Raw genomic sequence first — 71,670 nt, forward strand, 5'->3', positions numbered from 1 at the left:
GAGGAGTAGAAAACTTAAACGCAGGCTTAGGAAAACGTCTTAAGAAGCCTAACCATGTACAGCTGCCGAGATGTGTTCGTTGTCAATGGGTTGTCGAGGCTTCGGGAATGCACGAGATACGGCTATTAGCCGAGTGACCGTGAAACCCACTATTCCCGTAACGACTGTCTTCTTCTCTTTCGGTGTTCTGTAAACAACTTAAGTGATCGTGTCGTCGGCATATGTTTGTCGCGTGTGCGAAGGAGAGAGGAAAGTGGTAATTGCTGTGCCGTGGGTGCCGTGGGAAAGGGTGGTTTGTGTATTTGGTTTGTGTGTTTGTGTATTTGATTGCAACCTCTCCTTTCCCAAATGTTTAATCAGCATTCTTTCCCCAATCTGTCATTAGTTGACGGAAACCTAATTTTCCTTTCCCAAACCACTGATTGGTGAGGTGTCTCGCTTGTAATCTATTGGTGGCTGTCACCGCTAAGGGCTGAGAGGTTTAATAACAAGCGCTCTGGGATGAACCAGGGCTGAATTCGTCTGATCAACGGTCTAGTCATGTAAATAGGTTTCTCTTTGCTTTCTTTCTTCTTGTTTTATTTATGTTTTAAAAAAATAGTTAACCTTCTCCTTTCTTCGAGTAACGTGAATGTTTGCGAGTTGGAACCACCGGGTCATCAAGAAACCCCGATTTCCTCATCAACAAGGTGTTTCCTCTCATCACCATGTGAAGGGGGAACTCAACTTATGTGTACTCCAGTTAAGATCGTTCGAGATACACAGCCCAAAGTACTTACATCTGCTTACTTCAGAAAGCAAGGTATTATTAATACTGTAGTAAAAATTAAAGGGCTCTTCTTATGAGTTATTCTCATGAAAATAGTTTTCTTTAAAACATTGATGACAATCTGGCAGTCATGACACCAAAAAACAACATGAAGCGGACTGTTCAATAATGATTGGTACGATATGCTATTAGTTTCAGAGTACCGAACACAGTGTCGGCAAAAAGGTTAATGTTAATTGTAATATCTTGAATAATGCCATTACTATATAACAAAAACAAAAGCGGCCCTAACACAGATCCCTGGGCTACTGACCAATCTACCGGCACTCATGCGGAGAAAGTGTCATGAAAAGATAGACTTTTTTCCGCTTGTTCCCTCCGTTCTTACAATACTGGCGACCGCAACTGTGTCTGGCCGTCGTGGATGTGCGGGAAGCATGTGCGCTGCTCCTCGATTTCGTTTAGATCTGGGACTTCGTCTGGATCAGGAGCAGACTTCGCTGATCTAATGGTGAAATCGTGAAAAGATTTCACATTTATTCGGCTGCTAATTTACGTTGTTGACTCACAATGCATCACCGATGGTCAATGGCTCCGGAACCGTCTAGGTACTTGCGGTACAACAGAAAGAGAGTACTCGAGGAACTGCTGCCTATGTTTTGAGTGCTGCTGAAAACATATGCACACCGTCTCGCCAAAACCCCGATGCTCGACCAATAACGACTTATCCTGAAAAAAGAAGCAAGCGTTTTTGATTTAGTGAATAACAATATCGCAAACCATTTCTCTAAAACATTTTGCAATGTATTTGAAGATGTTTTCATGTCGGAAGACTGCTCTGGATCGTTATGGTACAGATTTTCTCACATAGGGCTAATTTTAAGACACTCTCTTTTAATATACAGCTATATATTTCAGGAAACTGAAACTTAAGATTAATAAAACAAAAAATTTCTGTCTCGAAAAGTAACTAAAGCCCACTGTGCGCACGCAAATCTTTCATTTCTGCCATATCGTTGGGACAAAAATGGTGTATGTCGGATTCTAAGTGAAGTGTCCATGTGATTACACTCGACATAATCACGAAAAACACAACATTACTGAAGAGAAATTCGACGTTACGCACGGCGGTGCATTCTTCGTGAGCGCGATCTGGCGCATATTTCTCCTTTTACCACATGTAGGCCGAATTTTTAATTTCTCTCTACAAAAGCGACAATGGAAATGAGCATACTGCACATATTTCGTAAAACTTCACTTTTTACGTATAGCTAAGGTTGATTCTGAAAAAGGTTAAAAAGAAACAAGGACGACGAAGGCACAAAATCAGGAAATGCGCTCAATAAGAAATTTGGTTAGGGCTAGTTTGGTTCGTAGCTATTTGGTTGGGCTAGATGGCTGCGTTTTCTTCAGACCCAACCATAGCTATGAACCAGCTAGCCCAAACCAAAGTACTTGATGTATAGGTTCTGCACAATTCAATCAATGCTTCCGAATGGAAATATTGAACAATTGGATTGGGCAACTGCTGATGAACTTTGCATCTGGCGGACATATGGGACGCACAAAAAGGAAAAATACTTTCCTGCTGAAATCTTAATTAACACAGGGCATCACGAGCGAGAGCAAGGCATGCACTGCCGTTGCTCAGATTCCCAAGAGAGGTTCTGTGAGAAATGTGATCACTTCGCGCCCGATTATATCTGGCGGAAAAGCCGGTCGCAGACCGTTATCCCATAGGTATGAAGGTAAGAGGCGGCGCCTTCTCCCCTGTCAGGAGCTCTCACAACTCCAGCGTCGGACCAGCCAGCCCTGTGACCCGAAACTTTTAGACGCCAACGGATATCGCGCGCTTTTCACGCCGAAACGGTAAGGGCGAACGAAAGGCTACCTGGTGTTTGAGGAGTCCAATAAATTCCCACAATATTTGCTTTGATAGCAGAGGCACTGGAACTTGCGAAATAGCGAAATTGCAGGCGCGGTGAGTGTGAAGCTTCTGTGAGTGGTCTTCGCTCTCATGAAGCACCGCCCTTTAGCCATCTCCCCACCGCTCTCCCTTTGGCAATGCATCCACCGTATGATCGTGGTAGCAGCATGATCGCAGTTCGCATGATTGTCCACCGATTTTACTGCGGTAATTGTACCAGCAGCACTTGTCGAGAATGCCGGCATCTGCAGTATGAAGCCTCAGCAAGATATTCCTCCACCTTGCAGAAGCGCCACCCTACCTCAACTCCGCCTTGCACATACGCTACCCATCATCAAAGAACCAACCACCTGCATCCACGAGGCCTCCACCTAGTAGAAGCCGGTGAAACGGTGAAACGTCTTTCAAGGACGTAGTGAGAAAACCAGCTGCACTCGAGAGGCACCCTCCTTCATTCACCTCCCAATCCTACACCCCAAACTACAGAACTGCCCAAACACCCATCGGCAGCCTCGATCCTAACCACTATAGAGAGATAGAAATCCTTTAATTAAAAAAAAACAGTTTAGTCGGCATTCAAAACTCGCTGGTATGTTACTCTGAGTGGGGAAGAGAATTTGGTAGATAACGCCATTAAATGCATACTAAGGTGTATCGGCGAGTAATGATGTTGCATATGCATAGTCCGACAAATGAGCTAACAATTTTACAGCGAGAAGAACATACGGAGATTACATGCAAGGTGAAATTAGAGCGGGTCGAGATGTCAAATGTCCTTTAAACATGCAAAGAAAAAGTTCATTGCATGTCTCCGGTGAGTAGGGCAGGCTAAGTGACCTAAAACACTGTCCATTGTTAGAGGCATTGGGGAGAGCTTCTCCATGCAATGCTCATAGTACGCACGCTTCTCAGCATACGCAAGGTACTCGAGCAGGATATGTTCTACAGTTTTGACCGAACCGCAGTTGTCGCAAAAGTTAGTGTTCATTTGACCGAAACGGTATCGCAAGCCGTTTGTAAATGCAGCGTTCAGGAGAAGTCGGTGACAACTGTTTTCAGATGGCGAGGAATTCTGTGCTTGAGTCCTGATCATTGGTTTGAGTCGGCTGAATAAAGAAATTGTCATTGATGTGCCGGCAATCTCCAAGCCGATACCGTTCTTAGCGAGGAAAATTTTTAGCCATTCGGGACGCATCAGATTTCGTGAAGAAACTCCAAATGTACGTATCTGCGACGTTGGTGGCATTTACGGGCCGCTTAATGTACTTTTTCTTTGGCCAGAATGCCACAGTGCGCTGGTAGCCACTTAAATGTTATGCAGTGACCTGCGACAATAGCCAAGTGATGCATATATCAGATGTCAAGAAAAATGGCTGATGATTTGTGTTCTTCAGCAAATCTGAGAGGATCTGCAGAGATGCTTTGGAGTCAGTAAATATAACCTATCGGCCTGGGGTTCAGCACAGGATACAAAAAACACCTTCCTTAATGCAATGAAGCTCATATGTCGTAGAGGAAGTCTTCCGCTGCAGCCGGTAAGAAAGGACAGGGCTTGTGGAGGGCGCATAAAGGCCACAGGAAGAGGTTTCTTGAGTAGTTCAACCGTCGGTGAAGGTGTGGGTATGCTGCGTATATTCATCGGCAAAGTAGGCTAAAGAAGCTTGCAGTAGCTTTGCCTGTGGTATGGGGCTCTTTTCATTCACTCCTCGGGTAAACATCGTCACCTTCAGAGGTAAGAGCATCAGGGGAAAAAAGACAGAGGTAGTAGTTTCTGTAGCTCATTGTTAGTAGAGAGTAGTAGGGGCTGCACAGCTTGGCCATAGCCAAAGTTGCAGTGAGTGAGGTGAAAACGGTGTAGGAAGTGCTTCTTCTCTTGGATGACGTGGCGGAGGTGGGTACGCATGTTTTCCTGGGCGAATCATATCTATCGGGAGGCACTGCCTTTACCCTCCAGTAGCGCCACCTATGACCAATCGACCCAACGGCGTTCACCTCCAGCCTCCAGTGTGCAACCTGGGCTTAGATCAACTTGAGTCGATGCTGTCTCGCATTAGGTTTAATTATGGTACTGCCACTTTTTTGTGTAGCGGTGAAAGGGCGGTGTATAAGAAAAGGCTTTTCATTGTTTTGTACGAGATTTCACGAATACGCATTATTGATGCCTTAATTATGTGGCCTTGATGATATTCTACTGTCATTGCTGTTGCTCGTCTATTGTGCTGCATTCTTGAGCTGCTTATCTCAAATTCCACATGATCAGAATTCTGCGTTTATTTTAACAAAAGTGGGGCTTGTTCTAAGCTGGTTGGAAACCGTTCCCATCCTTCACTTCGAGCACAGCGGAAATGATGGAGATTTGGTTCAGTCCGGGATTCAAGAAAAATGCAGTTTAGTGTAAGGTTTTCGATCAAGTACCTGGTTCGGTGTCAGTCGCCTGTTTAGCGCTAGTGGCTCCTTGAGCCTCTGCTTGCTTGCCGTATGCATCTTCATCTGATGAACGCAGATATTTTCCTCTAACGGTTGACGAAGCGTAAGCGTCGGTCGGCGATCAGTGATGCCAAAGATTTTAGTCTTAGCTTGCGCTATAATTCAAATCATCTCACAGCATGATGTTTGTTTTTGTTACGCCTTGCACTATCTAATATACTTCAGTGACAAGAAATGAAGGCACACTTTAAGTGGCTGCCGCCTGTGAAGAGTTTAACTCATTTGTTCGCTGCAGACTATTTGCTGAGGGAGCCCTCAGTGTCACGGCAAGAAAAGGAGATATTTTTGATAGATATAATGTTTTCCCGCAGAACATTTATGTGTTCTATTTTCTGTGTTATTTGGGCATTGGCGACAGAGTGCGACCTTAGATTTCATTCGCTACGTGAGAGAAAGCCAAAATGCTCTGAAAGTTTCACCACCACGCACGCCTGTGTCAAAGGTATTCCAGATATTTGCCTGTGTCTAATCCGCCTCACCCCGAATGTTCGCTTCGCCTTTAAACCGAGTGTGGTCGAGAGCGAGTGTAATTACGGTGTTCTACGGTAGACGTGTGCAAGTCTCGCTATCGCCGCTGTTGAGTTAATGTAGTCTTTGTGGGCACAAGCTGCCTCAGTAATTTGTTTGTCTTCATCGCAATAGCGAGTTTCTGTCGGTACAACTACGTATAAAATTAGAATCTAAACAGATGGTTGATATCGCCTGGCTTCTCTGGCATTCTTGAAATTGAACAGTTTTCTCTACTCTTTTTGCTCTGTCTTGTTCCGGTGATATGTTCCTCTTTGCACGTGTTGCCTGATATTTATGTTATGCTGTAAACCTGCACTTCTTGCGCGGTCTTCTTGCGTAAAACTGGGCAAGACTCGTTAAAATGTCGTTTTTCTACGTCCCGTTCATGGTTTTTTCCTTCTAAATTTTCTGTCGGTAAGGGACAAGTAAATAGCCACGTAAATAAACTCGCATTCTTCTAATCAACACATTTTTTTTTTTGTAATCCAATCCAAGCAACACGAAACATGCAAAACTGCATATTATAAATTTCTTCCCGTATTCAATCAGAGGGGAACTTTGTTGCCTAGCTGATATCAAATCAGTGTTGCAAGGAATTCTACACTGTGTCAGTTTGGGATAACAGCCTGTTTGGCTCAATGGAGGGAGAGACAGAGAGGTAGACATTTTAATGATTACATGAGAAGTGTGCCTGGTAGTTAAGCGGGCATGATGCTTCGAATGAGTGTGAAGAGGAAAAAAAAACGGGAAGTCAAAAATACACAATACTCGTACACTTACAAATGCACAGGATCTTAAAAAACTGTCGATGAAACGCCCCTCAGATAAGCTAGGAGGGATTTTGTCCCATTGTCAGATGTGCACGAACGCTGTCGTGCAGTGAATGTAGACGAAGACCACAAATGGGTTGCGTGAGCGTACTTGCAGAAGAAGACGAAGGGCACGAGCTGACCGGTCGCCTCATTCCTACAGCTAAGACTGAGTGGACCGCTGGGAGAGAAATCTGAACCGTGGGCTGTCTTTCCCCTCCTGGAAATTCATCCTTCGGGGCTATGGATTCTACAGCAAAAGGGTCGGCGACCAAACACAAGTCCAAGCGGTCCTCACGCCGATCTCGAAAGAAACGCAGTTCCTCGTCCTCGTCCTCGCTCTCGCGGTCGTCCAAGGCCGATGATGAGCGTACCCAGGCGCAGCCCGCACCGGCAGCCCTTCCCGACGCCAGTGCAACAGCCCCGCCGACCGCAGTGGCGTCCACTCTGTTCTCACCGGCTCCTGGGAAGGAGACACCACGAGCATGTAAGCTGGTGCCTCAGGCTATTCGACCCTTATGCACCAAGAGAGGAGCTGCTTGTTTTCCGGGGTGGTTCTCTTCTTTGTGCTGGCATGTGTGTCTCCGTTTCGCTGAAGTGGCAGGCAAGGACTAACTCTAAAACCCGGCATGCAGGAATCGAACAAGGCGTTTTGCGCTAAGCGCATAATTCCTGACTTTAAGCGTACAGTTAGCATGGGGTCATTCTGTTATTGCGTAAGCAATAATAATGTCACATTACAAATGTATGTCTATAGCCTCGGAGAGCGAGGGATCCACCGTGCTCCCTCCCTCCTCGGATGTTAGGGGGATGCACACGTCGATCAACCTCCCCATACCACTTCGTCCACATGCGCCGTCCAGAAGCTCCACCCGCCTCCAATCCACCTGCTTCTATCCTCCACAAGTCCTTCACCCACTTGAAGCCCGCATAGCAGCAGTACGAAAAGGCAACGGCGAAATTCCATTGACACACAAAGTGAGAACGCTTGCTACCTTCGAGAAGGAATACCCGCTAGTCACCTCCACACGCCGAACACCTTAGAAGAGGGATTGTCACCAACCTCCATTCTCCAGAACTGCCACTTAGCACCCACGCGCATCTGCTGTTTGATGTAATGAGCCCTTTGGAAGCAGTTCACCATGAGCAGTTAGCTATTGAGGTCCAGAAGGCCGAGGCACTTCTTGAACAGAAATCGTGGAACAGCGAAACGCCGCACAAGCAGATTCACTGCACTCACATCAAACAAACGTAATTGTTAACAACGGTGTCGTTGTCGCTTAGGTTCTCAATCATAATTTTGTAAAAGCTGGGAAGAGTGACGATATTACCTTCGAAATTAAGTGCAGTAAAAATTAGTGCAGCGTTGCGTAAGCTACATATGTGCTAGGTAGAGTGTGCGTTGTGTTTAGAGGAGCAGTTAAGCTGTCTTTTTTCTATGAAGGTGCACCTCCCACCGCTGAGGCTGCAGGTGCCACCGAGCACTCGGCGTACGTGACCGCCGAGAACACCGCCGCGTCGGTTGTGGGACCCGTCGTGGTGCCTTCGGCGACGCCATCGGAGGTGAACAAGATGGGTGAGAAGGACATCGAGCCGGGCATCGCAGATAACTACGTCCTGCTCGAGCCGCTGCCTGGAGCAGAGCCTCTGCTATCCGTGTCTGCTGCTCCTTCAACCATGGAGAAGGCAACTAGCGAAGATATGCAGAAGACCGGGCGAGTCATCCGAGCGCAGCTGTCTGATGTCACTACACCCATCACAGTGGCCGTAGAAGCTCCGCGTGCTCTGCACCAGGTGAGTATGTGGTGTGCACCGCGATGGTAGATGAAGCGAATTGTCACCTAATCAAGGGAAACACAAGTTTAGGAGCGTGCAAAGTCACTGAGCTTTTGTGGGATCGGCTTGACTTATTCTAAACGAAAAGATCTCAAGTTCTGTCGCAAGTCTTTTTGACTGTGCGGCGCAACACCCTCGAGGACGAGACGCATAGAAAGATGGGATAGGTGTCTATGACTAAAGTCGTATTTCACTGGAACATGCAGATGATAGTTTTCAGGTGGTCATCTGTACAAACATGATATCCGTAAACATGATAAGGAAAGATACCTAAGGTGTTTTTTTTTTCACGCCGTTCTACGGAACCCTCTGCCCTCTAAGCCAAGCATCAGTGCAATCCGACGGTAGAGCTTGCGCTACGCCAGAGCCAATCATCTGGCTAACATAAGGTGTAACTAAGGAGAACCAGATGACAAAGTTGTGATAGAAGTAAGCAGAAGCATATAGCAAAAGTAAGATAGAAGTAAGGAGAAGGAGATGGCTGCGTGGAACCGCACTTATAGAGACGCCAAAACTTTCGCGCGGCAATGCACCGCGTGCATCCCGCCGCCTAAGGTAAGAAAAAAAAGCAGATGGTTGGAGCAGGAGTTGGTGCGACGCCAGAACCTTCTCGCGTTCTAAGTTATACATAATGGTGTCTTAGACTGTCGGTTTAGATCGCTCTAGAGTACTCCAAGAGGCGACCGCACATTCGGCTGGTCAAAGTCGGACGCTGTGACTACATTCGGCTGGTTCTTTAAGTGCTCGCTTCCAGCTCAGAGCATTCAGATGCGCTCCGAGAAAAATGTTGGCTTGAACCCAAGATCAGTTCACACGACAGAGCCACTTCCGCCATTTCGCAAAAGCGGTGCGAGGCCTCGGCGTCCTCTAGGCGTAGGTAGAGTCAAGTGTCGGTTATTGACGCACTCAAGCAGTTGTAGCGTCCTTGCTGTATTGTGGTTTGCGGGTGCCGCACTGTGTAAGGCAAAATGTCCAAGAGACGCCGGATAACTACGCTAGTAACGCGGTCTGTGTTGCTGCCGCATAACAACAGCGATTCCAGCAGTAGTTCAGATGAGTACGACAGTGCTATCCAGAAGTGGATGTTCGAAGAATGAGCGTCTCGTGGGACGGAGAGCCGTGGCAGCGATCTATACAGCCTAAGCGGTGACCGCGATCCAAACTGTGTGCGACCACGTGCGGCTAAAGCTAATCAAGGGACTTTACGCGCGGCTACTGTTGACATAAGCAGTGGTGCCATGGTAGATAGCCGCCTTGGAGGTAACGCGTCGTGGTTCCGGAAGTTACGTCCTCCTTCTGCTTCCTGCGATTTCGCTCTAAAAACTCGCTGACCATTCGGCTTGGCTAGTCTCGCTGTGAGCTCAGAGAAAGAGCGGCTCCCACTCTGCCAAATCCTAACCGCATCACAGGGGCGACCAGTCGAAGACACCATAAGAGGAAGAGGAGGTTGGGTGATGTGTGCCCGCTTGCTGTAGTTATCCTAGTGTTATGGACTATCAAAGGTCTCTTGCCTGTCACAGCGTCTAATAGAAGTTGTCATCGCAGAGAAGCCCCTGCCGTTCTCGAAAGCAATAAAGAAAAAGCTGCATGATATCGCCTACTTTTACCGGACGCCCTTAGCACAGCATGGAGCACTCGTTTTTGGCACAGGTGCTCTCCGTTACAATGCAGCTGCTGTGCGCTATGTAAACAAAGCAGAAGAGCACAGCACCGCGCGGTGAAACCACCCTTGCCGGCAATTTATGCATTGCGTAGCCAAGCTTAGCGCTGTTTATTTGTTTCTTCTTCAGTGATCGGCATGATGACAAGCGCTCTAAAGCAATATGATCGAGCGCACGCGCAAACACACACACACACACACACACACACACACACACACACACACACACACACACACACACACACACACACACACACACACACACACACACACACACACACACACACACACACACACACACACACACACACACACACACACACACACACACACACACACACACACACACACACACACACACACACACACACGCACACGCACACGCACACGCACACACACACACAATCGAGGGAATTTTTATATGGACGATAGAAAACAGTATTCCGAAATGCTGAAGGCACGGTGAAGAACAGTGAATCAGAATAAGCATGGATGATCCATGCTGAAGCAGTCGCAGTAGTAGATGGACACACACAAGAAGGAAGCAACACAAAATCACTTCCGTGCTGCTTGTTTGTTCCTGTGCATTTCTACGTTTTTTTGTGCACAGTTTTCAGCATTGATCGTTACGAACTTGCTTGTCTAGCGATTTTGTTAGAACACAAAGTTGCACTTTGCCACGCAAGGGTTGAGGTACGCAATGCCGGCACATTCATTTCCGCTTTGCGTGGAAGGAAAAGCATAGTGTGGCGACATGAACACAGACAGGTAATTCTGTAGAGAGCCGACTGCATGCGTGACCTGCTGAATGAACTTGTCGATCGGCAGGTGGATGTTGTGCTTTTGTTAAACAGGAAATATATTTTTTGAGTTATGAAAATCACGCCTGAGTGACCTGAATCTTCGTTCTTCTTATGCGCTCAACCATGTCTAACCATGTTAATCTTTCCATCCCAAAGCACTGCTGATTGCTTTCGAGCTCCTGGCTCGACCTCACTACCGACAAGCTCCTTCTTTGTTAATTTGCGATATTTTTTACTGCGGTAGACGCGTACTTTCACAAATCAAATAAAAAGCCGTGTTTGTTTTTCCATCGTTGTATCCGGGATGTCTCAACCGTATTTTTGGAGATGTGCCAGTGCCGATTTGCACGAAGCACATTCCATTGTTATAAACTTGCGCAGCGCCTCGACACCTATACGCAAGCTGTAATGAAAGACATCAACAGTGTGAGCATTCTAGCATAGAAGATTACTTGATATTCGACATTTGAAACTTCCAAACCATCATGAAGGCAAAAAGTTAGGCTCTTTGGGTAATACCATTATTTCCGTGAGATGGCGAGAACCGGTTCGTGCATCGAATATTCATGAAAGAAGAAACTACGAGAGAGGAAGGCAGACATCTTCTTGGTTGCGTGTTGCAAAAGACCTGCAACGCATCTGCTAGACTAGATTCTGATTCAGTAGAGAGCATGGTATACTAACGGTGTCCTGTATGCCAGAGAAGCATTTTCCTTGCTGCTTTTGCCGGAGGCAGTCATGTGAAATGAGTATAAGGCAGATAAATGCTTGACGATTTTGCGCACTCTACAATATTAAAGTATGATGTAACAATGACAAAAGGCTGTTTGGGGGAGGGGGACGTTTGACGGCATGTTCATACGTAATTTACGGTGACCTTTTGAAACTGCATTACTAAGCGTGTACGAAGCCAGCACCCGCCTGTCATAGTAGTACCGAGTCAATGACCAGGCTTAACTTCTGCCCATGTCCTGCTTACTGGTTCCTTTCTTGCGCTGATTCCTCCTCACGCAGGAACCGGACGTTCCCGACCAGATGAACCGAAAGCCGTCGACGTTTCGGCGCTTCCGCGACGCGGGCCGCTCCTTCCGCTCTTCCATCTCCTCTTCTATGGTCCTCTCGCCCACGTCGGGGGTCGGCTCGAGCATTCTGGTTCCTCGCTTCTCCGTGCACTCGTCCGGCCTGGAGCGTATCAGGGCACTGACCGCTGCGGAGGAGGGACGGATGGGTATGCGGGAGCCGGTAAGGGGATCGCCAGCTGCCACCTCATCCTGCGTGTCGGCCCCACCGTAGAAAAAAAATCCCGCAATGCACAGTGCGCTATCTAGAAGTGTGACAGCGCATGAACGTTTGTATGGAATAGAAAGATTTCATCACGCTTGCTTAGCATGTGCACACGCACAATGCGGAAGCAATGATACCTGCTCTTCCGAACAGTTCAGCGCTGACCATTGATTTTGAGGCAACCTGTGAAAGTACCTAGGATAGATGCAATGGGGCTCATAACTCTGAAATTGGTTTGCTGGTGCCTCACTTACGGCGCCTCAAATAAGAGTATTTCGTAAGATTGCGAAAAAACAAATAAAGCTGTACAGGGTGTCCCGGCTAAAAGTGGCCATGATTACAAAAACGCAAAGCGCTTTAGCCTTAGCTCGTTAGGGCCTTAGCACGTTGCTTAGCGTGGAGCATCTTTTTAATCTACGGAGGTAATTAGCAAACAAAGAGTAGTTCGTTTGTTAATATTAACTTTAAGAACTAAAAGTGAATTCAGCAGTTCCTTCAAGATAGCTAATGAATGAATGAATAAATAAATGAATGAATGAATGAATGAATGAATAAATGAATGAATGAATGAATGAATGAACTATTTATTTAAAAAGGGACGCTCAAGGCCGTTTGTTGGGGAATTGGGTTGTTAATGAAGGGAAAAGTAGGAGCCTATTGATATATGAGGGGAAGGCTTGGGTGGTCGAGCCACGCTCCCCAGTGCATGTTACAGGGCAATTAGCGTATTGGCCACTCTCATCTCCGATGCCGTTCGCTCCGGCTCTGATCAATGCTCGAAATTCCTCGCCATAGGTGGGAAAAGCATGCTTGGCGAGAAGACGAGGTGTTCGCACCCCTTGCGGAACTCTGCAAAATGCCAAACTAGGTGGCGCAGGTCAAAACAACACATATAGCCGCAGTACGGGTACTTCACGACGTCTAAATTGCCCCCTTGAGGCCAACGAGGGCCGGTAAGCTATTTACGGGTGATGTTTGGAGCGCAGGCTGCATCGGCTATGATGTAGCTTAATAATGAAGATCTGCTCATCCGGTCCGAGAGCAGCTGAGGCAGCGAGGTAACCCGGTGGTGTAACGGCTGTAAGTCGAGCATGGCTTCTCTATTTGGCACGCTCTATTCTGCACGTTAGGAGAGCCAAGTTGTTACATATCAGTAGGGCCTTCTGTAACGGCGGGGTATTCCAGCGGAGGAAGAATGAGATACTCTCCCGAGCCGCGTAGTGAGCGAACTGGTTTCCGTCGTCATCGCACTATGCCCAAGGATCCACGCGAGGCGGATGCGCACGGTGTGCGTTTAGAGGGCTCTGATTTTAAAAGTAATCTGCTTTGCTATCGGGTCTGTCGAGAATGATTTGTGAACATCATGCGCGGCTTCTTGTGAATCAGAGTATTCAGATTTTGCGCGACATGTCAGTTTGTAGCAGTGGATTACCGGCCAGAACTTTTTCAACCCTGTAGGAGAGCGCCGTATATAGCGAGCAGTTCCCTTTCCTTTATGCACCCATCTGGTGCATGAATACGGCAGCCATTGTAATTGAGATTGCCACGGCTGCGATATGCCGTTGATATGGCGCCATCTTTCAGTGATGCATCTACGTAATGTCCTCCTCTTCTCGTTCCCTATCACCGGCCGTGTGTCGAGCTACGTGAAGCCGTGCCATCGTCTGTGCTCTGGGTGGAGCCGTACGCCTGTAGCGGCCGAGGTGTGGACGAAGCCGGGGTGGTGCCGGCCGGCCTTCATAATCAACCGATGTGGAGAGTTGGCAGTCCCAGCGTTCCAAAGCTCGTTCCTGTTTCGTGCAAGTTTTCGTGTTTCGTGCCGAGTTACAGTTACTTCAATGATTTTGTGTATAGGAGGAAGGACCACCACTTCCTCTAGAGCTGCGATGTGCGTATGTCGGGGTAGAGCTGTTATGGCGCGCAACGTGGACCTGTGCAGACGAGCTCGGTCTTCATGAATTTTCGCGGTCATTTCGTACGCGGCGGTACCATAGAGCATCTTGCCAACTGCTACCGCGCGAGCCAGCGTCTGACAAGCCTTCAGCCTTGCACCACCTTACTTGTTTAACATGCGATCGATGAGATGTAGGGTGCTTTTCCAGGTGCTCTGAGGCGTTTGTTCCAAGTACGAGGACTGTTACAGCTGCTTACGGGCACACTGGGAAGTTTGAGTGATTCGTTATGAGATGTGAGCACCTGGCCTGCCATGAGAAGATGCAACTGTTGGGACGGGTTATTGCGAGTCCTGCCATCAATGCTGAGAAGTTCAGTCTTGTCAGGGGCTAGTTCGAGGCCCAGCTCAGTTAGTGAGGTGTCCAGGCTACGCAGCGCTGCGTGCAGCTAGGCTTGCATGTGATCGACAGACTCAAAATCACTGGCTTCGACCCACACTGTTACGTCGTCCGCGTAAGTCGCGAATCTTGCCGCAGTGTCTTGGTCTAGCTAGGCGTCTTGCTGCCTTCGCCATTGCCAATTTAAAAAGTAAAGAGGCGAGGATTGAGGCCTGAGGAACTCCCCTGTCGAGGTAGTATGTTCGACGGGTCCACCCTTGGTATCACAGTTGAGACGAACGGGTCTGCTTTCGAGAAAGTTCCTGATCCAGTTCAGCGCCCCTTCACTGGGGTAGGCCTGTTTTGATCGATGTTGCGAAAAGCGTTTCGCATGTCGACTGCGAGGACGTAATCAGGTTCGAGATGTTGGGAAGTTCGATTAACGTCTCTCCCAAGCAGCCGTAAGCAATCTTGTGTACTCAAATTGGGGCAAAAGCCGGTTTGCGCAGGATTGTAGTTAAATCCTCTTGCTCATTAGTTGCTCAATCAATTTGCAGACGCTCGAAATAAGAGCAATTGGTCAGAGCATGGAAATAATACAGGGATATTTTCCAGGTTTGGTAAGGGGTTAACCAGCGGTAGCTTGAGCTGCTCCGGCACTTCCCCTGTCTCCCATGAACTATTTACTGTTCTTAGGTGCTGCGCTTTGGAGGCATCGCTATGATTCCTAAGCACTTGGCAGGTGACGCCGTCGCGCCCTGGCGCTGGGCGGCTCTATCCTTGAGCGAGTGCTGCCAACAGTTTGCCTATTGTGAACGGCTTGTCAATTTCGGGGTTTAGCAGGACACAGTGATGGGAAGAAAGGTTATCAGGAGGTGGTCTGCAGCGTGCGGAAAGAGGGTCTGGATGAGTTTTTCCTCTACCGAGGACATCTGTTGTTGTAAGGGGAGCTCTGGGAAAATGGAAGTCGCTTTTTTCTTTTTCCAGCCATGCTCCTGTAAATGGCCCATAGCTTCATGTAAATGCTTCTGTAAATGGCCCATCTCACCGCAGACGTGGTGCCAGTTTTCTCCGACCAAATTTTAGAAGATCCTTGTGGCGCTTGCCGCGTGTACGGTAGCGGTTCGTGAGGACAGAGGCACGTTTCCACAGGTTGACTAAGCGGTTGTCGTGACGTGTGGTGGTGTCGCTACATTCTATTTCTTCTGCCGCCATCGCTTTAGCTGCGGTGATCTCGTGGACAAATTGTTGGAAGCTACGGCATTTAAAATGTTGCGAAAATTCACGATAGCGCCACCAGTCAAGTGAGGGCAACGTCTTCTTGGCTCGAAGCTGTTTGTTGTTCACACGGATGGCAATGGGAAAGTGATCACTATTACACGTAGTATATAAAACTTCGCAACGTTTTACCGCGTCAGGAGCTGTAAGAGTAAGTTCCGTTGTAGTGCTGGTTTGTCTAGCGTGGAGGCCGACACGCGTGGGCACATGTGGCTCGTCTCAAAGGCGTTAGTTAGAGAACTCAGTGACTTGTTCTTGATTACGCCCCCTGTAGTCGGTCGTGGTCTAACCCCAGAGAACGTTTTTGGCATGGAAGTCGCCGTCCAACAATAACCTGACTGTGGTGATCGGTTGCAATAAGTTGCTAAAGCCATCAATATTTGTCCACCCTGAGCTGTTTGGTAAGAGGTCTGTAGTAAACAGACACCAAAACTGTCTTGTCGGGCGCGCGGCCTTACCGCATCCGAACGTAGCCGGAAGAAACGGCCGCCGCGGTTATGTGCGTGTACGCGCGGGCGATTCGGCGCGCCCAAGAAACAGCCGGCGCTTTGTGCTTCTGTGTGTGTGTCAGCGGCGACGGACGACAGAACCCCCCCCCCCCCCCCCCCCCCCCCCGAACAGCAGTTACGGGGGCATCATCATCCGATAAGACCAAGGTCTGCGCGCCGCCTCCGTAACGACGGGAAGAACCAGCTCAAGATGCCTTCCCTGCGAGCCGACCGAAGGGAGCAGCGGGGAAGCAAGGACGAGGGAGGGCAAGTTGGAAAGGAGGACCGGGAAGAGAGGAGAGACGACCAAGAAGGACTGGACAGACGGGTGGTGGATGCCGAGACGAGAGGCCGCATCCCGGCGGCAGAGTAGTGTCATCGCAATTGTGAATAGATGTAAATTAATTAGGCACTGTGTAATCGGAATGTTCGGTGTGGTCTGGCTGAATCGGGAGGAGAGGAAAACAAAATAGAGGAGGGAGGACAGGAACCTACCTGACTGTGCTGATTTGTTTAACGAAGTTAAAATTATTCTATTTAGAAAAATATTTTCTGCAGAATTCTCTTTGGGGAGAACATTACAGCCAGAAGTTTGCATAAAAACATTACCCAAAACTGCAAGTTTTCACTCGTAACAACAAAGGGAGGAAGACTATATTAAGAAGTAATTGCAGACAAGCGCTGGGCCGTCTGCCCCACTTGTTCATGGTTTCTTCTGTATGCCTTGTTTATTGCTCTGTGGTGCTACAATGGAACACCAACCATCCCATCAGCTCACTTGTTTGTTTGCTCTTATGCCGAAAAGGTCGCTACGAACTGAGCATCAACCCCTGTCCTTGCAGAGAAAGCAGACTTGGCGCGAAGCAATGCTGGGCCTGTCGCTGCGCGCCGTGGTCGGCATGCTGTTGGTGGTGGTGTTGATCGTGACCTTCCTGGCTCTGGCACCTGCCCCTCGCTTGCTGGACTTATGCCGCAGCCACTCGTGCCTGGAGTATTCGGAGCGCCTCCGTCGCTCCATCAACCTGTCCGTCGATCCGTGCGTGAGCCTGGAGGGGTTCGTGTGCGCCGGCTGGAACGTTCAGAACACCCTAAGCCATCGCTACGCCGTCCTGGATGCGGCCTTGGCGAAGATGTCCCGCCTCGCGCGCTCCCTCAGCCGCGCCACGCTGGGACCGCAGAGCGCCGAGCAGCGCGGCGCCGCCTTCTTCCGCAGCTGCGACGCCGTGCTCAGGTGCGCACAGCTGCTCCAGCGCCGGCCGTCGTTGGAGGCTGCTCCGGCCGCGTACGCTCCGACTGCGTAGACACTTGGGGCACGTGGAGACTTTGAGTCGACAAGTTGCCCACTGGAGTTGGATTCGCGTTCAGGTGTCTCAAATATTAGGTGCCATTTTTCCTGACAGGGCGATCTCAAATATGCGTTGCTTATGTGCGACCACATATTAAAATCTGTTTGATATTACTAGTCTGTAAAACAACAACTGCCCGCTCATTTGGAAAAGCGGGTAGATATGCAGTGTTTTATCTTGCCATTGGCTGTTATCTTACGTGCCTCTATATATTTACAATAAAAAAAGCTTTATATGACCCTGCTGAAAGCTACAGTTGCAATCTCACAATGTGCTGTATTGACTATGCTTCTTCACTTTCAGTACAAGACCATGTAAAGGATAGGTGGAATTAATTAACGCTAAAATGAAATTACGCGAAAATAAGTTTTCACGTGTACGCTAATGCGCTAGCTCTTTCATTATAAATCCAGAGATACGAGATCAAGTTCATGGAAAACTCCAGGAAGAGAGCGCACGCATAAGCAGTGGCTATAAACTTGAAGAATTTATTGCAGGCGCTGTACAAATACACACAGCAGAAAGATTTGAAACGAACGAAGAGAATCACAAAGCATAAATTCACATGCGCTATTGCCCACCGATCATTGTAACCTTCGCATGGACGAAATCTTCTCTGTCTGTATCAAATGGACAAGCACTAACGCACTTACAAGAGCATTGTATTGTATTATTCTTACAGTCGATTTTTTTATTATGGGAGTAAGTGTTTGTCAGCGGAGTCTTAGACTCATGGAAGGGACGTTTTCATAAACATGACGCACCGTACATCGCTTGATTTGGACAAGGAAGAAACATGACGCACTCTGCTACCCGTCCGCCGGAAACAATCTGGGTAATCTAGGAACGGCCACAAGAAAGCTGACCTCTGTGTGCAGTATTGCTCTGGCACGAAATCAAGAGCGTCCGGAAAAACAGCGATGCCGGACTTCCTCGCAAGAGATTTGTGAAAGTGTGATGCTTTATGGACAACGGTGGCGAATGGGACAGTTGTAATGCCCTAGAGAGGACATGCAATTAACCTCTGTGTCTGCCCACAAGCGTTTATACGTTTTTGCATCTTCCTTTGAAAAATGTTGGCCGGATAGACATGTATTCAAGTCGCCTAGGTTGTTTGAAAGATTGGCTTGTTCCAAGGCGATCCGCAATTAGAATACTTTTCGTTTATGGGCGCAGTGTGTGTGCATGCCGTTTCTTTCATTCCTTCTTAGGGAGCCCTATCTGAGGCTTGGAAACGCACCAACTGCGCCACCAACGCACTTTCCTGCTTGTTATCACCAGCTTCCGGTGACATCCTTTTTATGACCCGAATCACGCTTGCCGCCATCCTGTGTAGATAGAACTCGCATCATCGACAAGTAATATGCCACCCGCTAACATATTGAACCGAGGCTCTTCTGTGTGGAGTGGAAGGCCAAGCATATATGCTCCTTGAACGGCATGGTTTAGTCCCGGCTAGGTAATCAGTTATACAGGGAATTCCTTATCTGCATTTTCAATACCAAAGAATGTAAACAGCAGCGACCACAGGGCCGGGGTAGCGCAATGCGCGTGTTACATTCAGGCTCTCGCCACCTTTGCAATACTAGGTTATCGCCAGCTTATCCCTATCTAGGGCTAATAATTTTTCTCTGCTAGCAAACATCCTGCGTTTCTTGGTAATTAAATGTTTCGATGCGCATCATTGCCAATTATATTACTTTGCGTTATTAGCGAGTATCGCAAACCACTGCGAATTTTGCGCAGAATGACCTCCTTATAAAATAATTGATAAATTGCCATGCCGTATCCATAATCATTAAAAGCATCTAAGTTGATGCCTAATATTCTAAACTGTTAGCTCAATTGATACGGCTACAGCCTAGTTAACTTGGGATCAATAGGGACTGAAGAATCTGATCAAAAGGAGTTCGATATAAATTGATTTCTATTAAAAACAAGTTGCTAAACACTGTGCTTCCAAGTTAACAGAATTAGTGAGATGTGAGTCCCCACAACCGGTTATCGTGTCCTTGCTGCCGCTCACACTTTGGGCAAGTGACGAATCCGCTGTGGCGTCTTAAGCGCGCAATATTTTGCTGGTGGCGTTCCGCTGGTCTTTCCTCCCGGCCGTGAAAATGCAGCGACCCCTGCGGTGGGTAAGAGAGAAGAAAGGATTGGAACGATAAACGTAGTGTTGGGCGCCCTAACAGTAAGCCGCGCAAACTGATACGAGATGCAAGAAACGAAAATGAAAAAAATATGGATTGAAGCATTAATAGTGTTCAATACTCAATACTCTGAGATTTTCTCTTATTGTAATGCAGGTGAGTATGACATGACCAAACCATCACAAAGAATAAAGCACGAATAAAGGATGAGTTCGATATAAACGGGTTTTAATTAGCTTGATATCTCCGCATCAGCAATCGGGTTATTATCTAATAGTATACTGGCTCTTACCAATAAAAGAGCACTGAGAGCAACCTCATTCAATTTTTGCCTTTAAAATATTTCAACCACTTTTTTCGAGTACCATGGTAATTGTACAGCAGAAAAATGTGCATTTAGTGCTGAAAAAATGGCGTTCATAATTTTTTATCCCACTGGATTCAAAGTCGTGATTTTTTCATTGAAAACGACCCCCTGGCTACTGATTTCAAGTAACAGGCTATTCTGCTAACGTCAGAAATGTAGGAATGAAAAAAAAATCGACACAACCGACGTTACCCGTGGAGAAGATATCTCTATTTCGTTTTTTTTTTACTCTCTAGCTTTGATAAGCACCCTTTCCACTGACCATGGCCTCTTTGTCATTACTACGGTGTCATATATCAATTTAGGCGCATTTAAGTTTTTCTTAGTTTTCCTTAAAATTTGTTGAGTCCACGATCACGTGGCATAAATCTAAAACGGGTATACAATTAGCCAATTGTCACGTAGAATTTCTAACGGACCGAAATGCATTTTCGTGTGGTCTCGCAGTGCATGAATGAGCAGGCTGCCTTCGGTAATTCCATTTCATATCAGAAATTTCAGTTAGAATACATCAATGTTTGACCTTTTAACTGATATTTCGGCTTGCTAACTAGACAATCTTTATGCCAGTTGTTTACGCTGGGTGAAACTAAAAGCAACGCAGCGCGATTCTGGATATGATCTTTGAATGCCTCTGGCAAATGAACAAATGGAAACACTTCACATGAGCACGTTTGCATTCAGTCAACATTGAATTGCAGCTTCCTCGTCCTGTTACCGAACACGGGACTTCGTGAACAGCGAAACACTAATATTGCTGCGTTCGCCACCGGGACAAGGAGGCTGATTAACGGGACACTGGTCCTTCGATCCGTTCGTATAGGGGGAAAGTGTCCATACCCTGCTCCATGAGGTAGGCTAGCTGCGCTGATGCAAGTCTCTCGTTGCGCGTGTTCAGGGGCGAGCGGGACGAGTTGCGCAACGTGAAGCGAGCCCTGGCCGACGCCCACGTGTCATGGCCCGGCCGCTCGACGCAGCTTCAGACGGACGCACTGCGCACGCTGTTGACCTCAGCCATTCGCCTCGGATGGGCGGCCATCTTGCGCGTCGACATGCGCGGTGCGTTGGTCTTCGATCACAGCTGGCACCACCTTTCGTTGACAGTCCCCGTTGTGTGCGCCAGTATCGGCTTCGCTCAGACATCATGGCGGGCAGCCTTCGTAAACCGCGTCTTTTTGGCAAAAAGGAAAATCATTAATAACGCGACAGCTTTAAGGAGCTATTGTTGCAGAAAAAGGCGTCTTGACCTAGCGCGAAAAATTTGCGAACAATCTTCGCAGAAGCATCCTAGGCGGGTCAAGTAGGTCACGCGGCCGTCTGGCGTCAAGCTGCCTACCGGATTGTGAGCGAACTGTCCACCATGGTAGTTGGCAGTTCAATCAATGATCGGTCGCGAGAGGTTCCTAGGGAACCGCAACCTGGGTCGCATCTGTCATTGCAGGGCAGTGATGCAGTGCTTAATCGTTGCACCACTGCGCCAGGAGTGGTATGAGGACTCCTCATAATCTCTGAATGTAAACTCCAGAATGACCAATTCCGCATATGATGGGATCGACCCTTTAACGCTATCGCGTCATACCTTTAAGGCGGAGCTTAAGTGCGCCCTCAAGTTGTTTGCGTGAACCTTTGAGAGCGTTGCAGAACTAATAAATGTTCCCTGAAACTTCACAGAGAATATCACTGAAAAATATATGTTGGCTGGGATTACCGCTTCATTACTGAAAAAAAAAAAGCGCCGTGGCACTGGCTGTCAATGAGAGGACCCTTGTCCGCGCTGCCTTGTATTATCCTCTTTACGCTGCCTCTTATACTGACAATGTGAACGCGTCTAATTTTTCCATGGGTTCTCAACAGCTTGCGATACTCGGCTCGGAGTTGTTATGCTTTTTTACAGAAGGCATCTAGATATGAAGCTCTGAAAGCGAGTACAAATTTGTGAAGGGCCGGTCATCATTTCTCTCTAGTCATGCACATAGGGGACTAGAAGCAAATAATTTCTTATGATATCCTAAATGCTTATGTGTGACTTGCTGGTTTTCTTTTATCTACGTGCCAAAATTGCCGAAGCGCTGAATGTGTTTGCTCAATGTTCTGCTACAAGGCGGAATTTATCTGAGCTACTGTGCAATTACATACCATACGCCCATAAGGTGCATTTGGGGACGACAGAGTAAAAGTACAAATTACGAAGCGAGGCAGTTCACACGTATGGATCTGACAACCCAGGGCGCGGCTAAGTTTAAATCACTTGGACTGCCCTTTATTCTGTGGTGAACACACCTGACTGATGTGAAAGTTTGACCTTTAAAACATGCCGTCAGTTACAAGCCTCGAGATTTATATGGACATAAATTCTACGATAACACGTTGCACAATAACACGTTGGGCGGATGAGGATCAAATCCAGGTGAAAACAGTAAATTCTGTCCTCAAGTGTTTCAAGTTCTTAATCATGATTTGCAAATGGCCTCTACAAAAGCGCCTCTCCACTCCGACAGGTGGATTTGGGATGTTAAATCACATATTTACTGTAAGCCAAAATAAGTGACTCAAACTCGAAAACAGTACCGAACTGTATTTCTATTTGATTTGTACGGTCTCGATCAGGCAACTTAAGACTATACTAGGTATGCCAGGAAGAGGAAATGCTGCAAACGGCACCGCGCCTTGCAAAAGGGAACACGAATTCTCTTATTAATATAATCGTCTTCCCGCTTGCACAAACATAGAGCGATTTTCAGTGAAGGTAGATTTTGTTGGCGCCCCGTATTCAACAAATCTGTCTTAGCGAACAGCGTAGAAATATTAGAGATATTGAATGTCTCCCTTGCCTGCTGCTACCACCGAGGGCTCACTGTAATGTTTCGCGTGTATTGTAAGACACGAATTCGGATCTGGGACTCCGCAGAATTTTTGGTCTTGGGCTGGAGGTAGCCTACTCGAGTTACGCGCAAAGGCGAAATCCTATTTGCGCTTAACAATTCATTCGCGGTGGTTCTGCTCTCTTTAGACACGTAATTACAAAATTCTTCAGTTTGATATGCGGCCGTCGAAGTGACTAGGTCACTTCATGAATATTGCTATAACTGCCACAGTTTTTTCCCTCTCATGAATATCTGTTCAGTTTTTGCGCGTGTTTCAAATAATTAAAAAAAAAAACGGGGAGGAGGCACTTAAGCTCCGCCTTAAGGATATGCCGCAATAGTGTTAATGAAATAAAGTCCATATTTCAGGAAGTTGTCATTCTCAACTTTACATTCGTATGTCCCCGGGAATCATCATGCCACTGCTTTGGCAATGAAGAGCGCTTAAGGGATGCGCCACTGCCCCGGGATGTTAGGTGCTGCCACCGGTGGGCCTTTTGCGACCCAGGTTGCTCATTCCTAGCAACCTCTCGGGGTCAACCAATAATTTAACTGCCAACTGCCAGGTTGTCTAGTTTGCAAACAATCCGGTAGGTAGGTTGTGATGACCCGCCCATGGTCACGTTACCTAGGCTTCCCACCTAGGCTCCTTCTCCGGGAATGGCGGCCTGAGCCACACTACACGACCCTATTTATCGTTCACAACGCCGACGCCAGGTATTCTGCATAACGGGACCTTCAACGCTGTCGCCTTAACATGTTACTTGCTGCTCCTAACATCTGTCAGACCTGTTGCTACTATAATTTTTACCTCATGTCGTTATTCTTTACAATATTTCACTCTTTATTGGTGGCAATCAAGCCGCAGAAATCACTCGCATAGAAAACTAATTAATATGACCGAAATGCTCGCACTCGACAATTGTGACTACTAAGAGAGATATCGGTAGGTGATTCACGCACAGTTAAACGCCCTTTGGAAAAACTTTCGGGTTGTACTCATGTACAGATTCTTTACATTGGCGGAAGGTATTTAGCTTGGATATGGTAGTGCTTTAGACCAGCTCGTGGTAAAACATACGTTTACTCAGCTAAGGAAGTCGTGCCACAAGAGGGGGGACACGGGAAGACCGCTGCTAACATTTAGCCCAGCTCTCAAGTAGCGAAGCTGGAAGAACTGGAAAGGCGACGAGTACCGTGCCCAAAAGGCACGAAGCATCAAGAGAATCTGGATGAGGCTTTCAGGCATTATTAATGCTAAAGCATTTCTTGTATCATCAGTGCCGTGGACAGGACCTGTCGGCCGACCGCTGGACACGAAGTGTCCTTCATCCATTGAAGGGCTAACTATTAGAGTACTTGATTAATTATTTATAGAATTTGTACGACTGGATAAGTCGGCCAAATTACAAATTAAAGGGTAAATATTTATGAACTATGTAATTAATTGACTATGTAATTTATTGAACCAATTACTCAATTACATCACAAATTATTCGGCACTTTCATTGAATCAATGGATTGGACATTTACGGCTAAATTGGACAATTTATTTCAAATACAATCAATTAATCACCCAAATGAATTATTGTGTTTAATTAATTACAGATTGATTATTGATAATTCAGTTAGTGAATTACTTCACAGATTCAGCGGGAATTTAATCGAATTAATTAGTACTTTGGTGTGTTTACTAGACGCTCTAACAAGACCCACGCCCTCGGATGTGGTTGAACCAAAGTTACAGGGCAAAAACGACTTAGAAACGGCAAATGCATAAAGAAACGAACACGCTGCAACATAATTGGCAGCAGTAAGAGAAATGCTTTCGCATTACTACACCTAAGCAGACATAAGTGGACCCCTGTAATTTTTTGATGCAACGAAATCTGTGAGCTGGCGCTTCCCACGTGAGTTATTTCCATGCGCGTACGAAAGCTCTCCCTATAGCTCTTGTGCCAAGCGAAAGGAGACACCACATCGTTTTCCTAAGCGAAAAAGGTTCTTTAGCAACAGTCTGAGCAGCGCAGCAAGATGCGTGGGGTTCACGCAAAATGTTAGTTCTTTGCGGTCGGCAATCTCATCAAATTGCGTTATGCAAGTGAACCTCCCTTCCAGTACGGACCGCGCTTTGGGGCCACGGAGCACCCATTTCTCAGGTTTGAGCGGCGGAACATCCGGACCGCAGTAAAGGGATAGTCTAGATTAGTTGCCGCATAGCGACACCTAAAGGAATTCAGAATAGCCCAGAGAACGACAAAGTTCCGCATTCCTTTAGAGTTGCTTTTTGACTGCACGGTCGCTTGCCAACAGCAGTTCCTCGACCACCCGGGAACAGCAGCGGCAGATAATTTTGCGCACTGACAGCGACGTCGACCGCCCTTTCATTCAGACGGCGGCCCGGAATCGGCTGCAGAGCAGACCGTTGTGTTGTCGCCTTCGCACGAGTTCGGCATGCTGGTCCGGAAGCACGCTTCTCAGCAGACGTCGCCGGGAGCGCGCCGGGCCTACGTGCAGCTCCTCAGGGACGAGCTGGGCAGCGGCGGCCCCGACATCCACGACGTGAGTGGCGAGACAGCACGACGCGGACGCAGCCTGCCATTACCGGAGTGACGAATGAGCTGTACATGCACTTAGTGGCACGGGCAGGGACCCTTTATTTTTCTTCCGTTTTATAGTCCCACAATAATTTTTGTCCTTGAAGGGACGCACGGTTATATCGTGGTTTAATGAAGGGACAGCTTAGGCTTGTTGGTAGCACGTTACATGTAAAATAGCGCAACAGAACACAAATGAGCGCTCCTGTGGGCTTTCCTGTCCGTTCGGGCTCTCGCTCTATTTCATAAGACGATTGTATCGTTCGAAAGCTCCTCTTTTTCAACCTACCATCACTTCTTGAAAGGGCCGCGCGATACGTTTTTCTTAATTTAGTCTTTCTCGAACTAAAATAATTTCTTTGATGAGTTCTAGTAGTGAACCAAGTTGGCCAAGCCCTTGCAAATAATGGCGTCTTCTGCTCTTCCTCTTCGGTAAAGAAATGTGCCGATGGTCATAAAATTAGACCATTGGCTGGAGGGAAGTCACGGCCGAGACAGGATAATTACCATTGGGTAGACAGAAGTGACATCACCAGAGCGGATAACTCTCATTGGCTCAAGGGAAGTGACGTACCCAGACAAAACGTCAGAAGGAACGTTTCCATCTATCTTGATTGTGTCCATATCATCATTTCTAGAGATATTCGTCAAAGCATCTAACCTCCAGCTAGATGGCCCGAAGAGGTGTGGATTTGCGCAGACAGATGTGTAGGGGTTCGTGAACCCTTCCAATGCCATCGAATCGCCATACGTAAAATTATTAGGTGCGCCTGTAAATTTTATTTAGACTTTGTTTATTTACATTTATTTACATTTTCTGCACATTTTATTTACACTTGTGAAATTTTCCTGCTCCTCTCAAAACGCCAGGATAGCCAAGCGAAACTCAAAACAAAATCTGGGCGGCCGCATGTGTTGTGTGTGGCTAGCAATGCCACTTTTATACCCCTGCAGTCTTCCTGTGCAGTGACCCCGATAGCAAAGTCAAACGCGTAACGTGCCAGTCATCACTTCACGCAAGAAAATTCATTACTCGCACAATATAGACAGGTATAACCTGCCATCACATATTGCTACTGAAGTGCACTTACCATATTTTAAAAATTTGATGCAACAAAATATATGTTCTAGCTGATTTTGTATTGCACATCATTATGTTATCTTCATTATGCTATTCGAAGTATCAAGCGCATTGTGAATTGGTGAATATTGCCGCGAATATTTGCAATGTTTGTTCGTTGTTCAAATCTGCCGCCACACCACCTTATCGCTTTCTTTTCGACGCAAGACGCGACTAGATTTATCTCGATTGATCGCAGCCAGGCAGAGCTGATTCTGCGTTATTCCGGAATGTTCTAGTAACTTTGCACGCTTTTTCTTGAAAGTTCGCTATCAGCTTTAAATTGAGCACGGCCGACAGCGGCGGGCATTCTGTTCGACGACCGCCGAGCACGCTTGTCGCTTCGCCGCCGCCGAGTGATTCAGTGTATTTTGGGTGCAAGTCAGCCCAATAAACAGTTTTCTTTTAGAAGACCCTTTCGTCTGTCTTCATCGCTGCTTCGACTGCCGTCACCAATACGTGACAATATATCCCCGTTCATATTTATATGGCATACTTGACACATATGTTGATGTGCATATAAGTTATATTTCATGTTTCAACTGTGTTCTGCAGAAGTTTTATTTTGAACGCTTGTACTATCTTCTTCTAGTATGTTTTTCTGTCTCCCCCGCCCTCCCTTATGGTTTATTCTCGCACAAAGACCAGTGGAGTACAGTAAACAATTAAATAAGTGAATAAGGTCATAAACGATCAGCTCTGTGCAACAAATTATTAAATTAAGAACTGAAAATATCTTATTAATTAAGCCATGCAAAACAATAAGGTTACTAACTCGAGTTTGCCGCAGTCTCGAACTCATAATAGCTCAATAATTTCGCGCTACTTTACAAATTTGTTCACTGCAGCGCACCTTGTACTCCGACTTATTTGGCAAGCAATTTTGGAACATTACACACCACAGCCATCTGCTATTCGAATACGAATACGAATACGAGTACGGTTTATTTCATGTTCTTCTAAACATCGGGAGATGGAAGAAAAAGCTGCTGAACAGCAGCTTGACAAGCTCCCGCTCCCCTTGTTTGCATAGGCAACAGCAGCTCATACAATATACATATACAGATCAAAACACACACACACACGCGCACACACACGCGCGCACGCACGCGCACACACACACGCACGCACGGACGCACGCACGCACGCACACACACAGACACACAGGCACAGACACACACACACACATGCACACACACACGCACGCACGCACGCACACACACCCCGCACGCGCACGCACACAGACATTTTGGTGGATATTTTGCACATCACTAAGCAAAGGTGAAAGGCAATTTCCGTGCAATATACAAGTACGAAACGCAGTGTAACTATGCATGATTGAAAATTCTTCAAAGATTTTGAAACAGCAGCAGTTATAAAACCAGACAGAAGAATTAACAAGTACACAGAGCATACAGATCCAAGCTGAGAAAAAAAAATTCCATAAAAGGTAGAGCATGGGTAGTACATTTGTAGGATTTGAGAAAAAAAAGAAAAAAGAAGGAATTATTTTTTCTCAACGCTATGTCTAAGCAACTAAAGGATTATATCTCTGAATTCTATTTCCGAAATGGTAGTCACATCAATTTCTTCGCGAAAAAAATTATTTAATACACTTGGTACTGTGTGTCGTAACATTTGTTCACCGTAATTAGCGCGGTTACGATGGACTTCCCAGTGCTCAGGCTGTCTCGTTGTATATTAATGGATATTCGTTTGGAAGATTGCCAGATTAGTTATGATATTGATGCCTTGTTTCTTTACATTCCCTAACTTTTTTCAAAGGTGATAGTTATACAAATTGTCTATGTTAATAAGTCTAAACTTTCTAAACAATCTGTTTGCTGAATGGTCTAGTGAGGAATTTGCAATAATCCGGATTACTTTGTTTTGCATTACCGTCACTTTCCGGACGTTTGTTGATGTTGTCTTAGCCCACACTACAAAGCAGTAGATTGTGCGCGATGAAAACAGTGAATGATAAATTAGCGGTCTTGTGCTTACCGGAAATAGGTCTCGATGCCTGTAGAATAATCCTGTTGTGCGAGCTAGAGTTCTGATAACATGATTAGTGCGCGAGTCCCACAGCACGTGCTCTGAAAAAATTACGCCTAGAGTTTTAAATTCTATCACAATTTCTATCGGCTGATCCTGTATTTGAAGAAGATTATTTGGAACAATGTCTCTATCCTTCGCTCGGAGAACGACTGCTTAACTTTTTTGGGTATTAATAACCAAGCCGTTGCAGGAGCACCAATCATGAAATTTACTTAAAGTACCGTTTGCGCGATTAACAAGTTTTTCGTAATCGTCACCCTCGAAAAACAGGCTGGTGTCATCTGCATAGATTAGGAATTTCGTAGCATCATCAGTGTTAACAATGTCATTTATGTAAATATTAAATAAATACGGCCCCAAAAATGCTGCCCTGAGGTGCTGTTGTTTACTGAAACAGACTGCATGCGAGTACGATGGTATGATTCCATTAACTTCAAGGCAACACCACGAATTCCGTAGAATTCTAATTTTCTCAGCAAAATACCCCGGTTAAGATAATCAAATGCCTTTGTGAAGTCTATAAAAACTCCTAGTACGTATCGTTTTTCTTCAGGTTTTTTTAGAATGAACTCTTTTTGATGATACAGGAGAAGTTCGGTGGAACAATGTTTCCTAAAACCGTATTGACAGTTAGTCAGGATGTTATGTTTATCTGTAAATGAAACCAGACATGAATGAATGGCGTTTTCAAGTACTTTAGTAAAAATTGTAATATGAAAATTGGTCTGTAAATTGGTAAATTATTTTGTCACCTTTTTTATGTAGAACACAAACCTTTGCGCACTGTAGCTGTGCTGGAAATACTCCACTTGACAAAGATTGAAAATATGGGCAAGTGGGACAGCAATATTGTCAGCAATTAATTTATTTGGGCGGACTTTAATGGCAAAGATATCACCGCAGCTAGTATTTCTTAATTTCATGATAATAGAGAAAACGTCCTTTTCCGAAACTGTACTCAAATAAATTGTCTCAAGAAAACTGCCAGTCAAGTATTGGGTGCAGTCTCCTGATGGTGCAGGAAATTTCAAGTTTACCACATAATCGTTGAAAACATTATCTAGATCTGTTTATGAACTCGTTGTGCCATTCACAGCCATTTCATTAATTTCTTTTCACGCCTGCACGTTTTGAAATATTGAGTTTAGTTTTTTCCATCTCAGGGCCGCGTTTTTGGTGATCCTCAAAAAAGGTGATTGAAATAGCGATCTCTGGCATGCTTAAGTTGCTTGTTTAATCTATTGCGGTTATTATTAAATGATTTAAGCAGTTCGGGATCCCGTTGGTTGAGAAATGATTGGTATATTGTATACTTTTATTTTAGTTTACCAAGTAAATCTCGAGTAATCTATGGTTTTATGATCTTTTTCGATTTGGAAGAATTCACAAATGGAAAGCTTCTTTCGTAAGTGGTTCTTAACAGGTCAAGAAAGATATCAAAAGATATAATTGCATCACATGAAGAAACACGTTCTCCCAAGATACAGTTGATATTTCTTGGCGTTAATTTTCCAAGTTTCTGGATGAGACATTTCTGGAAGGCATCGAAAGGCTACTCTCTTTTTTATGATGGGAGATGACTACATATACAAGTAAGTGATCGCTAAGATCTCAAGATGACTCCGGTGGCAAAATTTTTGATGGAGGAGCTCAGGAGAAAGAAATCTATTGGTGTCGAAGACGTACTAGTAATTCTCGTTGGAAAAGAAATAACATTATTTAGGCCATAGCTCTCGTATAACCATATCATTTCTTTCGACTTACGAGTATCAGAAATCAGGTCAATGTTAAAGTCTCCGCCACAAATTAAGTTAAGCTTATTAGCTGTGAAGTACTGAAACAAAGTTTCTACGGAAGCACAGAATGTAGCGTTATCACCATTAGGGGGTCGGTACACGGCAGGAAAGACATGGTTACACATTGCTATTGTCAACATCTCGCATTCGCATTTCGAAGAGGTAAAATCAGGCAATAGGTCACATCTGAGATTTTCTTTCGCTAACAAGGCAACACCGCCACCACGGCATAATGAGCGAATCAGGTAGAACACATCATATCTGGGTACTGAAAAAAACATTGTCACCATTAGTATACCACGTTTCTGAGATAATAATGACATCAAAGGAAAGCGAATACTATCAAAAATAAATCTAAATACTGATGTTTATTTCTGGAAGACCGAATATTCAAATGAAAACCTTTAAACCTCTCCGACACCTATTACCAAGATGCGACTTTAGTTTGTCAGGAATAATATGCATAAATAGGTCGCGACAATTGTAGAAACACTGAAGCAAGCGTCATCAAGTAATTTTTAGGCTTGATAGAAATGGCTGTCACCTTCTTCCTGTCTGACGAGAACTTTGCCCCCACTCTGCGAAACGAAACGATAGTTCTTGTCACGTGCCCATTGCTTTGCCCCCAGAGAAGTGCTCGGGTTTGTTTAGTCAGATTATCTTGGATGTACGAATTTTCATCTTCATATACATCCTTCAGTTTCTTTTGGTTTTTGAACCAGTCATCACGAACAGCCTGCCGAGCGAAGCGAACAATGATTCCAGGCGTCTTATCAGGTTTGCATGACAAGCGGTGAATTGCTGTGACGTCACTAGTCGTAAGCTGCGGAAGCTCAAGGGAAGCAGCACAGGCGCTCACTTTTAAAAGATCTTTATGATCTGTTTTTTGTACGCCGTGAATTTCTAGATTTAGCTTCCTGTTATGTCTCTCTAGTTAGTTGATTTCTGTCTTGACCTCCTAAATCTGTCCATTGCTTTGGTTATCCTCAAACTGTTCTATCTGCTTTTTCATATCAGCCAGGCTATTGTCATGTTGGATAAGCTCAGCGACTGCTTTCTCAGACTTTTCAGACATCACCTGAACACTTTCTTCCATAGAAACAACAGTGTCTGTGAGCGACTTTACTTTTTCTTGAAGTTCTGCAATCACAGCAATTTTAACCCCGCGGCAGGTTGGAAAACGCCACTGTTTTCGAGCAGATTCCCCATTTGTTTTGTAAGTTTTTTCTGAGATACCTGAACAAGAACCCAAATGATACTAGCAAAAGCACTCATTACACACCATGCAGTCATCATCAGGTTCAACAGATTTGCCACACTCAAAGCATCTATCGTCCTTCTCACTAATCATCTTTGGAAGCTGCAGGGCAGTGCTGCAGCAGCGCAGGGTAACGGATGCATGATAGGTTCAAGTGTCCAGTGACAAACATGCAAGTGCACGAGGAGTCAGAGATGCGCCTTTTCTGTGCCACTGCAGCTGCCCATGTCGAAAAGTCTATATACATTTACGCTGTAAATATCCCGCATACAGTAGGGATAAGTGAGATGGAAATGAAAGTAGTGACGAGAAAAATGGCGCTGTACTTCTTTTTCCTTTTTTTTAATTGCGCAAATATGTCCTTCGGCGTAAGATAGTTGGATATACATGCGCAGGCCAGTGTCGGCGATGAATGCCAACAAGGCAAAGAATTGGGGCTCATGCGTCCAGATTCGAGTATCCTGTGGTCGTTTTCTTTTCTCCATCTTTTACTTTGTTCCCTTATCGTTGGAACTAATCCCGTCTGAAGTAAGGGCCGCAAACGGGCAAGCAGAAAACTTGGACGACGCTTAATCTTCCCTTAAGAGCACAGCCGTCCACGCACCTGTCTTGAGCACACGAAAGGGGCACTCTGTTGTGTATTTACGACAGTCGCCGTTGCCTAGTCTACCGGATATAGCATTCAAAGACATGTGGAGCTATGCAGTATCAGTGGGAATGTACATGCATTAAATGGCCTTGTTTCGATCCCTAGGCCACTCGCAAATGACGACAGTGTGCTCCCCGATGCGCCGTTCGTGTTCTCTAGACAGGCGTATGAACGACTGTACAATGTGATAGCATTACAGATCCGTCCCCTGCGAGTATTTGTTATCTTTCATAATTAATAGATCGCGGGGACTCCACATGCCACAACTGGCGCAGTGACGCAGCGGTTAGGCGGTGCGTCAGTGCGCCAGCTGGTGTCTCTTGAAGACACAGCCACCGGTGGGCCTTGTGAGACCCAGAATGCTGTTCTCATGCTACCGTTACAGAGACTGCTTCGGGAGGCTGTCTCTCTGCATGCCATTAAGCTGATGCGAGTTGGACAAGTGGCAATTGCATTGAATTTATTCCAACTAAATTCATTGCTACCTGCCATGGTGGGCAGGCTGCCGACAACCGGTTGACACGTTGCCGGCCGCCAACCGCGGCTGGCGCGGCACCTGCTTTTAGTGCGCCGGCAATAGAGAATCCACTCAGCCGCTTAGCCGTTGCCCGTGCAGTGCCTTTGCGATTTTGAAAAGATGAGAGTCAGGGCGCCAATTACCCGGGTGGCAGGTGACATAGGTCACGTGACCTTGAGACCGCAGTGACAGGTGGCAGTTCAATTATTTGTAAGTCGTCAGAGGTTGCTCGGGAAGATAAACCTGGGTCTCTCACGCCCCACCGGTGCCTGCATCTGCTATTGCAGGGCAGTGGTGCACCACGCAACTGTTGCGCCACCTCATAAAGAGGCCTCCCAGCAATCTATGAATTAAAAAAAAGACGGAGCTTCAGTGTCCGTACCCCCCTCCTCCTTCTGGATTTCGAAGCTAAAGCACGAAGGGACACTCTACGATATCGCCGATCTCTGCCTGATGCCTGTTCGAACTTGAAAACCACGCCTAGGCCCGAACCTGAGACCGAAGTCAAAGTCGAAGTGCGAGCGTACCTAATTTTCATTTGGCCGAACCACTCTAATCATCCGTGATTTTTCATGACACAGACGCACGGACGCCGGCTTTTCTCGTGATGTAGACCTGTAATTCTTGCGCATTGCGCTCGTCAGCTTTGCTATCAACACCAGGCCTGATATACAGCATGAGTGAAATAAAACAAAAAGGACATTGAAGCCCTGATTTCCATGAACAGTTGGCCTCATGTTTTCCACCCCGATCACCAATCCAGCCGCAGATGTGTATGACGGCTTCCAGGCCAGGTGTTCTCTGAAGAAAATGCTTCGAAGACTCCATGTGTTTCCTGCAACTTGAAAAAACAATGACATTCCGTGATCGGAGGTTAGGTCATTTAAGAGCTTTTTTTTAAGGATACCACTAACACAACTGAACACAAGGTCGGTTCAATCGTCTCTATAAAAATCACTACAATTTTTGCATTTGGTCTTTCGACGAAAGGAGCAGTCTTTTGCGCAGCAATGTCAATGCCGGTAACGAAGCGATAACTTTTTTTCGAAAGCACCCAGCTTGTTGTGAATTCATTCTAATGCTCTTAGAAGCATTATTGTCTGGATTCTCGCATCACTGTTAAATACATGTGGCGAAAATTGTGGAAAACACAAAACACATTTGTATCAGAGTATGGGGCGACATGAATATTTACGAGGACCAGGGTTTCATGTGACCAGGGTTGCATTCAAGCTGAAAATTATTCAATTGTTAATATAATATTGATTGCAAAATCTGGGCTCATATTTTTAATTCTAGAACGGCGGCAGTGAATAATATATAGGAATAATTCTTGTAATCTTGCAAGAATCATTTACAAAGAATGACTTATTGTGGCAGATCGAGGCTGCTGGCCTTTAAAATGCCAGAATTGTTCGATATTCTAGTCGGCGCAATTCTCATGTTTTTCTATTTTGCCCCACATTTGCCCTTGTAATTAAATTCGAGTTCTTCCGTGCTTTCCTTAGCTTTTCCCATTCGTTCCATATATTTCAACAAAGGTGGTCAAAAGCGGCTCTTGTGGATCGGCGCACCGATTAACGGGAGTCGATCTGCTAACAACAAAGAGAATACAACGGTCGTGACAAATACATGGTGCCAACTTTGGTTTGCAGGCTTTCGAAGAGACGGAGTGGCTGAACGCGAACTTCCTCACTCCGCTGGCCAAGACCCTGGGCGAACAGCATCAGCGAGAAAACCTCGAAGGCACTGCGATGTTCTCCGGCCGGCGAGCTGTCGAGGAGCGCTGGCAGGACGCCCTGACCGAGTACAGAGTCCACGCGGGACGCCGTGCCCGTCTGCGTACGGAGCACGGCAACTTCGTGCGCACCTTCCTCGACCTGTGGCAGCTGAAAGGCGAAGATGACGCTCATCTGTTCATCTCCTGGTGCACAGTTCAGGTGAGGCTCTCGTTCCATATTAAGACCCTATGCGGGGCACAAGGGCACTGAAGATATTGTGATGGACTAGAAGACAAGGACCTGTGCAGTGGTGCCGGCGGAAGCATTCGCGCGCGCCAGGCCGTCCGCCATTAAAAGACATTCCACCACTATCACCATAAGTTCTGCCTTCATCGGTTTGCCATAGAGTAACAATAGTTTATGGGATCTCTATAAATGATTGCAGCCCGAGTCTAGCATATCAGTTGCATCATTTCTACTATACAAACTCAGTAGTTGTATATTTCAGAAGGAGACAGGCTATCCATTTTAAGAATGTTTTCTATGTTTTTTCTTCTCTGATACTTTCAGAGACGAGCAATGCTATTGAAAAGCGTTATTGATTATTAGGTGCCAGGAATAACAACTCCGATGCCTTACTGTTTACTGACACGAAAATCCACAGAAGTGGCACAGGAACAATCAGAAGTCTTAAAGTGCCCCCTCTTTACAAGTCCAGAAACAAATGATGATTCATGCACATGAGATTAGCTACGAGGGAAAAATGCTTGGCAGTGTCTACATTTTACCCTGAATAAATGCTGCATCAGATCTGTCTCGCATAACTAGGAACAGCAAGTGGCTCCATTGGCCAAAGCAGCGAAACGTGATTGGGTGCATCAGAATGAGAGTGACTTAACGACGGGTATGAAAAACGGCATTTGTGTGGTCTTTCAGAGAAGCTGAGTACAAGAAAACTTCACTATTACGTCAAGGGGATCCCCCTTTTGTGAAGAAAAGTTTACACGAACTTGAAAATAGCGTACACAAGAATGTACACACACATCGCTTCTTGTCGTTTGGCTGCAGCCAGGTAAATATTAATATATGTCCGGCTTAATTTTCAGTTACGACGCGCACTGCCGCAACGCAAGAAGTGTGTTTACTTGTGTGTTGTGACACGCAGCACACACTGGGAAATAACTGCGCGATACCTGTGATACCCGCAGCACGAGCGGATGTTTCACTTCACGTGTCTGTAAGCTTAAGAACGTTACAACTTTCCGTAACAGATCTCTCGGCATCGAGTTGGAGCGGCCTCGGTCTTGTGTAAGGTCAACGTAGACCACCCTTCCTTGAAACTTGAGGTTCCTAAAAGTGGACTAAAAGTTATTTACTAAGAATTTCCTCTATCTCTTGTTTCATTCCCGGATCCATGGTATTTTTATAATATTACCCTCCTCAAGCCAGTTAAAACACCCCTGATAAAAGAAAATTCACAGCGACAACTAATTCGAGTATGTGGCCGCAATGCCAAAGCATTAGCGGCCGCTTATAACTCTACCGGGAATGCGGTCTAATGACTTCACTTCCCTGCAGCCAATGGGAATTCTCTCGCCTGGTGATGAGAATTCGCTTCACGCAATGGAGGTTTATTAGTGGTCTTGTAATATCCCTTCCCTCCTGCCGATGTTTATGCTCTAGTCCGATTACGTAACTTTCTGCTAGGCAATGAACGAATATTATGGCCGACGTAGCATTTAGACCCGCCACAGTAGCTTAGTGATTATGGCGCTAGGCTGACGCGGATTCGATCCCAGCCGCGGCGGTCGAACTTCGATGGGGGCGAAAATCTATATTCCCATGTACTGTACATGCTAATGAACTCCAGGTTGTCGAAATTTCCAGGGCTCTTCATTACAGTATCCCCCATAGGCTGAGTCGCTTTCAGACGTTGAGCCGCCATAAACCAAAACAAACTACAGTCGCTGAATGGAGCTCGTAATGCTTTTGCGACAATACAATAATATAAGCCAGCAACACGCGAAACAAGTCCAAAAGTGTTTGTACTAGGGATGCAATGCCAATGACTTCTCAACCGCACGAGGAATTGCTCGTGAGGCTGCCGTGTCATCGGATGTGAATAGTTTTCACTGAGTAAAAAGAAAAAAAGCGTAGTTTGTGCTGAGGAAACATATGCTGCCGGGCTCCTTGGCTCCTCTATGGACAGCTCAGTTTTGTCGTGAGAGAAGGAAAGAATTAGATGCTGAAAAAAAATAGTAGTGTATTTAGCATGGGTAAGAGCGGAATATCGTGCAGTGTCACTTGTTACACTGGACACTTAAGACTGTTACGTGCTAAAGGCATTTCACCTAAAGGCTTTTTCCCAGAAGACATTTACCATGAAAGCCTGCACCGTAAAGACGTTTCCCTTAAGGCCTTTCTCCTAAGGCGTTTACATTCAAGGCCTTCCCCCTGGTGTTCCCTTCACTGATGCCTTCACCTAGGTGAAATCTTGCCAGGTGTAGTCACCTTGCAGGCTGCCCGCAACCCGGTGGGCAGTTGGGCCGCCTGCCACAAACAAGGCTTCAGACACGTGCGTATGCCCGAAATCGGAAAATGTGCCAAATAGTGCTACCTGCAGTGAAAATACACAGAGGGGCCGTGGTAGAGGACTGCAGATTAATATCAACCTTCTAGGAACAGGAACATTTACAATGCTCCAAAATCGCACAGCAAACAACCGTGTTTGCGTCTCGCCTTCACCGGAAGGCGGCCACCGGAGCCTGGACTCTGCCCGGCGTCCTCGGGGCGTCGTTGTAGTAACCATGTAATATCCGCAAGAAATGAAACGCGAACAGGAAATTGAGAAAGACTCAGCCAGGCAAAACTGAATACCAGGTGAGGTTATTTTAACTTCGAAGGCGCGAAGACTCTTCTCCACAAGTGTTAATCAACCTCGCTTCTATTTCGTCTCCAGGAGCTTATGTGTGTTTTTTTTTTGTGCTGCCACCTCAGTTTCCTTGTTCGCGTTTCATTCGTTTCGGATAGTAGTAATAACAGCGCCGCCGCCGCTGCGACTAGAGCGATATCGCATGCTCTCAAGTGAATTAAAGAATAAAGCTTCCAACGCTAGCAGTCTTGTTTTAGTAGACAAGAATAATGCCTGGTTTCTGCAAGCAAATGGCATGAAAATTCGCATGAATACTTTTTTCCAAAGCCCATTCAGCCTCCTGACTGGCTGCAGAATCCGTGCATGGTGTTTTAAGACGGGTGGTGGGCAGCGGAGCCCCACTACCGTTTTCTGTCATGCCAAAATGTTTTCCTTTAAAAGGTCTTCGGAGCCAGAACTAATTAGGCTCACCTTCCGGATTCTGTTACGAACACTACTGATTCTGGGAACTCGGAGGAAAACTAGAACTTTGTTCTTCACACCATCACTTGTGTCGCCTTTTTGCTGTCGTTGCGGGATAGGTGTATGTGCTTCTAATCAGGTTCTTCTTTATTCCCGTTTACTAGCACCTAATGCTAGCAGGATAATGGCATGGTGTCTGTTGGTTTGCCGTTTTCGGCGCCGTTGATGTGTGTTCACATAAGAACGGTAACCGAGGTCCCGGTTACACGTTTTTGCTTTCAGTAAAGCTTTTATATTCCATAGGCAAATGCGTCATACAAGGAAATCGTACTTAGTTTTGCTGGAAAAGCTGTAGCTTTTTTTTCATATCTTATATTACACAAAGTGGGAAACATTGCTTTCGAGATTTCGCAGAATTGCTGGTTTGCATCGCCGCAGGAAGTTGAATGAAATTTTGTGGAATCTGATTATTTTTCCTTATTCTTATGCAAACTTGTCTTTTGGAATAACTGAAGAAATATTTTTTGCTCCATGTAATTTCTTGGCAAAAAAATAGTAAGTATTGTTGAAAAATTACGGCATTACAAAAAGGGCAGATTTTATGAAAATAATGGAACAAAACGGAGTATATGAACCTGAGGCTGAAATTTTTCTCAGTATTAATCCTTCCTGTTTGCAGTCGTCAGTCAAAAAATCTACTTTTAGAACGGGCGGAATACTTTTAATTAGATTCAGACGACATTTTAGCGCTAACAAAACATGTGCACGAAAGAAAATGAAGGACGCGGGACTGGCGTCGAAATAATATACAGTTGGAAAAATTCGAGAAAAGGCGAAGTTTGACGGCGGTTAGAAAGCAATCTAGCGGAAATAATCCTGGAAGACCTTTAGCATCTGGTAATTCGAGATCAATAAAAAAACTGCGACTTTATATCGTTTAAGTTATAAAATTAAAGGCCTAACTCAGACCATATTTCCTTCTGTTGCCATTACTGGGTATTGTCTGCTAAAAAGAGCAACGTTCACAATTTCGACTTCGAACTGAGCGCATGTGGTTGCGTTTTATTTAGTACAATGACTGAATTTTGAGAATGCACATTATCAGAATGATTTTCTTGTAAGCGTTTCTGACTAAGTGATAAGAAGAATACGTTTGTTTTTTGCTGTCGCTTCCATACGTCTGGCTGAGAAGATTACGGATTTGTCGTGCTTCAAAAGTATTTCTTGAGAATGTGGCATGGAATCAGATTTATAAAGCGCTTAGCTCAAACTTTCGAAGGGTTTGGGTCAACGATAGCTCTTTTAAATGAAATTAAACTTAATGTGCGCGGAATAGTACAGTTATGCTTTGTGATTCTGGTAGTCCAAACTGAGGAAGGAAACCTTCTTTATAAAACGAGAAAATTCTGTGCATATGTCGGCAAGTTAGCGCCACACACCATTCGTACGTGCAAGCGTTGCCGAAGCGGTTTAACTTTCGCCACAAAAGAAAACTGAATTCTGTAGTGAGCACGAAAACTTTTCGGCAACATGAGAAACGAATGAGATGGTTAAATAGCTGAGACTTATTACTTCCCACATCTAGACAATATGTATACCAGCAGTATTTATGCATGAAAGAAGGCAGAGCCATAAGAGGAAAATATAGTTTAGCATGTTCGCTGTGTCAAGTGCAAAACAGTTGGGTTTCTAAATGCAGTCAAGGCAAAACATTGACAAAAATAATTTGCAATCGTTTTTCCCTCGCGTTCCCAACTCAAATGTGGACTCGGAGATTCGCGCTCATTTCCGACGAAATGTTTGACTAGCCGGCACATACGTGGCCGGCTCTGTCAAAACGAAGCCGCACATACATGAACAAAACGTTGCCATCGATATGCCAAGGCAACTTTTGCCAATGAGAGGGCTCCCAGTTACAGTAAGAACAAATATTAGCTTCATGAAGTCGCACACAAAGCAAATAAAATAACGCAGCTGATGTTTGCGCCAACAAGGCCTAGCAAAAGTTCGTGAAACGCAGATGGTGGGCTAGTGAACACACGCTACACATTTTGGAAATGAGGGCATAGAAAGATTCAGTGGCTTCGTAGGCGTACTCAAAGGAAAGCCAAATTATATTAGCGTTCAGGCCCTTTCCGCATTGTCAGCCTACAGACATTTAGGACAGGATGGAAGAGAGCTGAAGAAGTGCACGAGAACAGCATGTATTTTATACACTATCTTGAATCCAATTTAGTCAATGCTGCTTAGTTGATCCACACCATTTTTCGAAGTGGAGTAAGTTCTGTAGTAATTTAACGACTTGTGGGGGGCCACTCCTTATGGTGATGGCACAGTGAGGGTTACCCTTGATTTTCGAATGCAGTTTACCAAAACATAATCAAGCGCCTGAAAAAAACTATTTACTTGTAGAAGATGGCGCTTCGTCTAAGACATTGAAATTGAAATGATTGCTTCAGTGCAGGCTACTTTTGAAAATTGAAAATTGGTTTTCGAGGAAAGGAAATGGCGCAGTATCTGTCTCACATATCGGCGGACACCAGAACCACGCCGTAAGGGAAGGGATAAAGAAGGCAGTGAAAGAAGAAAGGAAGAAAGAGGAGCCGTAGGGGAGGGCTTCGGAATAATTTCGACCACCGGGGAATGTTCAACGCGCACTGACATCGCGCAGCACACGGGCGCCTTAGCGTTTCGCCTCGATTAAAATGCTGCCGCCGCGGTCGGGTTCTAACCCGGCAACTCCGGATAGGTAGCCGGAGTTCCCGGGTTCGAAACCAAAAGCGGCGGCTGCTTTTCGATGGAGGCGAAACGCTAAGGCGCCCGTGTGCTTCGCGATGTCAGTGCACGTTAAAGATGGTCGACAAACTTTGGCATGCAGGACCATGAAAACGCTAGAACTCTACATACGCAAAAGATGAGATCGCTATTGGGCTAATGCGAGCTGTCAATATTCTGGTTGAAGTAAGTCCACGGAGTCACTGCACATTCCGGCTTGTACGTCAAGCTCAATTAACCGGCGGGTTAAAAATATCCTTTTCGCTTCCAGGTACTGATATTCGTATTTAAAAAGTTGCCTATCTAAAAAGCACAAATAAAAATTTCTATTGGGAGTCAGCGGTTGTATAAAACTGAATAACTGACTGCAAATAAATGCGGTAACTGAACAATACTCACGATAGCTTAACAATAAAGCAAATTTTTAAGATGCAAGTCAGAAAGGACGGAGTATTTGTCTTTGCTCGCATTAGCGAGACCTGGAGGTTACGCGAGATTGAGGGCGTTATTAACTTTGAACGTGATTAAATCTGGACTGCCAAGCAAACGAACGCTTACAAGGTATTTTATGAGATCATGCCAATATGCCAACTGAAATACATCAACATGCACTCAGTTTTAAGTCGAAGCAGTGAGAGTTACTCTTTTCAACAGACAGGTCCGGTATTATTACTGTACACAATAAAAAAAACATTTCTTCTAGGTTAGGCCTTTAATTTATGTAACAACACTTTTCAACACTTTTTAATGATCTAATATTGCCAGGTACTAAAGGTCTTTGCAGGAAATATCAAAGAAAATTGGAGAGCAGGCTCTCATTTTTTAAATCTCCGTCAAACATCGTTTTTTTATTTTTAGTTGATTGCAGAGCTTATTGAAATTCATGTGCCCGTTTTAAAAGTACTATTTTTATCCGCCGATAGTAAAAAGGGCCGATTAATACTGGGGAATGATTTTCCGCCTTAGGTTGTTACTCCTTTTTCCCTCATTGTTCCAAAAACTGCCTTAGTTTTGTAGGGATAGCTACATTACGGTAGCCTTTCGAGCCTTCAGCGTGGCGGCGCCGTGGCGGTGCCGGCGCCGCCTTGTGGCTGCAGGGTCACCTGTGGCTGCACCGCCACGCTGTCACGGGGTTGCTCAAGTGATGCGGAGCAGCTGCCGGCGGCTCGTCGCCGTGGCTGATCACGTGGTTCGTCACGTGGATGGAGAAGTGACCAGCCACGTGGTGCGGAGCAGCTGCTGCTGCCGGCTGCGCGGCGCGCCGGCGAAACCGAGCTGCCACAGCTGTGCGCATGCGCCGTGTCAAGTGGGTCGAAGATCAAGAAGGAACGCCCAGCGAAACGGAGCGGCGAAACACTGACTTTACAATTCAGCTGATCAAGCTGTAGCTATCGCATCACTTCACGTTTAAACGGAGCTAAACCACCGCCAATTTTTCAAACATTTACTCAAGTTTACTACAAGAACAAAACTTGCTTTTTAACACAGTATTCATTTTTTTTCTGCGAAATGATAGGGCCACGAAACATATTTGTATTACATGCAACATAAAAGTTGGCATACAGTTAATGCAAAAGTACTCAGGTTTCATACATTTTACTTTGCTTTAAGCACGGATCAACACTGGCGATTTTGCGAAATCACAACAGCAACGTTTTCCACCTCGTATAATAAACGATTTTTTTCTTCACAAAAAGTTCAGTGTTTCTTGGAAAACTAAGTACGATTCCCTAGCATCGACACATTGGTCAAATGCCATATAAAAATTTCATTGTAAACAAAGTGTGGACGTGGGTCCTCGATTACCATCTTTTCTCAAGTTTTTATTGCATTACAGATACGGTAGGCCCTGGTAAAAACTGAATGGAAATCTCTTGAAGAGCCCCGGACCAACCTTTGACAGGCATGCGGTAGGAATGCCGAGTACAGTTGATATTACTTTATAATAGTACTAAATCAATCATTTCGTGCAAACACCTTGCGCAGATACACCGTCCTACATACACCATATTTTGCACATACTCCGAAAACACACCAACAATGTTCCATCTTTGTTTCAATTGTCCGTACATTGAAGCGGCATGAATTGGCAGCAAACCGCTTTTTTTGTATCAGTATTTGAATACTGTAGATGATTTTACAAACGTGGCATTGTTTAACGCAGCATCCAATTTCGGCGGTTTGTGGGACAAAAAAAATAATTGTTTCTATTACGGAGAGTATATGAGGGTACACTTCACTTTAGGCAAGTTGCGTATCGAAAAATTCCTTGGACGCATATCGGGTTTATAAATGGGGCTAGCTATTCTGCAATCCGTGTTAGTTTCCTTCTTGATAAGCTAAAATGATTACGGTTGAGATAGAAGCTTGAGTTATGAGATGTAGGTTGAGCTCCCGGTCCCATAAATTTTGGCTTCGCTCAAATACTGCATAAACTCCATTTGGTGGTTTCCAAGGAGAACATATTGTAGGGGATGACATGGCCTTAGTACAGGTGAGAGCTTTACGGATGTAAGCTGGTTGCCGACGGCCCAGATCCCAGATCAGTCTGCGCGCTCCCCTCTCCCCTTCTTCCTCGAACTCCTCAGCGTGACAATTTCCCCGGGGCAGATGATTCTCGTCGCCGAGAAAGTTAGGTAGATCGACGATGGCAGCGCTTCAAGCGAGCCACATGAACAACTTGTGTCTTGCGGGAACAGCGTTTATCCGTCATCACCTTGGCGACGACGTAATGCACGTCAGTCAGTTGGCCCAACACGACGAAGCGGCCATCGTACTTGTACAGGAACTTCTCATATAATCCTCGCTTGCGGATTGGCGTCCAAAGCCAGATATAGTCTGCGGGAGAGTAAGTCACCGGATGACGCACGTGGTAATATTCTTTTGAACGGCGTTGTGAGGACAGGGTACGTAAGCGCGCTATAAGACGGGCTTCTTCGGCACGGCATACTATCTGGCCAACGGACGCGTTTCCGTTGGGAGAAAACGGTAAGATGGTATCGAGAGAAACGCGGGGCGTTCTGGCATAGAGCAAATAGAAGAGAGAATACCCGGTGACCTCATGATTGGCAGTGTTGTAAGCGTACGTCACATATGGTAGCACTGCGTCCCAGTTGCGATGATCAGTCGATACGTACATGGACAACATGGTTGCCAGAGTGCGGTTGGTGCGCTCGATAAGACTGTTGGTCTGCGGGTGGCACGTTGTGGAGTTTCGGTAGTCCGATCCACAAAGCCGGATCATTTCTTCCACGACATCAGCAGTAAATTGCCTTCCACGAACACATGTTTTAACACGGGGTGTGCCATGGCGAAGAATATTAGTGTGCAAGCGAAACATTGAAACATCGCAAGCCTTTGCGGTAACGAGAGCGGCGGTCTCCACCTATCTGGTGAGATAGTCTACACACACAATCACCCAGCGGGACCCCCCAAAGACTTTGGGAAAGGACCAAGTAGGTCAATACCAACCTTTTCAAAAGGAGAAGTGGGTTATTTGACGGGCTGCAAAGGACCGGCCGACGTGGTGGATCGTGCCTTAAATCGCTGGCATTCTTCGCATGTTGCAACGCACTGCTTAGTGGTTTTATAAACTTGCGGCCAATAAAAACGCTGGCGAATTCGGTGCAGAGTGCGAGAGAAGCCTAGATGTCCAGATGCGATGTCATCGTGCATAGCGTGCAAAACTTGCACGCGCAGACTTTTTGGAACGACCAAAAGCAGGGCACTACCATCGACGGAGTAGTTCTGCTTGAACGAAATGCCATCTTTGAAACGTAAATGGCGTCGAATCTGCTCTGCCTTCTGCCGCTTCTATAAGGGGCTGCAGTGAGTGGTCACTACGTTGCTCTCGCCGAAAGGTCGCCACACTGGGGAACGTCGGCTCGAGCGAGGCTAAACACGCTTTGAAAAAGTCTTCATCGTTGACTAAGGTCGGCAATGGGTGGCTAGACAAGCAGTCTGCATCAGCGTGATGGCGGCCACTTTTGTACGAGACAGCAATGGTATATTCTTGTAAGCGCAATGCCCAGCGCGCCAGACGACCAGATGGATCACGATGTCCGAGGAGCCAGCATAGAGAATGATGGTCTGTGACAATAGTGAAGTGGCGTCTATATAGGTAGGGCCGGAACTTGTGCACAGCGAGCACAACTGCGAGGCCCTCCAATTCGGTGACAGTGTCGTTACGCTCACATTTCGCTAACGTGCGGCTGGCGTAGGTAATAACGTCCTCTGCCCCACTATGCAGCTGGACAAGCACCGCCCCAAGACCGACGCCACTGGCGTCAGTGTGAACCTCCATCACAGCAGAAGGGTCGAAGTACCGCAGGAGGGGTGCTGAAGTGAGAGAAGATTTAGGGAGATAAAATGAGGATTCGCACTCGACAGTCCACACAAACTTTGAATCCTTATGCAGAAGAGAATTGAGGGGGCGGGCAGTTTTCCAAAAACCAGTAATGAAACAACGAAAGTAAGAGAGTCCGATGAAGCTCCGAAGGCTTTTCCGGGTGCGTGGAGGTTCGATATCTCGTACCGCAGCGATCTTCTGTGGATCCGGCCTGATACCATCCTTGTCGATAAGGAAGCCAAGAACTAGAGTTTGCCGGTCCCCAAAAATGGCACTTCTTGGAATTCAAAATGAGTCCCGCTTTGCCGATGCATTCAAGAACAATACTGAGTCGTTCATTGTGCTCTCGGAAGGTCTTGCCAAAAATGATGACATCATCAGATAACACATGCATATTTCCCATTTTAAACCACGAACGATGGTGTCCGTAAATCGCTCGAACGTCGCGGCGCCGTTGCATAAGCAAAATGGCAGCACATCAAATTCGTACAATCATATGGGGTTACGAAAGCTGTCTTCTCACGGTCGGATGAATGTAGGGAATTTGCCAATAACCAGATCGCTAATCAGCGGTAGAGAAATATGACTCCGAATGCAAAAAATCGACTGCGTCGTCAATGCGAGGTAGCGGGTACACGTCTTTCTTGGTTAGCGCATTTAAACGACGGTAATCAACGGAGAATCGCAAAGAATTGTCTTTTTTCCGGACTACGATCACAGGTGCGGCCCACGGACTGGAAGACTCTCCGATGACTCCTTTCTACAGCATGTTGTCTACCTGTTCTGAATTATCTTGCGCTCAGACGGAGAGACTCTAAAATTCCTGGCGAATAGGGGGTGTGTTTCTAGTGTCAATTTTATGTTGTAGTCTATAGGCTGGGAAATTACTACCACATCCGTTTGAAGCAAAGTCGAATACTTGGACAAGATCCGTCAAAATGTCTTTCAGGGTACGGCGTTCACTAGACGGGAGCGATTTGTTGACCATGCGCTCAAGCGCAGCACAAAATTCAGACGTGGCTCGCTCGGCTACGCTGCAGGGAGAAATAGCTTCAATGTTGGAGGTCACATGGTTCTCAAGTCTCGCGAGTACTAGACCAGAAGGAAGACGAACATGCTCTTCTGACACATTCACAGTCAAGAGGTGTGCATGACCACCCACTGCCTTCACGATGGCACGTGGCGCCAAAGCACTTTTTTTCGCCCAGCACCTCCACCAAATGTAGCGGATGGCATGGCCTTAGTAAAGGTTAGAGCTTTACAAATGAAAGTAGGTCGCCGACGGCCCAGAGCCCAGATCAGTCTGCGCGCGTCCCTTTCTTCTTCTTCCTCAAACTCCTCGGCGCAACAATTTTATATAAAGCTTGATATTTGGTACACTTATTCACTACAGATAATTGGTTTGTTCTGAACGAAAGAGGAGGAACAAAAACATTTTCTTGGACCAGAAATGCAGATTTGTGGAATTCTCCAGCGGCAAACGTTTCACCACGATGGGTGTCGCTAGTTGGCAAATAATGCGTACAGCGAAATGATTTTTAGTGCAGAGCCAGTGGGAAACTTCTTTGCAAACGGTGCTCCCTTTAATAAATCCGCGCACTACAATGGACTTACGAAGGTATCGGTCGTGACGTCACAGCAGAAAGCAGAGATTAAGTAAGACATTGGATATGTGCCCGTGTGCACTTTAAGAGTGAACCTCTGTCACGTCTCGGCTACACCTGTGCAGGTGGCCGCCCTCTTCGCCAGCCAGCGTCTCATCGCGAGCTTCTACGACAGCGAGAAGCACGCCTTGGTCATACAGGGCCTGTTCTGTTTGGCACGCGCCTACCTCCTCTCTGGGTTCGCGCTGTTCGCCGGGTACAGCGCCGAGCTCTTCCAAGGCGACGCACGCGCACACGCGGCAGCCCTGGTGAGGGCCGTGCGCAACCAGTTGCGCAGGATCCTCTCGGAATTCCCGCCTGGCAACAACAGCGCCGTAGTCGTCGCTGATTGGAACTCGACCGAAGTAGTCTTCTCGGTAGGGTTGGTTGCCGGTGCGCAGTACTTGTTCAGGAAATAATCTGCAAATAATAATTTAAGATAAGAAGTACCTGATTTCCTCTTTCCAATGGCCTGTCGAATATAGCGCTGTCAGTGCACGACTGAAGGAACCGCTACTGCACACAACAAAGACAAGGATAAATGCGTATGGAACAAGACAAGCGCAGACTCGCGACTACATGTATTGCAAAAACGCATGGAATTTATACACACAGAACCAAATAACCACACAAAACAAAGGCAACTGCAAGAATAGCAAGTCAAATGACACTTACATTACATTAATTATTTTATGCATTGTCCAGATCTGCCACCACGTTCTGTAAGTGAAACAGGAGCCTGGCTGGTGCACTTATCACCTCTTGTTTTAAAATAAGCCGCCTTAATTTCGGTTTATTCACTCATGAGCCAGTACCAACTAGCCCAACGTGCTGCTGTGTTGCTGTCAGTGCAGACAGAGTCAGAATGACAAGAACTGCCCATAAAAGCTGGGGCAACCACGAGCTTCGACAATGAACTGATATCTTCTAATTTTGGTGCAGGAAAATAAGTAGTGCGGGTTAATTCTTCTAACTTTCTAGATAACGTTGTGAGCAATGCGCTCAGTTAAATTTTTGTTCGTGGTATGAATGGAAGAATATTTTGAGCAAGAAATATGAAAACCCGATAGGCGCACTGACTTCTGCTTTGCTTCGCAAGCTGACTGGTTTTCAAAAAATACATTTTGTCAACCGCGGTCTATGATGCTGCAGCAAGTATATATATAAAACACTGATGTGCCATTATAGTATAAATCGAGACGGTGATCTATTTCAATAATGTGCACCTTAAAAATGTCTTCGCTTTTGTTCTTGCAGTAATCAAAAAGCTCCTTTTAAGCAACATCACTGCGTTTAGGAGAGAACATAGCCCATATAGAAACAAAAACAAGAATGACCTTTAGCTGAGGCAGAGTATGGAAGGTGTGCTTAGAGTCTATGCGTTATCTCTTGTTGATTGTAATATCCTGTATATCGTCCCAAGAAAGGTGTTTAGTAATGTGAATGGCTGATATTACGTTTTTCTTAAGCTTAATACACGAATACGCGACGTGTTTTTGGACCAGGAAAGTAAGCATGACTGCCGTGTCCTTCAGTTTGGCTTCTATACAACAAGCAAGTATACGGAGGTCTTATTACCTCCGACTTCATGACTGACAGGCCGTCGATCCGAGTGAAGCGGCACCTGACCATGAAGGCGGCTACTCAGGCTACCCATACATGGGCGACTCCCTGGTCGAGAACTGGCGTCGCGCCGCCGAGGTGGAAGCCGCGGCGCTGCCTTCGCGTGGGGCGGCCATTTCATCAGCAGTGGAGGCGCACGCCTTCTACGCCGTCGTCGAGCGCGACTTCGTGCTGCTCCCGTACGCCTTCGCCTTCCCTCTCTACGACGAGGATTCCACGGGAGCCATGAACTTCGCCGGCCTCGGGAGCCAGGTGCAGCAGCGCGTCGCTGTGCGTGAGAAAGGACAATGTTCCCGTTAAAGAACGAACCCTAGCAGGAAAATCAATCGGCGCAATATTGCAATTGGTGGGTTCCACTCTGGTCCTTTTGTATAACCGGCTTTTGTCAATATGTGTCCAATATTGGGCCGATCACCTGTGCTGCTTGGGCAGCTGGGCAGATTGATTGGCTCCGTGCAAGAGGTCTGCGCTTCTGATTATGTAAATGTAAATTTCATAAATAATATCAGCTTTCGTACCCTAGCAGCAGGATGGCGGTCTCTTCGACTGATCTCCATTTATACCACTGTTTCCCCAGTCGCGCCAGCATGATCCCAGAGAATCGTTTATATGCAAATTGAGTAAGTCTCTTACACTTTTCAAGTATGGCTTGATTCCAGGGATCAAAACTAAGGGTACTGGTATTTAAGTCGCGTGAGAGAATTAATTCGAAATGAAATGCTTATGCGATGGAGAGAATGATTTATCGCTTGTTGATTTCAATACTGAGCGGAGATTAACAAATACCAATTTAGAGTGGTGACATTTTTATTTACAAACTTCAACGTCGTTTAACCGAACACCTCTTTACAGTTTAAGTCACGACAAAAAATACGCGAACGCGCGTTTAGTCCAGCATGAATGAATTGGAGCACACTGCATGCGCATATCTTTGTTACTTTTCGTCTTCACGTGTTCCCACTTCCTTGAAAAGCAAGAAAAAAAACGGCAGTTCTCAGCTGCCTCCAGAACTACACCTTTAGGTCGTACCAACAGAGTAGATAGTAGTATATTTGTCTTAACATTTCGACCTCCGCTAGAATTCTTGACCTTTAAATAACTGTTCCTCCAGGAGGCGCACATTATAAGATTCCAAACTCTGCTTGCCTTCTCGCTAAAAACTAAGTGCGAGATAAAATTGTAAATTGTAAAATTTCAAAGCTTCTTTCTTGTTGAATGAAGCATTCTTTTAGTTTACTGCTGCAAGGGGTTAGAGGGAAAGAGGGAGAGGGAAGGAACAACGTTGGTGAACAAGAATGGTTGCATCTGAGCCGGCTGGTACATGGGTTGCTTGGCGTCAGCTCAGGTAGAAACGGAAACCCAGCTTAAGGTGCAAAGTATAACGCTGACGCTAAAAAGAGCTGTACTAACGACTACCACAACATATATAGCGGCCACATGAAAACTTTTTACTCCACATAAGAAATGGTGATAAGCTACAACTTCTGCGTGTACGTGCTATGCAAGAATTTTTCCCACAAGGGGATCCAGTACTAACCTTGCCGTGCATAATCGGAACCAGAGGTCCAAAGTAGAAGCGACGTATGCCACATTCAAAAACAACAAACTGGTGCGAGAGATCAAGAAAGCAATGTCCATCGACGACGGCTAATGTATGCTCAAAATATAACCGATCGAGGACGACATGGCAGAGAAAATCTTATTTTCTATGAAGATTTCTTAAACGTTCTTTCCTCCTCTGTAAGAAGCGCAATCTGTTTTGAATAAAGTGGAGTTCGATTACCTCACTTGCTATGGCGTTGACTGTCTATTTTTATCAAACACAATGCAGCCAATACATGTCAATACAAAGCTAACGCAGCCAATACAATCCGCAAGCAATACAATCAACGACACGCAGATACAAAGTCACATGTCCCCATACCGTAAATTTCTGGACAAAAGCGTTTTTGAGCATGAGAGAGTTTATGGGGGAGTTTTTTCATTTATTGTGGGATTTGACTAAAACAATTTCCGGATCTTCCGCCGGGAGGCTTGCATTTGTTTGCTGTTAACGTTTTGCTTTCGTCAAAAGAGTTCCCTGTTGGTTTTCTATGGCGCTCTTAACTGCTCGATAAGAGCGGTAAAAATGCCATGAAAGATTTTCCTACATATTGGAATAATTACCGTTTTCCTCAATAATTCTATACCAGTACATTACAGTTTTGTAATATTCAAAACTTTTGTGCAAGAAGTTTGGAGATGAATGCCTTCCTTGGTCTCAGTTAATGTTGACTTGTTTCAAATGTACCATGGCCTCTCAGTTATTGTTGACTCTGGGATTCCTGCGTCTTTGTTGCGTGTTGATTTAAAATAACGAAGTCCTGATACATACATCAATCATAACACTGTGGCTGCTTTAACTAAGTGCGAAATAATTTGAAACAAAGAGCGAGGACAGTTAAGTTGGGAAAGTTTTCTTGTTCTCATGCCAATGCGAGATGCTCTTCAAGCTACGCTTCCTATTTACCAGAGAGGATTTCTCTGGCTCATAGAGGCAAGTGGTTCTCCTACCGGGCGGAAGGATTGTCCTTCTCCAGCGTGTATGTGTGTCAATGCGCAGGTAGCACTGGCGTTGGGAGAACTCTTCTTGGAGGCATACCGGGACAACCTCCCACAAAAGCTGCGCTGTCTCCGCCCTGGTTCAACCAGCATCCGCCAGACAGAGAGAGAGGCGTTGCAGGTTTGGTCGTCTGCTACTTTAGTTGTTGCTTTCCAAGCAACTGTTCCCGTGTTATCTAAAGTCGTGCTGAAAAGAGAGCCGTAATTTTATCCCACCATTCGCTTTTTCTGTTTTGCCTTCTCTGCGTCTCTCCTTCCTTCGATATTTCACTGTCTCTCTCTTTCTCTCTTTGTAGTTGTGGGCGACGCTGAGTTTCATCTGTTGGTTTGTAAACTTGTTTGCGGGGTGTCGTGTCATGTAAACGTTTTTTTGTTGTCGCTGGTCACAGTCTTGTGGATTTGTGTCATTGCATCAGTGTTATGGTGTCACTCTAAGATGAAATGAGAGAGGTATAGGAAATGGAATGACAAAATTCTGTGCATTGGAAATGCACAGTGATAGGGCTGATCGGCGGGATTAGAGTTTGTCTAGAATACCAATGTCATTTAAATAATCAAATAGCAAGTTCATAGCACGTCTCTGCTGACTATGACAGGCTAGGGGCCCTAATACAGAGTCGTGTGTTAGAGGCACTTGAGTCAGTGACTTCATAATATGTTCATAATGTACACGCTCCCAAGCATACGCTGGGCATCCGAACAAAATCTGCTCCAGTGTTCCTGCTAAGCCGCAGTTGTCGCAACACGGCCAGTTCGCTTGATCTGAACGAAGCGTTTAGACGAAGTCTATGATAAAGAGCTTCCAGATGGCGAGGAAGTCTGGGTAGAAGTCTTTATCTGAGTTGTGGGTAGATAGAGTGCAGGAATTGGTGATGGTGTGTCGCCAAGCTCCATAGCAGAATCATTGGCGGCAAGAAAAATGCAACTGGAACACCTTCTATCGCTTTCTTATAGGGGCAAAGTAAAGGTTACCGCTTGTCCCCTTTCCCCTATGCGCACCCGCTCCCAAGCACGCGGTTAACATGACCGCACTGGGCGACTTGGAATCCTACCTCGGAGACATTCTGTTTGGCCACCTCGCGAAAGCGCGGATTTCTCATTTGTGTATGCCTCATAAGCTGCATGTGAAGTTTAGGATATGGTGATTTCGATTCTGAAATATGATTCACTTATCTTGAACGCGGACTCTCCACAGCGTTTTTTTCTTGAAGCTTGGATCATTCCAAAACGGTTCATCTTGGTTAACGTTTTCAGCCTTGCTTCGAAATGTAAATGGGAAGGCCACGTTCTCCTTCAAGAAGGATGAATATTGACAGTCACAGCTTTTTTGCCCATTCTAACCTCGAGTGCATTCGCTCCCAACGCCATATGCAGATCACATGAACGAAAAGGGCCATGTTTGCACTGAAAGGTACTTATTGCTAATGCGGAACACGTAACCAAATTGCGAGTATTGTATACGTCACTCAAATCTAGAAGTTAGCTTTTTTCTTATTATTTGTTACTCATGTTTTATGCCCCTACTTGTCGTATGACACGTTTCAAGACCTACTACTCGGCTCAAGTCAACATTCTCATGGAGCCCGGGGTGAAGGCAACATGTTTAATGCAAGAATTTATTTATTTCAACGGTCTGACTTGGAAGGAAGACATACTTGGCCTGGCAACATAAACCTGTTCAAGTGCAGTGTCAACGGCGAGTGTTCGCGGTGGTCGCCGCTTTTATCCGTGCTAATCTTTACCCTATCCGTCGAGCATATATTGAAAGGTGTTTTTTTTTTATAGTGGAAAAACCCTGTTAAGGGAGCTTGTCCGCAAACACAGATCTTCCATTGAAAATAGCCGAACGGAGGCTGTGTCACTCAGACATGAGGGAGACAGAACCACAGCACTGCGGGAGACAGGTATCCGCACACATCGTCACGCATACCCAACCGCAAGGAAAACAAAAATGGCGAAACCGTCGGACCTGCACTCTGCAGATACAACGTGCAGCGTTGGGCGAGACGGCATTCTTAACTCAAGGTTGTCAGTAGCCACTGCGCCGGAGTTGCCCCACTGCGCCGGCGTGCAAAAATTGTTATGCAGTGAAGCATTCTTTCAGAAAAAAAAAGAGAGTTAAGGAAGCACGAAGGCATATTTGTGCCTATCATATGAAAAGGACACTCCAAGGGAGACCTCATCTAGAGCTCCTCAGTAACGCGTGTTGAAAATGGATAAAAGGAAGGCGAGTCGCTCTTGAGGCCGCATCACTGAGGCAAGGATCGTTTGAAAATTTGGTACTAAAGATGTCGCTCAACGTTTTGGTGTGGTGCAGGTGCTGTCGTTCAACGTGCTCTTCGACGCGTACAGGGCGGCCGCCCAGCCCTCAGACAAGCGCCTGCTGGGCTGGGAGCGCCTCTCGCGGCGCCAGCTGTTCTTCGTGGCCGCCTGCTACGCCATGTGTCCCGGCGACAGCGCCCTGCTGTCGGCGCCCTTCATCGCCGGCCTCGGTGCTGCGCGGTCGGCGGGGAAGGAATGCGACGCTGTCTTCCGCCGGACGGGACACTTCGCGCGCGCTTTCGAATGCCCGCCTGAGGCGCCCATGAACTCGGGCGCAGACTGCCGCGCGTGAGGCGCCTGCGTCACTAGCATCACCTCAGTCCTCCGTGGCCTAGGGCGAGACGCTGATCGTAGTTTTTTCGCATGGATCGCACATTGTTGAACTGTCACTCGGCCACATTTTAACCCAGATCATCTATGTGCCATAGCCGTGCAAGGCATGTGTCATGTGTATCATGCGCACATCTACGCCGTATCTCCATCCCAATATCACGCGCGCAACCAGGGACAGTTATGACCACTTTTGGTGCTTTCTTCATCTCTACGGCGTGGAATGTGCAATTTCACCTTAAGGGCTGCTGCGTATAATATCCGCTAGTCATATAGCTTCACAACTTTTTCTAGCTATTCAGTTTTTTGTCGTGGCTGGTATCAGTGACCGTCACAAGTATCTTACGACTCTTAAGTTCCCTTGTCGTATTCATTCAACCGTGTTTCGATGCGTGTTTGTCGCGTTTGCGGTGCTCGTGCACCCAAACATCGCTATATGGCCTGAGCAATCTGTCTCCGGGTGAGCTGTGTTCCTAAGGGGCAATGTTGGCAGTTCAGGCCAGTTGATTGTTTGGTTCCTGAAAAAAAAAAAACTGATGAATTCACGCTAAATATGTCAGGCGGCAAGCATTGAGGAAATGTTCATGGTGCCTGCGTTATTAGAATACATGCCTCTTTTTACGCGTTGAAATGCAAAAACTGGTAGTCGGAGCGGCAATCTATACTTGTCCAGTCTTTATTTGCCTGTACCTGCATTCATAAAGCAAATCGTAAAGCGAGACTCTGAAACGTCCTCTTACCGAAACAAGTCTGCCGTTTACATCTCCGTCGACCCGGATATGTCCGACGAATGCCGCGTAGCAGCTACCAGAATTGCGTTAACAATCGACGCGCTCCTTCATTGAGTCGTCCAATGGTTGAAAACGCACAATACTGTAAGAAATAATACTAGCTGTCATGGCTTAAATGCAACCGTATCGAATTATCAGTTTTGCGGAGTCTGTCTAATAGTGTTATTACATGAACAATGCAATGGAACACGTACTGTTGCAAACGCACGCCGGCCGCTAAACGCATAGGTAGTGCGCTAGAAGTAATAAGGTGGTAAGATGGGCGAGTTGATTCGCGGCGAAAGGTTGCGCGTAATGAACAAGGATCAAAGAAAGGAACAAGACACGACTCGACTGACTTTTTGCAACTAAAACTTTATTGAAAAGCCACCTTGAAAAGTCATGTGCTTTTCATGATATCCTTTTGGTATTTTTATGCGAGGTGGGTTTATATTTTGTGTTCTTTCCAATAAACTTTTAGATGCGAAAAAGCGCTTGTGTCGCGTCGTGCTTCTTCCTTTGGTTCTTGTTCTTTTCGTGCTACCTTTCACCTCTCAAGTCAGCTAGGAACTTGGTCAGAAAAATATTTTTGAGTTTGCATAAATTGCTGGCTTGTTAGACACTGCGCCTCTACGGCTCCCAACAGGCTGCATTCGGGTCCTGCCAACAGCGGATGTTCTCGTCCTTTCAATAAGTTAGCAATTTCTACACAGTTTGTGCCCCCCACATCTAGAGTGTTGTGCGAATAGTGTTTGAAAGTTGTCCGGACGCAACCCACCATCGCTGAAGAGGGTAATTAGTCGGAGTGCTACGAACTTAACGACCTATGGCCTCTTCCAGTTCCAACCAAATGAGGGAGTTCGCAGTAGCAGTATCTACGCATCCGCAAACTGTTTCTGGTTCGTGTTGTTTTGTCGGCTTTGAGTACATTTATCATACGTGGCCTGTACAATTGTGCGCATGAATACAGGTGCAGTGAAGGGGTGCACTGATGTGCAATGAGCTGCTCAGCGGAGGCTGCAACATCTGCCATGGGGCCGCGAGGAAGCGCCTGAGCTCGTGCGTGTTCTACTTGCTCCAGCTCTGCATGGCTCGCGAGCATATGGTCGGTTTGTCCTTGGGCACATGGCAGAGAGTGGGGACCCGACTCAGTAACCGGAGGAAGTCCGCGAATAGCGCTGCTATCTCCGGCGACTGTTACGTACAAATCCAGAGTTGTGCGTTTGGATCTTCAAGTCGTCTGCAGAACGAATGACGCTTAAGGCATCTAATTCATGCCACAACCATAAGCACAACGGTCTAAAATTTTAGGACGGTTTCTACGCCACATCGCCTAGCAGCCTCTGGCAATAGAGGTCACTGAGCTCCTTTCATCTGCTCAAGAAAAAGATCACAGAATAGTACTTCATTGGATCCCGGGACACTGTGGGCTCGATGGAAACGAGAAGGCCGATGCTGAAGCGAAAAGTGCTTGGAGCAATGTGGCAACAGTTGCCTTCTCTCCTACTTTACGAAGAGTCCGACGACGAGATACCGGGCCCCACCAGACACTCTGCACACCAGCCTGAAAAGACCAGATCCTGGAAGAAATTTTGCGTACCGCGTGGAATTCAGCGGCCTCATTCACGCTTCGTGCATACAAATCGTTTAGACTTCACTTTCACACGCAAGTACTTACATTTAATTGGACGAACGGACACCCCGGACTGTTCCACTTGTGGCATTGCCGAGACTCTGGAACATGCGCTAGCGATTTGTCCGATATATGCGCACCAAAGACTAACGTTGGGTGTTACCTTGCAGCGGTAGGACAGCAGGCCACTCTCGCAGGACTTACTGCAAGGCGCTTGGCCGCAGAATTGGCAAGCAGCCCAGGCAATGCGGGTGTTTTCACGTTTTTTTGAGTGACACGGGCCTCGACTCGCAGTTGTGATGTCATCAAACGAGTGTGCACAGACTGTCATCTCTCTTCTCAACCCGATCGTCACACATCATTACCCTCTTCCTTCTCCTCTTCCCCTTCACCAGGGCAGAGTAGCAGGCCAGATAGCAATCTTTCTGGCCGAACTCTTTCCCTTTGTTGCATTAAATTTATCTGTCTGTCTCTTTTCACTCCTACCTTGCATTTTGAGTTGCATAGCTCTTTGCGAAGCCCTTAGTTTTGGTTTCAAGATTTTGCGCCTCATAGTTGTGTCTAGCAGCACACAACTATCATATACTTTCCTTTCGAGGAATGTTGGCATGCCGCTGTTTCTGATCAGAGCACATGGCAAATGCACTTCCCCCCATTTGTATTTTTGCACATATTTCACTCTGCTGGTGCAGAACTGCTTTCACTGCCTACACAAAGTTCACGTTCTTCCTTACCGCTTCCATTCCTTGGCTACTTATCGCAAATGGTTGCTTCCTTCACAGAATACTGCAGCCTCTTGATCTTGAGCGTTGCACTATTCAGGTGCGCACAATAAACGCGTCAGAAACCCTGGATAAAAGTATACAAGTATATCGGCGCATGCTTGAATAAAGCCCACGTTTACGTGAATAAGCATGAACAGGCCATATGGGGAAAGGGAAGGGAGATTCCGCAGTAGTGATGCTGAGAGTACTGCGAGCAAGAAATGGGCGTAAAGCATACTGCTGGGAATAATAGCGCAAAGACCGGGCAAAGAAAGAAGACAACAGGACCGGCGCTGACTAACAACCGAATGTTTATTAGAGAAACACGCAAAATATACTCCTTTGACAACACGGAGCGCGTGCGGAACACCAAAAGCCACAGTGACACATCAATCATTTGAATCAAGATACATTAGTTCACAGTCATGAACTCTTACAGAGGGGGCGCTCGCGCACGAGTCCGTGTTTTTATAAATATGAAACTCTTACATGAGTTCCCTTGTTAGTTTATCTTTCTCTTTGTGCAGGATACTAGTTTTATTAAAATGGGGGTACATGATTTTTCAGAAGAATCTGGTTGGTTATTCCGGGGACAGTTCCTGTAATGCAAACATAGATTTGAGGACGGAGCCCCTTCTCTTCTTTTCTTTTCCTCTTCCCTGGCCCTTCTATCTATAATGGCACATTATTTGCCGAGCTTGTTTGGTGCAGAAAATAGAACATTAATGCCATATCTGCTGCCTCCTTGCTTTAAACGGTGTGACATTTTGTGAATATACGGTAGAGCAGCAATTTTTTAAAATTTTTTTGAAGGTTCCTGTGATTCTTGCCTTTTGAATTTTTAAGTATCTTACTGCAAGCAAGTAGTAAGAGAGAGAGAAAACTTTATTTGGTCCATTAATGGTTTAGCATTCGGTCTTTGTCTTCACCTCCGCAGACTCTTGACCTTCAAAGCAGGGTTGAGCCCCTAGTCCAGGGCTCCACTGAGTCGTGCCGCTTCGCTTGCGTGCTGCACCATTTCCCTTTGGACGGCGAGCTCGCAGCTGGTGAGCCGGCTCTCCCACTGCTCCGCACTCGGGGTTTTGTGTTGGTGGAACGTGTAGTTTCGCTTACACTCCCAGGTTATATGGTAAAGTGGGGGTTGCCCCGCACCACGGGCATGTGTTCCTATACTGTGTAGGATACATCTTGCTAAGTATATGTAGGTTAAAGAATGTTCCCGTTTGCAGCCTCCGCCAACTAGCTGCTTCTTGTTGTGTTAGGCAATTATGTGGCGGGGAGTATCTAATTCGCCTGCCTCTTTGATAGTTTAGGTATTCTGAAAATCGGATCTCCATGCTGAAGTGCTGTCCCAGGGCGTATGGCCGCTCGGAATCCAGATTAATATAAGATATCCTAGTAGCAAGTAGTAAACATAATCAGGAAAGCCAGCAATTCTTAGCCTCTGAACCTGCTGATTAAAATTTATACTGATAGCATGCATGCATGACATGGCAATGGCAGCACCTAGGCATGGAACTGCAATGCTACATTTAACTACCTTCGAATGCGCCGAACGTAAACTGAGCAATTTCTTCTCTGATCTCTGTAGGAAGGACCACCACACGTGATCTGCCTTCGTTGCCAATCTTATATCTAAAAATTGTAGCTCATTCCCTTGAGGTTTTTCAAAGGTAAAAGTTAGGTCGTGTAAGCTTTCTTCAAAAATCTTGAACACCATATCAACATGCCTATTGAAGTCATCGTGTTCCACAAGAACGAGACAATCATCCACATATCTGAAGATGCGTTGTGTACTGACACCCAAATTACTTTTAATGACTTTGTATACATCAATGCACACCCCCTGTTTTTGAGTGCACAAACTCTCTTCCCATTCAATAAAGGTGGACTTAAGATAAAACGGCAAAAGCTCCGGAAAAGCTTCACAGAGATCCCGCATTCCGAAATTAAAATCGCTTTCATCATTATAATCTTTTATACACTTTCTAAGATATTGCTACGCTACTAACTACTCTATTGGTGCCATACAGCGGCTAAACTGCATTTCCTGGCAGTTGGCAAGCCTTGAGCCATCTCGGGGCTAGATGCTTCGTCTTCATCTCTCGTGCTGCCTGCTGCCTTGCGAGTTCCAACGTCTTGCGCGTCTAATTAAAGCAAGTAAACCAGCCCTGCCTACGTCAACCGTTTCTCAGTGCCAATATCGTAGCAGGCTATTGTGCGGAATTGAATAAAATAAGTCCTGAACATCTATGCTGAACGTACTGCACAAACCCGGATTCTACACTTCAAATATTCAACAGCCAGGGAATTGGACACAAGAAACGGACCATCAATTGTTAGTGAACCAAGGTGTTTCTGCAAGAAATTTGAAACTTCATATTGACATGTTGCTAGCTCTGTAATAACACAGCTGAATGGAACATCGAGCTTATGCGCTTTGCTAAAAAAAATACATCCAGACAGTCTTCTTTAGCATTCTTAACAGACGAGTGGAGCAATTGTAGGTTCATTTCCTCCAGTAACCTAAAGGCTTCTCGCATTTGCTGTTCAACACTGGCAGGCAATGGGTTAAAGTTCTTTGCGATGGCTACTCTGGCTTTTTCAGTAAACAATTTTTCAGGAAGAATGAAAAAATTCCCCTCTGTATCACAAACGGTCAGCCTCAACTTTTCATACTGCAGGAAATTAACCAACGGCGCGAAGTTTGACTTTTTCCTCGCCCATACTGAGTCCTTTTCAAAGCATCAGCGCATTCACTGAAGCACCTAGGCTGCTCCTCCTGCCGGACATGCCGCTAGATGGATCCTCCAAGAGCCAATTTTTCCACTCTGTCAACCGTCGGCTGGATGCAAAACTTCGGACCGAACTTCAACACTCCCTGGAACCTGTCTGGCACTTGCTACCCACCCAACACCAGTTGCTTCCCTTCAGGATTTGTGGGCTTCCTTTTTGTAGGCAACCAAGGGCGGAACGAGTACCAAAGAAAAACCGTGTACCTGTTTGCCACTTCACACCACTCACGGAAACGCCGGACGTGAAGCACATCATGGCCACATGCTACCAAAAAAACAGTCCTTGTAAAAGCGGTGTTGTCGCCACCACTCCGAAGATATTATCCGGCGCATCCTGCGGCTTTGGCCTTTTGAAGGAAGCATCCCGCAGCACAACACCTGAACCTCAACCGGGCACAGAGCATGTCTTGCAAGCCATGAGGCTAGCCGTGCCTTGAAATCACACATAGCGATTAGTGAAGCCAATGCAGCCTGGTTGTCAAGTGGAGAGGCATTAACACAAGGAATAGGGCTCTATGTACAAGAAATAAACTTCAATAAAACGGAGAGTTGAGCTAGTTGTTACATACCGCTGGGAATAACAGCGCAGACACAGGGACAATCATAGTACCTGCATGTCTCTTTTAGTAATAGACCGTCGTGTACAAACTGCTGCTCCCCCGGGAAAGGCGGCGGTGCTGACGTTTTCCGCACGTACGCCTTGCTCTCGAAAACTGGTGCACGTCGTATCAAGAGGTGGTGGCAGTGGCTGCGAAATTTAAAAAGAGAGCTGTTGTGGCCGTTTCATTTTACGTTAGACAAGCCGGTAGTGCTTCCTCCCGTATTAGTCTTGGCTGGTTAACAAGTGTCCGTCGGCAGTATACCGGGTGTCCGATTTTAGTCGGAGGCGACTTTAACGCCCCTCACCAGGATTGGGGGCACCCCACTTCGAGCCCTCGTGGCAGGCGTGTGCAGGACGCCTTCAACGATGCCCAATTTGTGCTGCTCAACCATCCTGGGAGAGCAACACGGCCAGTGCGTCAAACTTGCAGTGCTTCCTATGCTCCAGACTTGACGTAGTGGTCGGGCCCGGTTACTCCCTCCTGGCAAATGGAGCTAGACTGCTGGGGAAGTCATCATCACGCTATCATCATCGGCCTTCACACCTCACATTTTCGACCTTTATGCTACAAATGTACTGTGATCAACTAGGAGAGTTTTCGCTCCTGTTTGGACAATCTCTCCTCACATTCTTCGCCAATGCTATGTTGAGCGCATAAAAACAGCACTCAACAGTGCTACAACTACCACCTGGACTGCTGTTGGTCGACCGGCACCAGACCTCGGCCTTCTTAACTTGTGGGCGACACGCCGTCAAGCCGAGTTGGCTGCTACGCGAGACCCTTCTTCATCGCAGGCACGTACGCGACTGCACTATCTTACAACTAAGGCACGCAAATATGAACGCGACCTCTCACGACGGCCGTGGCATGCGTGGTGCGAACAATTTACTGCAAACTCCTCGAATGCCTCTCTCTGGCGAGCATTCCGTACAATGGAAAGCGGTCGCTGGTCGACTGACGCTGCAGCAACCACATGATTTGCAGCTAACTTGTCGCCAGATGATTTCGCCAAAGAAGCAGCGCGAAATGTTTTCCCAATATACGCTGCTGTGTCTTTTTCAGCCGCTAGTTTAAAAATGGCAGGCATACCAGCGTATGTATATCAAATGCCGTCTGATGCCGACGTAGATGGAACTGCGCGTCCGTTCCCTATGCCCGAGCTGCTGGCTGCAATAGATGATGCGAAACGGAACACAGCGCCCGGCCCGGACAATATTCAGTACGAGGTGTGCAAGAACCTAAGTAGCGCTGCACTCCCTCAAATACTAGACACGATAAACAAAGTATGGCTGGGTGGCCTCGTGCCCGAGGGCTGGAAATCCGCTGTCGTGATTCCTATCCTGAAACCATAAAAGCATTCGACGGAACTTGCAAACTTGCGACCTATCTCCTTAACTCCTACGCTCTGCAAGCTGGCGAAGAAAATGCTAGCCACACGATTGTCATGGTGGCTAGAACAGCACGGTTTTTTTTCACCCCGCCAAATCGGCTTTCGTCCATATATTGGTACCGACCGCGGCGGCTGCGTTTTTATGGAGGAAAAACGCTAAGGCGCCCGTGTGCTGTGCGATGTCAGTACACGTTAAAGATCCCCAGGTGGTCGAAATTATTCCGGAGTCCTCCACTACGGCACCTCTCTCTTCCTTTCTTCTTTCGCTCCCTCCTTTATCCCTTCCCTTACGGCGCGGTTCAGGTGTCCAACGATATAATAGACAGATACTGCGCCATTTCCTTTCCACCCAAAACCAATTATATATATATATATATATATATATATATATATATATATATATATATATATATATATATATATATATATATATATATATATATATATATATATTGGTACAGAAGACGGGTTGGCTGCCTTGGCATCTGCAGTTTTGTCATCTACCCGCAGCCGCAATGTGCGTACCGTTTTAGCAATGACCATTGAAAAGCCGTATGACATCAGTCATGCAGCCATTCTAAACTCCATTGACATGCTTCATCTCCCTCTGATAGTGCGTAGTTTTGTCGAATCGTTTTTGGAAGGCAGAAAATTTGCAATACGCCTCAGCGGCGAAGTGGTCGGATCATTTGTTCCTCTCTGCGGCGTGCCCCAGGGATCATTATTGTCGCCGACGTTATTTAATATTGCTTTCATCCCGCTGGCTTGGCGCTTACATGACATCCGTGACATAAATTTCTTCAGTACGCTGACGACATCACGGTGCGGAGTACTCACCAAGATCTCCGTACTCAGGGGGCTGCCCTTCAATCTGCCTTGGACGTTACCTTTAATTACGCATCATCCATCGGACTTCAGCTATCCGTACATAAAACAACATACAGGTCAGTCGCCAACCGCTGGGGACGCCGTTAACTTGCCGCAAGTCCAATTCGTCTTTGTCTATCAGGCACCCCACTAGAGGAAAGTCCGAGTGTAAAAATCCTTGGCTTCATGATACACCAATCAGGATCTGCGACTGCATAGCTTTTTCAAGCAAAAAGGCAAGGTATTCAGACTTTGGGTTTGATTAGAATTGCTCCTAAAATGGGTGGCACAGGCTCGTTCGTTGCACGGCAGTTTATGAGGGCAATTCTGCAGCCACGTATTGTTTATCAAGCCAAGTTTAAACATCTTACAAGAGCCCAATGGAATCGCCTCGAAGCCGTGAACCGAGAGGCTATGAGGACCATTACGTTCCTTCCACGCATCACACCGGTCATAGCTTTACAACAGAATGCGCAGCTCAATACCATTGATGACCTGGTGCAGCAGCACCATGATGCGCGCAGCCTTAAGGACACTCTATCGCACTCCACGCATGCACTGAGGACTTATGCAACGTCACACTCTACTCTTCAGCCGCCAACGCCAGTTCTTCCCCCATAGAAGTTTGTACAGCTAAGCGACAACAAGCCAACAGATAATCGCCGGCCAACATCTGCTAATTCGACATTGTTGCTTCGCCAGAAATTTGCGGAACAAGATGCTTGCCTGCCTGAAGGATCCACTGTTGTCTACGTGGAAGCAAGCATACAAGACTGCAAAACAACAACAGCTATCTACTGCCCGTGCAGACCTGGCCTGAATCAAACCTCTTGGTTTCAGCTTACGGAACCCCCCCCCCCCCCCCCCCCCCCCGGCCTTTTCTGCTAAGCTCATTGCAGTTCTAGAAGCACTCTGCTCTGTGGCCGACATAACCATGCCTCCTGCGGCCCGCGTTGTCCTCCGCACTGACGCCCTTCAAGTTGTCCGGTTGCTACGACGTGTTAGCCGCTGTCCCACGATATGTCAGGACATCCACCGGCTCGCGGCACGCATCCCGCAGCCAGTACGTATTGAGTGGGTCCGACGGGTTCTGCTGACCTGTCAAATTCAGGCACATTTAGCGACCCCCCTTGCGAATCCAAACTCATCATTGCCTCGACTCCTTCATTTGGACGATTTTACCCTCATTTCACCAAGAAAAGAACTCCTCCGGCGCCGCACACGTGCTCTCATCCCTCCGTGTGCGGTAACCCTCCCCCGCTGTCTTACCCGTGCAGAGGAGGTTGCCCTTAGGAGCATCCGGGTCGGGTTGCCCTCACACCTGCCGTCACTCAGAAGTGGCCTCAGTACCAAGATTTGTTTCCTCGGCCAGAATGTCCGATATGTAAACACGAAGACATTGAACCAGACATTCAACACTTACTGTGGGGCTGCCCAGCTCTCAAGCCTACCAGGATCCGGTACCTGAAGGTAGCGGGTCTTTCACCAAGCAGCCCTGCTTCATACATTGCCTGGGCGCAGGGACCGTACCTACGTTTGCTACTGGACTTCATCAAATCAGCTAGCCTTTTTCCATTCATTTTATCACTGGTACATATTTCATCACAACTTCACTCATTATTGATGCCCTGCGGTAATAAATTTCGGTTAAAAAAAGACAGGGACAAAGAAAGAAGAAGACACAGGACCGGCGCTGACCAACAACTGGAAGTGTATTAGAAAAACACGCAAAATATACTCCTTTGACAACCAGGAGCCCGTGTGCAACACCAAAGGCCACAGTGATACGGCAATGACTTGAATCAAGATACATTAGATCACAGTCATGAACTGTTGCAGACGGGGCGCTCACGCACGAGTCAGTGTTTTTATGAATATGAAACGCTTCACTGAATTCCCTTGTTAGTTTATCTTTATGTTTGTACAGGAGCCTAGTTTTATTAAAACTAGGGCGCTCGGCTACTGATCCGGAGTTCCCGGGTTTGAACCCGACCGTGGCGGCTGCGTTTTTATGGAGGCAAAACGCTAAGGCTGAGCTGTGCGATGTTAGTGCACGTTAAAGATCCCCAGGTTGTCGAAATTATTCCGGAGCCCTCCACTACGGCACCTCTTTCTTCCTTTCTTCTTTCACTCTCTCCTTTCTCCCTTCCCTTACGGCGCGGTTCAGGTGTCCGCCGATATATGAGACAGATACTGCGCCATTTCCTTTCCCCCAAAACCAATTATTATTATTATTAAAATGGAGGTACATGAGTTTTCAGAAGAATTAGAGTGGCTATTCTGGGCACAGTTTCAGTAATGCAAAGCTAGATTCGAGGACGGAGCCCCTTTCGAAGGAATGTTGTGGTCTCGTAGGCGGGTATTCAAGCACCGCCTTCCTGTTTGTCTTATATAGGTCTTCCCGCACTTCAAGCCGCAAACAGGAAGATGCTTGAATACCCGCCTACGAGACCACAACACTTATTTCAAACGAGCTATAATTCTGTAATTCTAAAATTCTATAATTTGTCCGTATTCACCCAATTCTACAGGTAGCCATAACATATATATCCGGCGATTTACGGTTAAGGGACACAGAAGATAAGATGAATGCACCCGAATTAATCGTTAGTATGTAAAATAGGAAGATTTATGGCTCAAAACAGGGGCAGTGACCCAAAGTTTAGGATATATATTTTGTATAGTAAAAAAGTCAGTGGAATGTGCATTAAAAGGCGTTTTTTCTAGATAATATCTTTTATGTTTGAAAGATTGATTAAAAAATATTACAAGATAAATAACCAACGTGGTGTAAAGCAACTCGTGTCCCTAAAACACCAGCTGCAGGCTGTCTGCAGATGCTAGGTCGTACAGAAAATGAGCTAATGACGTGCTCGGTGGTTGACGTTATGCCATTGCCATGCGCTAGAGCAGATGTAGCTTTAATAGGAGTCCTAAGCTTTCCTCAGTATATTACAGCGGTTGAGCCAGCTGACTTCACGCCAAGAGCAAAAAAGCACGCAATCGCCTCGAAAGCCTAGATGTACATCAGCGCAATAGGTTCTACTAGGCAATGTCTTTGAGTGGACGGTCTGGCTTAGTGAATGGATGGATGGAAGGCAGGAGCGTCCCCTTTGAAACGGGGTGATGGCGGTTGATGCCCTGCTCCGCTTTTTTCCTTTATTTTTGTTTCTCTGTTCTGTAAGATGTTATTAATAAACTCGCCATTTTCTTAAATACGTCTTCGTACACTTTCAACCTTATGTCACACCTCGGCTTTTGAGCCATCAATCTTCCAATTGCTTTTTGCTAGTTTCCGCCGTAGATTTATTTACGTGACTGTATTGTTATCTCTTAACCCTAGGGCCTCAGGAAGAGTGACTGTGCCAGCACCGACATCAGGATGGATACCATCACATTTTAGTAAGAGGTGTTCTATTTTTTCTACAGATTTATCACACAGCACATGTGTCATCTTCTGCGTTAAATTTCTTTTTATAGCTGTGCGGTCTAAGACATCCTGACCTAGCTTCAAAAAGTAGAACACTGCCTCTTTAGTCATCATAAAACTCTTCCTTCCTGATCTGCTGTTTCCAGTATCGATATAGTTCTACACTATGCTTCTTTTTCATTGAGTTTATAAAATTTTTACCTTCCGCGTGTTGACGGGCGGCTCCAGCGGCATCGGTGAGGCCGTCTGCCACGGCATGGCCGGCCAGGGTGCCACAGTGGTCGTCGCGGGGCGGAGTGTTAAAGCAGGCCAGGAAGTGGCGCAGTCTCTGCCAGCTCAGTATTCTTCCAATTATTCACGGTAACCTTTTCTTTTCCACTTGGCTTCGATGGTGTTCAGGTCAGCGGTCTTAATATTTCTTAGTGTGGAGGGAGCTGAATTTTACCGTACCTCGTGTGCTGCTGACATTTAAAGCAGCAGTTTTAAGGGTCTCATTAAGTGGAGCATCCGGCTTCGGCGTTGTGAGCAAAAAATACGGATTGGTAGAAACAGTGGCTGAGCGAAACGTGGAGCGGCGGTTTTGTTTAATATAATTAAACCATTAGAAATTTATTAGGAAACATGAATCCAACGTCTTTAGGACATTAAGAAGAAAAAATAATCAAAAAGGGGCGCTAGTTATCCCATATATACATGATGGAAGCCAAGATTCATCGAAACCAAGCAGCACAAGGATTTTTTAAATTTTTCATGTTCATTAATCGGACAGTAATAGGGCAATTATTTTAAGCATATTTTATTAGGAAGCAGAAGAAAAACAATATTATATCAGAGGAGGGATCCATACCAACGAATTCCGAATTTCGCTTTCGGTGCTCTACCAAGTCAGCTACGGCAATGTCTACAATCTTCTGCTTTCGGGGGTATTTATGTGTATTGTAGAGCTCTTGGCTACCTGGGCTACTTGGTACGTCAGATTTACAACAGAAGACTGCAACAGACGAACACAAAGGAGGCACACAAAACGACAGGACCTGTCGTTCTTGTATCTTGTCCTGTCGTATCTTGTATGACATGTTTATCTGATGTACTGCGCGCTTTGTCTCCATGAGCCTGCGTTACATGGGTGCTTGCAAGTGTGATCCGACTCGGTTGGCCTGCATAAAGGCGAATTTCATTCAAATAAAATTCACTTGTTATGTGGCACCGGTCCTGTCGTTTTGTGTGCCCCCTTTTCCCGTCTGTTGCGCCGTCTTTGTTGTAAGTGTCTCGTGTAACAAGACCTTGAGAGTATTCAGCAGCCCCGCCTTCCCCCATGGCGGCGGACGTAGTACTTCCTGTATAATAGCCAATGCACGTAGCAACGTGGTCGAACGGTGAGGATGGAAGCTGTGCCAGCACCCTTTTAGGCTACCTGTGGCATCAAGACTGCCAGAATCGAGGTCCTCGTTAGGTATTGAGCAGACAAGAGAAAAGAGGGCTCATTTTGACAAACAAGACGGAAGCCAGCAGTCACCGAAACCAAGGAGGATAAGGGAGTTTTTTTTTATACAATTTGTGGTGTTCGTCAATCTGAGATTAAAAGGGCGATTATTATAAAGTTAATTGATTAGAAATAAAAAGAAAAAACAACCGCATGCTGCCGGTGGTATTCGAACCCAGGAACACCGGATTTCACGAAATTCGGGGAAGTGGGTTGAAGACGCTTGACCAAGACTATAAGAAGTGTCTTGCACGTCCATGACTAGCGCAGCGTCATATTGGCACCTCCATGTCCTTTCTAACTTCTCACATAACGTAAGAATTTTTTTGGTAGAAATTCGGTCTCCGCATTATCTTGGACAAGATCTTTCTTCGCTAGCAGCTGCTTCTGCATATTCTTGGATCTGACGCGGCACACAATACGGTCCCTTATCATTCTGTCCAGCATAGTTCCAAAATTTCAATTGTGTGCCATCTGCCGTATTGCCACTATGAGTGCATGTACAGATTCCCCTTCTTGCTGGCAACGATGGAAGAACTTGAAACTTTCAGAAATTTCATTCGGTACCGGGTCGTAGTAGCTGCTTAACGTCTGCACAACTTCTAAGTCAGGGCGTTAGACTTTCGCGATGTTACCTTTCCGTTCAAAATTTCTATTGTCATTGTTCCAAGCGCAGCTACCAGCAGGGCACTTTTTTGGCATCGTCCTTCACATCATTCGCTTCGAAATAGGCTTCAAACTTCACTAGGTACGCCTACCACTTCTCTTTTTCGTCCTCAAATTCCGGTAGCCTGTGTGCCATGGCCGGTGGCGGGCTCCTTCTGTTTGGCTGTCGTGCTTGGGCATATATGCTGGCTTCATTGCTGCAGCAGAGTCCTCGTCGTCACTCTTACGATCTACCGGCCAAAAGCCGGCAGCTACGAGATGAAAACTAGGCTGATCAGGAGAGCGAAAAGACGACGCTTTATTTCCAGCTAAGAAATACATATTGTCACAAATGGACCGCAGAATCAAGAGGCTAGGTACAGGCCGCAAGGAATCAAGCAGTGTCCCAGCTGCAAGAGCACGCGCGACTCACTTCTTCTTTGTCCTCAAGGCGCCGCCCGGGGACACCTGGCGGCATTCCCCTTTCGCATGCAAAAAAAAGGAAGCAAATACGTGGGCGCACTTGGAACGAACGAGGTGCCCGTTACTGCGGAAAGTACGGCTTCATACGCAGTACGTGCAAGACCTCAGGCTGCGGTCGACGGCGCGAACTGGGCAGCGTGCCATCGGGGTGGCCTTCATACGTCACATCCGTGATGCGGCGCATCACTGTGTAGGGTCTAAAGTAGCGGCTCAGGAGCTTCTCCGACTGGCCGGGGCGACGTACCGGGGTCCATACCCACACTTTGTCGTCGGGGTGGCATTCGAAGTGGCGATGCCGTTGGTTTTAGCGTTGTGCATCCGTTGCCTGCTGCCGGCGGATGTGCATACGGGCCAGTTGGCGGGCTTCCTCTGCCTGCCGGGTAAATTCCTCGGCGTCTGGCGTGAGCGCCTGGTCGTCAGGGGGGGGGCACGGAAGCATGGCGTCGAGCATCGTTTGGGCATCACGACCGTAGACGAGGCGAAACGGCGTAAATCGAGTCGTTTCCTGAATCGCCGTGTTGTAGGCAAACGTCACATATGGGAGGATCTCGTCCCAAGTCTTGAGCTGTAGGTCGACGTACATTGCGAGCATGTCTGCTGAGGTTTTGTTTAGGCGCTCCGTGAGCCAGTTTGACTGCAGGTGGTATGCAATAGTCTTGCGGTGGTTCGTGTGACTCAGCTGTAACACCTCGTGCATGAGCTGCGCTATAAACGCGGTGCCCCTATCGGTGATGACGGAGGACGGGGCACCATGTCGTAAAACAATGTGGTTTATGAAGAAGCGCGAGATTTCAGAGGATCTACTGCGCGGCACCGCCTGGGTTTCCGCATAGAGCGTCAAATAATCAGTCGCAACTATAATCCACTCATTGCCAGAAGACGACACAGGGAATGGGCCCAGAAGATCAATGCCGACTTGGTCAAAAGGTGTGCGAGGTCGCGCAATTGGTTGGAGCAAACCTGCGGGCTTGAGCGCTGGTGACTTACGACGCTGGCACTCATGGCAACCTCTGACGTAGCGGTGGATGGTCTTTGCAAGTTTAGGCCAATAATAGCCCTGACGCACTCGAGCGAGCGTGCGTGAAAATCCCAAATGGCCAGAGGTGGGCTCATCATGACACGCCGAAAGAACGTCTTCGCGGAGGTCTGATGGCACGACTAGGAGGTAGGGCCGGTCACCGTTGCTGGAGTTTTTCTTGAACAGTACGCCATTGCGAATGCAAAAAGAGGACAAGTGGCGGGAAAAGTGTCGAGGTACCTTGGAAGCGTGGCCCTCCAGGTGATCCATGACAGACAGCAGGTCAGCGTCAACACGCTGCTTTGCCACCAAGTCCGAACTGCTGATCACACCTAGGAAATGATTGTCATCCTCTTCGCTGTCATCAGCTTGCTCGACAGGTGCGCGTGAGAGCGTGTCGGCGTCTTCGTGTTAACGTCCGGACTCATAGACAATTGTGTAATCAAATTCTTGAAGGCGAAGGCTTCAACGTGCTAGGTGGCCTGATGGGTCCCGGAGATTGGTAAGCCAGCACAAAAGGAATGGTGGTCGGTGACTACTTTAAAATGACGGCCATAGATATAACGCCGAAATTTCATCGTGGCCCAGACGACAGTGAGGCACTCCTTTTCCGAGGTGGAGTAGTTGATTTCGGTGCGCGAGAGTGTGCGACTCGCATACGCGATCACGCTTTCCACGCCTTCTTGATGTTGAACGAGGACGGCATCAAGCCCGATGTTGCTAGCGTCGGTGTGTATCTCGGTAACAGCCTCCTCATCAAAGTGAGCCAGCACAGGGGTAGTGTGCAACCGTTGGCGCAGCTCTGTGAAAGCAACCTGTTGCTCGGCAGACCAGACGAACGGTGTATCGTCACGTGTTAACCGGGTGACGGGTTCAGCGATCTTGGAGAAGTCGGCGATAAAACGACGGTAGTAGGCGCACAAACCACAGAAGCGCTTGAGCGTTTTGTTTGTAGTAGGACGGGGAAACTTGGCTACGGCGGCAGTTTTCTCGGGATCGGTTCGTATGCTATCGGCGCTCACAACATGGCCGAGATACTTGAGCTCTTTGTGGCCAAAGTGGCATTTCTCGGGTTTCAGTGTCAAGTCGGCCAACCGCAGGGCATCCAACACGGTCCACAAGTGTTCAAGGTGTTGTCCGAAGGTTTCTGAGAACACCACCACGTCATCTAGGTAAACTTAATAGGTGTGGCATTTGCGGCCAGTAAAGAAAGTATCCATCATGCGCTGAAACGTCGCTGGCGCAGAACAAAGGCCGAAGGGCAACACCTTAAATTCATATAGGCCGTTGGGTGTGATGAAGGCTGTTTTTTCGCCGTAACGTTCAACATCAATCTGCCAGTTACCGGTTTTTAGGTCGATCGACGAAAAATACGTGGCGCGGCGAAGTCTGTCGAGCGAGTCGTCGATGCGGGGTAGCGGGTAGACGTCATTTTTCGTAATGGCGTTCAGCTTACGGTAATCCACGCAAAAGCGCAGTGTCCCATCCTTCTTCTTAACAAGCATGACGGGCGACGACCACGGGCTCTTAGAGGGCTGAATAATGCCGTCTGTAAGCATCTACTTCCCCTGCGTTTGGATAGCGTCGCGTTCCTTTTGGGAAATGCGGTACGGCTGCTGTCGTATGGGGCGAGCGTAATCGGAAGTGATGATCCGATGCTTCGTGATCGTCGTTTGCCGCAATTTCGAGGAGGATGCGAAGTAGGAGTTGTACTGGAGCAGTAGGGCGCGGAGGTCGCGCTGTTGAGTCGCTGAGAGCCCGGAGCTAATATCGATGCGATCCAGGGACGTGTCCGGATGGTCCATGGCCTCAGTAACATCAAAGCAAAGCACTCAGTAACTTCGGCCATTTGATCGGCCCACGCGACGGCAGTAGCTCGGAAAAGGTGACGAGGTTCGCTCGTAAAATTAGTAATCAGGAGTTCCGACCGACCGCCACGGAGGTGGACGACACTTCGGGCCGCGCAAATGCCATGTGTCAGCAGCAAGGAAAGGTTGCCCTCGGCGACTGCAGGTCCATCACGTAGCCCATCATCGCATTCGACGCTTGCGAAAACACTGGAGCGCGGCGGGATCAAGACTTAGTGGAAATACGAAGGGCGGAGCTACGTTGCCGAACGTCGGAGGTGTCGTCGGCTTCCGGTGTCGAAACTGTAACGGTTCTGTGCCGCAGGTCAATAACAGCACCATTCTCACGGAGAAAACCTACGCCCAAAATCAGGTCACGAGAACAGTCGCGGAGCACCAGGCA

General features: G+C 46.6%; 3 protein-coding genes across 3 annotated transcripts; all 3 read left to right on the forward strand.

Annotated features, from left to right (window-relative positions):
- The first annotated feature begins 6,696 nt into the window (after positions 1-6,696).
- On the forward strand, positions 6,697-10,027 carry LOC144133931 (uncharacterized). The gene is made up of 3 exons (XM_077666981.1): positions 6,697-6,989; positions 7,947-8,296; positions 9,989-10,027. The coding sequence occupies exons 1-3, from the start codon at positions 6,746-6,748 to the stop codon at positions 10,025-10,027; spliced, it is 633 nt and encodes a 210-aa protein (XP_077523107.1). The 5' UTR covers positions 6,697-6,745.
- A 1,799-nt stretch (positions 10,028-11,826) lies between these two features.
- Positions 11,827-17,513, forward strand: LOC144134755 (uncharacterized). Its single transcript, XM_077667585.1, has 2 exons — positions 11,827-12,043; positions 16,964-17,513. Exons 1-2 carry the CDS (start codon positions 11,837-11,839, stop codon positions 17,420-17,422), a joined length of 666 nt encoding a protein of 221 aa, XP_077523711.1. The 5' UTR covers positions 11,827-11,836; the 3' UTR covers positions 17,423-17,513.
- A 3,319-nt stretch (positions 17,514-20,832) lies between these two features.
- Positions 20,833-53,502, forward strand: LOC144133932 (uncharacterized). Its single transcript, XM_077666982.1, has 8 exons — positions 20,833-20,837; positions 20,883-21,043; positions 25,241-25,410; positions 34,499-34,783; positions 46,685-47,041; positions 48,264-48,539; positions 50,890-51,009; positions 53,206-53,502. The coding sequence occupies exons 1-8, from the start codon at positions 20,833-20,835 to the stop codon at positions 53,500-53,502; spliced, it is 1,671 nt and encodes a 556-aa protein (XP_077523108.1).
- Positions 53,503-71,670: the final 18,168 nt, after the last annotated feature.

Source organism: Amblyomma americanum, chromosome 5 (genome assembly GCF_052857255.1).
Source record: "Amblyomma americanum isolate KBUSLIRL-KWMA chromosome 5, ASM5285725v1, whole genome shotgun sequence".
NCBI classification, from domain to species: domain Eukaryota; kingdom Metazoa; phylum Arthropoda; class Arachnida; order Ixodida; family Ixodidae; genus Amblyomma; species Amblyomma americanum.

Bases quoted from the DNA above. Each gene is read 5' to 3' on its own strand.
- LOC144134755 (XM_077667585.1), top strand. From the start codon at position 11,837: ATGAACCGAAAGCCGTCGACGTTTCGGCGCTTCCGCGACGCGGGCCGC. The intron at 12,044-16,963 runs GTAAGGGGATCG...CTGTCCTTGCAG, and splicing joins GGATGGGTATGCGGGAGCCG to AGAAAGCAGACTTGGCGCGA.
- LOC144133932 (XM_077666982.1), top strand. The intron at 34,784-46,684 runs GTGAGGCTCTCG...ATTAAGTAAGAC, and splicing joins TCTCCTGGTGCACAGTTCAG to ATTGGATATGTGCCCGTGTG. The intron at 51,010-53,205 runs GTTTGGTCGTCT...GGTGTGGTGCAG, and splicing joins CAGAGAGAGAGGCGTTGCAG to GTGCTGTCGTTCAACGTGCT.
- LOC144133931 (XM_077666981.1), top strand. From the start codon at position 6,746: ATGGATTCTACAGCAAAAGGGTCGGCGACCAAACACAAGTCCAAGCGG. The intron at 6,990-7,946 runs GTAAGCTGGTGC...TTTTCTATGAAG, and splicing joins GAAGGAGACACCACGAGCAT to GTGCACCTCCCACCGCTGAG. The intron at 8,297-9,988 runs GTGAGTATGTGG...TTTTTGGCACAG, and splicing joins CTCCGCGTGCTCTGCACCAG to GTGCTCTCCGTTACAATGCA.